This window comes from Bidens hawaiensis, unplaced genomic scaffold (genome assembly GCF_021521415.1).
Source record: "Bidens hawaiensis isolate Kalapana, Puna unplaced genomic scaffold, B.hawaiensis_p1.1 tig00000459_1, whole genome shotgun sequence".
In the NCBI taxonomy this organism is placed as follows: domain Eukaryota; kingdom Viridiplantae; phylum Streptophyta; class Magnoliopsida; order Asterales; family Asteraceae; genus Bidens; species Bidens hawaiensis.
The window spans coordinates 841,670-913,758 of record NW_027491031.1 but is presented as its reverse complement, the minus strand read 5'-3'; the positions used below and the strand labels follow the sequence as shown (position 1 = coordinate 913,758).

The 72,089-nt window shown below is 36.0% G+C and overlaps 4 protein-coding genes and 2 pseudogenes across 6 annotated transcripts; 2 read left to right on the top strand and 4 right to left on the bottom strand.

Moving 5' to 3' along the window:
- Window positions 1-12,461: 12,461 nt before the first annotated feature.
- Window positions 12,462-13,720, bottom strand: LOC143629248 (putative peroxygenase 3 pseudogene; annotated as a pseudogene).
- A 6,953-nt stretch (window positions 13,721-20,673) lies between these two features.
- On the top strand, window positions 20,674-26,782 carry LOC143630137 (protein PHOSPHATE STARVATION RESPONSE 1-like). The gene is made up of 8 exons (XM_077099223.1): window positions 20,674-20,863; window positions 23,408-23,958; window positions 24,468-24,633; window positions 24,863-24,939; window positions 25,069-25,108; window positions 25,334-25,394; window positions 25,563-25,632; window positions 26,283-26,782. Exons 2-8 carry the CDS (start codon window positions 23,512-23,514, stop codon window positions 26,598-26,600), a joined length of 1,179 nt encoding a protein of 392 aa, XP_076955338.1. The 5' UTR covers window positions 20,674-20,863; window positions 23,408-23,511; the 3' UTR covers window positions 26,601-26,782.
- Window positions 26,783-42,656: 15,874 nt separating this feature from the next.
- LOC143630126 (serine/threonine protein phosphatase 2A regulatory subunit B''beta-like) lies at window positions 42,657-49,991 on the bottom strand. The gene is made up of 13 exons (XM_077099212.1): window positions 49,500-49,991; window positions 47,207-47,419; window positions 46,333-46,438; window positions 46,141-46,240; window positions 45,960-46,065; window positions 45,696-45,786; window positions 45,458-45,599; window positions 44,763-44,910; window positions 44,551-44,660; window positions 44,309-44,465; window positions 43,187-43,312; window positions 42,971-43,126; window positions 42,657-42,886 (listed from the first exon to the last, which is right to left on the bottom strand). The coding sequence occupies exons 1-12, from the start codon at window positions 49,659-49,661 to the stop codon at window positions 42,986-42,988; spliced, it is 1,602 nt and encodes a 533-aa protein (XP_076955327.1). The 5' UTR covers window positions 49,662-49,991; the 3' UTR covers window positions 42,657-42,886; window positions 42,971-42,985.
- Window positions 49,992-51,383: 1,392 nt separating this feature from the next.
- On the bottom strand, window positions 51,384-54,804 carry LOC143629671 (HVA22-like protein i). 2 transcript variants are annotated; one of them, XM_077098889.1, is made up of 6 exons: window positions 54,497-54,804; window positions 53,055-53,092; window positions 52,853-52,951; window positions 52,704-52,760; window positions 51,950-52,013; window positions 51,384-51,865 (listed from the first exon to the last, which is right to left on the bottom strand). In XM_077098889.1, exons 2-6 carry the CDS (start codon window positions 53,084-53,086, stop codon window positions 51,650-51,652), a joined length of 468 nt encoding a protein of 155 aa, XP_076955004.1. In that variant the 5' UTR covers window positions 53,087-53,092; window positions 54,497-54,804; the 3' UTR covers window positions 51,384-51,649. The 2 variants fall into 2 exon arrangements, with proteins under 2 accessions (XP_076955004.1, XP_076955001.1); XM_077098886.1 differs by having other exon boundaries at window positions 54,505-54,804.
- Window positions 54,805-59,739: 4,935 nt separating this feature from the next.
- LOC143630118 (protein MOS2-like) lies at window positions 59,740-62,683 on the top strand (annotated as a pseudogene). The gene is made up of 2 exons (XR_013153103.1): window positions 59,740-61,019; window positions 62,536-62,683. The product of XR_013153103.1 is annotated as a protein MOS2-like (transcript).
- A 690-nt stretch (window positions 62,684-63,373) lies between these two features.
- On the bottom strand, window positions 63,374-66,201 carry LOC143629665 (thioredoxin-like protein CDSP32, chloroplastic). The gene is made up of 3 exons (XM_077098878.1): window positions 65,929-66,201; window positions 64,729-65,067; window positions 63,374-63,855 (listed from the first exon to the last, which is right to left on the bottom strand). The coding sequence occupies exons 1-3, from the start codon at window positions 66,169-66,171 to the stop codon at window positions 63,511-63,513; spliced, it is 927 nt and encodes a 308-aa protein (XP_076954993.1). The 5' UTR covers window positions 66,172-66,201; the 3' UTR covers window positions 63,374-63,510.
- Window positions 66,202-72,089: the final 5,888 nt, after the last annotated feature.

The following is a 72,089-nucleotide window of genomic DNA, read 5'->3' as shown; positions in this document are numbered from 1 at the left end:
GGGTCACCTAGTGTTTCTTCATTGGCGCCATCCGTGCATAAAAGCTAGAACTAATTCTCAGTTTTTTCAAAAACCTCTGAAAAGATGGTTAACGTTACTCAGGTCCCAAGGCCAATGAGTGACCAAGAAACCCCGGTAACCACAACCCCAGCTACTGGGGGGAACACCGGCGGTTACACAAATTTTACGAACACTACCCCGGTTACCTAAGCCGGGGCAAGTGCAGTAAACAATATTTCACTGGGGTTCACTGATGCCCAGTTGGAGAAACAGACGAGGCTCCCTCGCCAAACACTCGATCAAGTAAAGGCTTGGGCCGAAGCACGTCAGAAGGAATTCCAAGCTGAGTTGGATGAACGCTTGCGTTCACTCCAACAGGCTGACGAATTCGGAAGCACTCGACAACAGCTCAACATGAACAGTGAGTGCGAGTACTCGGACAATGATCGGGAGGAATCCGACACCGACGCAAACCCTCGCCACAGGGCGAAAGGGAAGCGTAAGGAAACGGACTTCCAACCAAGAAGGAATTTTGGAGAAACCTTCAAACCAAGGAACGCGGGGGGAAACCCACATGACTTCTCTAAAACCTTTAGACCAACTGCTGCAAATGCGGGAACGTCCAAGTTTGCAAGGGACATTGCGGAAGCAATCGCCCCGAGAAGTGCCAAACAGATGTCCAACATCGGCACTTATGATGGTATATCCGACCCAGACGATCACTTGAACAGATTCATAGCGGGGGCAACCGTCAGCAACTGGACGGAACCCGCGTGGTGTTATATGTTCCAGATGACGCTGGTTGGAGCGGCCAGGGCGTGGTTCGATCGTTTACTGGTCCACCACATCTATGATTGGGCGGACTTTCAGCACAAGTTCAGCCAACACTTCAGTCAACAGAGGAAATATACTGAAGAACAGTGGACGATCCTCAACTGCGTTAGAGAGGAGGATGAATCTTTACTAGACTTCATCACTCGCTTCAACTCCAAAAAGCTGAGTCTGGACAACATAAGTGAAGATCTTGTTCGCGCCGCTTTCATCCAGGGCGCCGAATACCCAGAGCTTATCCGCACGTTGACGGGTAAGGACGGCATGCCATCCACATGGGATGCCATCATGACGGCGGCCAAGCGCTTTGCCGAGACGGAGAAGAAACTGGGTAGGGATCTTCCCCAGAGTACACACCTCTACACGCAGAGGACCAGAGAAAACAACGTTCGGACCGCCCGGCAGAACAAAAAGAGGAAGCTAGGTATTTGGCAGTCAAGGGTAAACTTTGACACCACATCCAGCTCTCGCCCTCTCGTAGGTGGAAGGGATAACACGCACCCTTCGAACCGAAAACACAGGTGGACGCCACTCACCAAAAGCGTCACGGAGATATTTGCCACTGAAAAACTCCCATGGCCGAAAGCTCCAGTGATTCGGCAGCGACCTAATGCGGATGAGAGTAAGTCCTGTGACTTCCACGGGACAAAGGGTCACAACACTGAGGAGTGTACATCCTTGAGGGATATTGTTGAAACATTCGTCAAGGATGGAAGACTTACACACCTTGTGGCGTCAATCAAGAATGGAGGGAGGAATGATAACCGGTACAAAGGCAACGGGCGAAAGCCCGTTGACATCAGCATCCACATGGTTCAGAGTAACATCAGAGGAAGAAAACGACGAACGACAGAACCATGCGCGTGGAAGGAAGCTGAGGTGCGCTTCCCGCGAGTGCCAGGAGGACCCAGCAAAGAAGGCCCTATCGTCATCAGAAGCCAGCTGGGGCACTACATCACTTCCCGCACTCTTGCTGACAACGGCGCCTCGTCAACGGTTATGTACAGGCAGTTCTTCGACAAGCTAGACGACGAAGACAAGGAACGTCTGGAAACGGTCTACGCCTCAATGGAAGGGTTCGATGGCAGCACAAACACCCCCATGGGTATCCTATCTTTCCCCGTCATTCTCACGGACGGGAAACACTCCCGCACAGAAGACGTGGACTTCGTCGTGATGAGGAAGCCACACCACACATACGACATTCTCTTCGGGAGAGACGGGATGGCAAGATTCAATGCCATGGTATCTTCAGTCCACGGCATGATGGGATGGCCAACAGCTGAGGGTGTAGCGATGATCACCGGTATTCCCCAGGTATGCATCGCATCTGTCTCATCTAATCCCAAACCAAAGATGGCTAAACCAACCATCACCGAACCAGAAAAATGGGCCCTCAATGGCAAATACCCTGACCAGGCTGTTACCATTGGCCCAACAATCACTGATCCTACGCGCACCTTACTCAAACGCTTACTACAGAGAAACGCTGACATCTTCGCGTGGACACCAGCTGACATGACTGGTGTACCTCGAAGTAAAGCAGAGCATAAGCTCAAGCGTGACCCGGCTTTTACGCCAGTCATACAAAAGCGCAGAGTAATGGGAGCGGAACAGGCTAACGCGTGTAGAACCCAAGTCAAGGAACTCCTTGACGCGGGCATCGTACGCGTTAGTAGATATCAAACATGGGTTGCAAATCCCGTTATGGTACCGAAGGCTAACAAACAATGGCGCATGTGCATAAATTTCAAAGATTTAAACAAAGCATGCCTCAAAGATTGTTACCCGTTACCCGAAATTGACCTCAAAGTGGATTCATTAGCACCGTTTCGCCTTAAATGCTTCCTTGACGCATATAAGGGGTACCATCAAATCCACATGGCCGTAGATGATCAGGACAAAACCGCATTTCGGACGCCCGATGGCACATTTTGTTATCAAATGATGCCATTCGGACTTAAGAATGCAGGGTCCACATACCAACGCCTGATGGACAAAGAGTTTCATGCCCAAATTGGGAGAAACTTGGAAGTCTACATGGATGATTTGGTCATCAAAAGCCCTGAGCCAGAAGCGATGTTGAAAGACATCGAAGAAACTTTCAACACGCTCAGAAAGATAAACATGAAGCTCAACCCGAGCAAGTGTTCCTTTGGGATGGAAGAAGGGAAGTTCTTGGGAGTCATTGTTACTAAAGATGGCTTCAGAGCGAACCCTGAAAAGGTCGAAGCCATTATCAAAATGGAATCACCTACTACCATCAAGCAAGCCCAGACACTGAATGGACGCCTAGTCGCACTTAACCGCTTTTTGTCAAACCATGCGGATAGGTCGTTCCCATTCGTGTCAACATTGAGAAACTGTTTAAAGAAAACGCACTTCCGCTGGACACAAGAAGCGGAAGCAGCTTATCAGGAAATTCGGTCACGCCTGATCGAACTTCCGACGCTCACAGCACCAGAAGTGGGGGAGGAATTAATCATATACCTTTCCGCCACAGACAGAGCTACCGGGGCAGTCCTGCTAGTAGAGCGAAAAGGTATCCAGATGCCTATTTACTATGTTAGCCGTGTCCTAACAGACGTAGAAACCCGGTACACTACCCTGGAAAAATTAGTCTTAGCGCTTGTACAGGCTTCACGCAGACTAAGACGATATTTCCAAGGTCACCCAATCACCATTCTCACCAACTTCAAACGTTCTAGGCAAACCCGAGTTATCGGGACGTCTAGCCAAATGGGCAATTGAGTTGGGGGAATATGCGATAAAGTACAAGCCAAGACCAACCATAAAAGGCCAGGTCTTGGCCGACTTTATTGCAGAAGTCCCCGCTTCGCGGGAGAAAAAGTGCCAGGAGGAGGCTCAACCCTCCCCAGCACAGGACATCGATGATGTCTGGCGAATCTACACTGATGGAGCAGCCAGCAACGAGGGTTCAGGCGCAGGGTTGAAACTAACCAACCCAGCAGGCCAAGAATACACTTACGCTATTCGACTGGATTTTCCAAGTACGAATAACGAAGCAGAATATGAAGCATTCTTGGCCGGGCTGAGAATTGCGCGTAAGATGGGAGTGAAAAACTTGGAAGCCCACGTGGATTCCATGTTAGTATCCAACCAAATAAACGGGACGTACACGGCCGTGAATGACACAATGGCCCTGTACCTCGCACAAGCAAAAACCCTTATGCGCGATTTTAATGATTGTAAAGTCATACACGTCAAGCATAGCGAAAACAAATCTGCGGATGCGTTAAGCAAGCTTGCATCATTAGCCTTCACCCATTTGGGAAAGGACATCCGCATTGAACTCCTTGGAGCACCATCAGTCCCGCACAAGGAAATTTGTGTCATCCAAACCGGCACAGAAACGTGGATGACACCGATAATAAATTACCTTGCAGCGGGTATACTACCAGAGTCGAAAACACAGGCAAGAAAAATATGTTGTAAAGCATTAAACTATCAACTCATCGATGGCATCCTTTACAGACGTAACTTTCTTGGCCCACTCTTAAGATGCGTGGACAACCAAGATGCTGGCTACCTCCTAAGGGAAGTGCACGAGGGCATCTGTGGAGTACACGCAGGTTCACGCGCTGTTGTAGCTAAGCTAAACAACGCGGGATACTTTTGGCCGGGGATGCATACAGATGCGCTGGCATACATCAGAAAGTGTAGATCTTGCCAGCTCTACGCACCCAACACGCATCGCCCGAAGAATGAACTTGTTCCAGTCACCTCTTCATGGCCATTTCAGAAGTGGGCCATCGATGTGACAGGCTCATTTCCTACAGCAGCAGGAAACGTTCAGTTCCTAGTGGTAGCCATCGACTACTTCACCAAGTGGATAGAAGCAAAACCCTTAGCCAAACAACTGCAAAACATATTAAAAAATTTATTTGGGAATTTATTATTTGTCGTTTTGGACTTCCACAGACTTTGGTGAGTGATAACGGCACCAACTTTGCTGACAAGAAGCTACAAAAGTGGCTGCAAGAACTTCAAATCACCCACACCTTTACCTCAGTGGCACACCCGCAAGGTAACGGTGAGGTGGAAAGAGCAAATAAAAGCATCGTCGAATGCATAAAGAAAAGACTCCTGGAACACAGATCCGGCTGGGTAGACGAAGTTCCACACGTCATTTGGGCAAACAGAACGCTGAAAAAGGCCAGTACGGGAGAAACCCCGTTCAGCCTCACTTATGGCACTGAAGCCATGGTCCCAGTCGAAATTGGTTTACCCTCACCAAGGGTCTTGATTCAGCCAGAAGACAATGATGCGGAAAGACGGTTAGACCTTATGCTAACCGAGGAACGCAGAGACTTAGCCGCAGCGCGTGAAGAAAACTACAAGCGACAAATGCAAAAGTACTACAACACGCGGGTAAAACTCTGCAACTTCAATGTAGGAGACTACATATTGCGTAACAACGAGGCTTCAAACCAAGAGCGCCCAAGAAAACTGGCACCGGTCTGGGAAGGACCGTACATTATCAAAGAAGTTTTGGGAAAAGGCGCATACCGGCTCGAAAGGCTCGATGGCACTCCTATCCCAAGAACATGGAACGGAGCTCAATTACGCAAATGTTACATGTAGATCAATTCCAAACTTGTAAAGAAAAGGCCTAGAGCCACTTCTAATGGAAATGATTCTCCTTTATCACATTGTGTTGATAGCCTTACCTTTATACTTATGAACTTCCCACACTGATATGCCGGTATTCACCGCATAAATATGGGAAGAAGTAAGTCGTTGCGTGTGGAAGGCGGCAAAACCCGCATAAACACATAAAACGGTAAAAATTTCTAAGGAAAAGATAAGGAAAACCTTCACGCAGGTCAGCTATAGGTGAAGTTTGATCATCCCAATAAATGAAAGTGACGGTCCTACCCGCACAATCATGATAGAGGAAACTGAACATTAACCTATTGGCAACCGCGCGTCGAAAGGTTAAATTATTCAAAACACTTAGAAAATTTCAAAGGAAAAGATGAGGAAAACTTCCACGCAGGTCAGATATGGGTAAAGTTTAGCCATCCTACTAAGTGAAAGTGACGGTCTTATCCGCACAATCACGAAAGAGGAAGCAAAACTTTAACTTATTATCTGCCACGTTGAAAAGTTAACTTATCTAAGTACTCAAGAAATTGCTAAGTTAAAACAAAATATGCGCGAAATAAACAAGGCAAGGCATTAACAAATAATCTTTATTCCATCAACATTCAAACATTACAAGAATTGTTGGGTACATACCCGCATGCAAGATTAGAAGTCTATACAAACATAAAAATCTACTCTAATGGTGGAAAGGGATCTAAAGTATCAAGCTTCAGGACCACTCCCACTTGGACCCGCACCATCAGTAGAGTGTGGCGGTTCAAGGAAAGCTTTGAGGATAGCTAGCCCATCATCAGCAGCAGCAATCTCGTTTACCTTCTCCACCACCGGATGTGGGAAGGCGGCATACTGATTCACTGCTTGGTCACACGCAGCTTCAGTATCCACATTGTAAAGAGGGAAGTTGGAAGGCGGAATGCCTTGTTCAACAAACCCTAGACCAAGCAGGAAGCCAGCCTTTTCCCCATCCTCATGAGAGGCGTTGAGGGCTGCGCTCATCGCATCGTCATATGATGTGTTCGTGAACACCCGATGCACAACCTAAAAAACAGAAGTATATCAAAAACTCTTCTAAGGAAAAGCGTAAAGAAATTGTGAAACTGCGCATACCTGAGACAACGCTTCTCGGAGAAGCCATTCCTTGGTAACCAGAGCCTCCTGGAGGGCAGCTTGAGCTTCATTACGGGCGCGTTCGGCTTTGTTCTTTGTAAGGTTGGCAAGCAACACATCTTTGGCTGCAGCCTCTTCGACGCCCTTTAGCTTACGCTCAGTGTGGTCAAGCACCCCCCTCTGGTCCAAGATCTCTTGGAGCTTCTTGGCATCTTCCATGGCCAAGGCATCATGAGCCTGCTGGAGCCTCTCTAATTTGGCTTTAAGTTCCTCATTCTCGATGCGTAGAGACTCAGCAGCAGCTTTAGCCTTGGTGGCCCTCTCGGTTGCGTTCCGTGCAGTTTCCTTAGCCAACCGAAGCTGTTCATTAACAGCTTGGGCGGCCTTGGAACGGGCCTCGAGACGAGCCTGAACTTCAACCTCAAGGGCCTTGAAGGCCTTCTCCTTCTTCGCAGCAACGGCGGAGAGCCTCCTGTTCTCCTCCCGGACAGCACGCGCCTGAGCTACTTCTTGGATACGAGCTGCCTTTAACTTGTCGTTTTCACGACAAAGCAGCTCGACGCGCTGCTGCATCCGGGCTACGAGAATGCGGAGCTCATTTGTCAACCTACCCTCCTGGTAGCTTGACATTGCTTCCCCCAGCGCCCCACTTGGGGCGGCGTGGCGCACCCACTCGACGCATTCCACAGGCGTCCGAAGGGTTGTTCCTCGGCGGATGTTCCATCGTGGAACATACACTTCATTGGAATCCGACACTGCAAAAGCAAAAAGCAGTTAGGAAAAGATGATATAAAAAAATATAAAATAAAATAAAATAATAAAAGGCCAAAATAACCCTACGCACCTGTAGGGTCGACGACAGGCCTGTAGCCGCCAAACCCATCACCCGAACCTAACGGATATCCATCCAAGAGGTCAGGCAGATGGGAAGGAGGCAGAGATTGGCTTGACGCCCCAACCCCGGACATACCTGAAGGACCGGCCGTAGTCGCCGGCGCCGGAGGAGGCATAGCGGAGGCCGCCGTGGTAGAAACCAACGGAGGTGAACTCACCGGAGGTGAACTCACAACCGCGGCCGCGGCTGTGGAAGAATCCACAGAAACACTCACCGCCGGCTCAGTGAAGGAATCAGTGAATATGGCACTGACAGCCGGCGGAGACGTCGTCACAGTTGGAACAGTTTGCTCAACCGGGTGAGCAACTGAACCAACAACTGAAGCAGGCGCAGTCGCCTGGGTCATCGCCTCAGGTAGGTTGACCAAACCTACCGTCATGGGTCCGGAGGTGCTCCTCCCCGCTCCACCCTGGAATGCGGTAGCATCCACGCCTGCACAAAGAAGATATATAAGTATAATAGCGGAAAGTTATACAGTTAAGATAAAGGAAGTATACTTACGGGTCCTTTTGAGCTTGAAGGTGCGAACGGGCGGGGACGAACCCGATGGAGCCGGCCTCTTCGTACCGGTCACCATCGTTGTCCTGGGCTGCTCGGAGGTGACAGCCGTTTCAACCTCCGGAGCAGTGGTCTCAACACCACCCGGGTTCCCCGCCGCCTCTTCACTCTCGGTCTCCGACTCAGACCGGTTCACCTGGTCGGCAGTGGAGGCTACCTTCGCCTTGCCCTTCCCGCCAGCAGCCTTCTTCTTCCGCGCAAGAAAAGGACCATCTGCGGATTCCTCATCAGAAGATGACAAGATTAGAGGAATTCCAGCAGAGGTTTCAGCATTCAGAGGGCGAGGGTTAAATAGTCTTTTACCTGGCCGCGTGGCGCTCAGTATTTCGTGGCCTGGCGGGTAGGCCTCCACAAACCGATCTGCAGTCTGCGCAAGGATGGGCAACTCGTTCTCGTCAAGAGCACGAGTACCCAACCGAGCGGGACCGTCAGCTTCCCGCGGATGAAGGAGGGACTGCAAGTCATTTCCCTCTGAAATAAAAAGAAAAACAGTTAGAAAAAACCCTAAATCAACAAAGAAGACGGAGCATACCGTAAGGGATAAAGTTCAAACCGTATTCAAGTACGATGGGAATCTGTGGCGCATCCGCCCCAGCATCCTTCCACACCCTGCTCATACCGAGCATCACCATCCCGGACTCTAGAAAGCGGTAAACCGGAGTCTGGATCCGGGAAATCTTGGAGAACCATTCCGCCTCCTGGTAGTTGGAGGCGTGAAGGCTGGGGAGAGCTCTCCCGTTCTTAAATGTCATCGCTATAGGGACGACACGGGCAGAGATGTAAAAGAACTCCCGCTTCCAAGACCGAAGACTGCGCTCGGTAGCGCAGATCTTCAAACCCTTGATCCGGGTGACCAGGGTGTACCAGCCTTGGATGCACCTCCAGGAGTAGAAGGTCATCAGGCGGTCGACGTGGGGATCCACCCCAAGAATGAGGCACACCCACTCAAAATGGCGGATCTTGGCGATCACCATTGGGTGTACCTCCGTCAGGTGCACACCGTGTCTATCCAGAACACGGTATACAAACTTCGTCAATGGGAACCTAAGATTCCCATAGACGAAGAAGGCGGCATATACCCCTATTTTGCCCTTGGGGGCATCGTACACCGTCTGGTGTGGCTCCGGAAACTCAGGCTCGAACGGCTCGAGCATGAACCTCCGGACGATGTACCGGTAAAGCTCGATGGGAAGAGCACACTGGCATTCGCCAGCAGTGCTCTTATCGTCCTTATCGGACGTAGACGTCGGGTTCTCGACATACAAGTCAGACTCCTCGACGGTAGCTTCTGGATCATGAGTAGACATGTTTTGGAGGTAAAGAAGAACGATTTCAGGAGAATGCTCGACAGAAAGAGTATTCGCCGGAAATCGCTTAGAAGATGAAGAAAGAAGTGAAAGTGTGGATTACCATGAACCCTCTCCCCCTTTATATATTCATCGCAATGAATGCGATGAATTTAATGCGGAGGAGAGAGAAAAGAGCTGGTGCAATGAAACTATGACACGTGGAAAAAGCAAGCTGGCAACAGCTGTTGACGGGACGCGCGCCGTAAAATCCGCACCCACGCGCCCGAAAAATCGAGCCCACGCGCCTGAAAAAGCGTCTGGAATGACCATATACTGTCACGTCGTCATAACTTCCTGCACGTCCTGAAACTGTCAGAAGAAACCGTTAGACACTAACGTCCCTTCAACAGTCTGGACTGTTCTTATCCTTTCACCAACTCTTCGAATTTCAAAGAAATACAAAAAGATTCAAATATTCAAAAATAAGAGGGAATATACCCTCTTACCTGGGCAACCAAGTAACTATAAGACAGGTGCGAGTACAGTGTCAAGGCAAAACCCTTCACATACTTAGCACCCGCAGGGAATGGACGCCAAGAATACCTTGGAAGTAAGATAACTATAAGACGAGTGCGGGTACAGTGTCAAGGCGAAACCCTTCACATACTTAGCACTCGCAGGGAATTGAAACCAAGAAGGATCTTCTGGGCCATGCTTGCGGAAAGGGAAATAACATCCCCGCATAGCGGGAACGTTGAGAACTAGATTGTTTGAAGCTCCAGGATGGAATTGGTTCTTTAACATAATTGATCACTATGTTTAAAACTACCAAAACCTCGTGGAGAATCTACACAAGTGAAACTCAACGCTCCTGACTTGCGAGGAGGTTACACACCTACCCGCATCATACCCAAAGATCAAGCAGAAAAGTCGGGAATTTCTGCACGTGACATTAGGGAAACCGCGGGAAGAATCCCCACGGACAACCTTAAAACTAAATCCTTTTCAAAACCCCTTGCTTAATCCAAAGTTCACCTCACTTATTAACAATTCATGAGAAGAACATTGGACTGGGGGGACTTGAAGAGGTAGGTCCCAGCAGAGCCCAGTTGGACCCGCAAGACTCACCTTGAAGAGGGACGTCTGCAAGGACCAACTGGTTCCGCAGGACCCACCATGCTCAGAGATGAAGACCTTACGCGCAGGACGCCAGCTGTTCCCGCAGGGAAAGCCTCCCAATGGTGAAGTACCCCGCCTGTTCCCGCAGCTGCGGATACAAGCCATCAGGGAAGGCTACCCGCATTAATAGCAAGGCTACACGCACAAGGCACTAACTCTCAATAATTCAGTGTCACCTGAAGGAATGAGCAAGGCGGGAATACTCCCGCCCAAATGAGCCAGTCCGTATGCTTCTGGAAGATCTTTTGTACTATACCTGCCAAGGTATGGACAAAATAGACAAGATCTGACCAAAGCAGCCCATGAACCAATCACAGGGTGACAGCTCACCGACAACAGTACGAGGAGGAGCACGCTCTAGTACTGTTTGTCACTATTAGCCGCTGCCCACTCACCAACCCTTGTCGTGGCACGCACATAGCCTGCAGTTGGTGGAAAGGGAACAGTACACAGCCGGCGGAAAAGGAATAGTACATAGCCGGCGGAAAGGAACAGTACACAGCCGGCCTTGTCACTATCAGCCGCTGCCTACCCACCAACCAGCATGGCACGTGCGTAGCCCATAGTTGGTAGAACAGGAATATTATACAGCTGGCTGTACCTGCTTGGAAACCTACATTCGGCTATAAATACTCCAACACCTTGGAACGGTATCATTATCTTGTATCTTATCTTCTCTAGCAATCTCTCTTTATATACACTTATATTTAGAGCAATCTAGTCTGATTCTCATGCCGGAGGGTGGTCACAAGGAGGAACCCCCCCCCCCCCCTTCTCAGTGACGAGCTCACGGTGTCTGTTTTGCAGGTCATCAGAATAACCATCTCTGCCGGACCTAACCCTCGTGGGAAACATTACTTAACCCCCAGATTATCCATAATCTACTCGGGGTCACCTAGTGTTTCTTCACCAGGTTTGCTGGAACAAACCTGTCAGTAAATGAATATGCTGCTTAGCAACGATTCATTAGCGACTACGTACTTTATTGAAATAAACAAAACATAAACCAATTTTCTCACCTTCCTTCGGTGTCATAAGTCGCGGTATCACTTCCATGCTTACACTTGTGTATGTTCTCTATGTAAATTGGGAACAGAGGCGAAGGTAACCATGTCTATAACGAACGAATTACATCAAACGACATGTTTCAAAAATAATATAAAGAAATTAATTATGTGACAAGCAAAGATGTTTGTTGTCTACATATTTAACTACTTACCGTTAGAGTGGAATAACTCATAGCTCCATGTATAAGCATAGCGAAGATAACACTAACAACGATATTGAATCCGAGGTCACGAAATCCTGATAAAGTTCAAAGCGATCATAATTAGTGACCGAAACAAAATTAGTTACAAAAGTAGCGACCGAATACAAGTTTGTCACCAACATTAGCTGGTTTTAAGATGATAATAAAACTTAGGGGCTGTTTGTTTACATCTGAATGGAACCATTCAGATGTAAACATCTGATTCATTCAGACTTCAGGCTGTTTGGTTTCAAACAGAATGACATCTGAATGGTTAAAATTAGGTCTGAATCATTCAGACTTATTGTTGTTGCTGAAAATGACAGAGGCTCATTCAGATCTGAATGAACCAAATAGCCCCTTAATAATTAGGTTAAAAAACTTTTAAAAGAATAGGAAAATGTATAAAAAATAATCGGTCGTTTTTTCTAAGATGTCATCGTTTATGGTTTCAGTTTGAAGTTTTTCTCAGTTTCGATGATGCCCAATTGAACCGAATTCAAATAGTTAAAAACGAACTGAATTTGAACTTGATTAGGTTTTAGGTTTCGAGTAACCACTATTTTTTATTGGATTAGGCAAATAAAATTGTAATTGGACCACGCTAAATGACAAAACTTAATTAACTATGATATATTATTCTTTATTCTATTTAAATCAAACCGAAAACCAAATATGTAATTCATTCAATTTTAAAAGGTTTCAATTTCGTTTGGTTTTCGGTTTAATCGGTTTTAAACAATATTGTCACCACTAGAAAATCTGTAGCAAAGGCTGGGTTTTATAAGTATTATATTAATAGTAAAAAAACATATAATGCATGTAAAATATAAATTAAAAAGAAAAGAAAATTTGCCTTTGAATGTTTCCCAAGGGTAGATGATGCCATTATCATCTTGATCAAAGAAGGCTACATGTTGCTGAAGAACAGACATGTTACGGTGCTTGTGGTCCCATGTTCCATGCACATTATCCGTATCCGGTGCCGCCACGGCTCGTGCCAAATCTGATCAACAACACATATATATGTCAAGCTACACCAGCCTCATTTGATTTCAAAACATCAAATAGTCGTCCACAAAACACTCAAACGCTTGTTTTGACAAAAAAACTAAACTTTGAAAAATATTGGTTAGAACGGTCATTTGGTAAAATATCCGGATGGCTAGGCCTGTAAAGAACCGAGCATTCATACTGTTCGGAAGGAAATTCGTTTATTTATCAAAGAACGAATATATGAACATAATTTTTTTATCCATTTAGTTAACTCATTTATATTCGTGAACTTCGGTTTATGTTCGTTCATTTATGTTGTTTTATATACATTTGTTTATGTTCGTTTTAATTTTAATAAATACATAAGTAGTTATATTTGTATAAATATAAACATATGTGTGTGTATTTGGTTATTTTTATTGAAATATAAATCATCGTGATCATTTACTAGAGTTTGTGTTCGTTGTTATTTGTTTATGTTTGTTCATTTATGTTCATATTAAAGTGTGCTTGTTTATGTTCCTTTACATTATGAACTGTTCGTCTAAGATTATTTTAAACAACGAACATGAACATACGTACACATTTTATTAATGAATGAACATTAACAAAAAAAATCCATTTGATATATATATATATATATTCGTGATTGGTTAAATTTAAATGGACAAACACTAACATGCCCCCATTCATGTTAGTTGATTGTCAAACTTTAAAAACTTTTGGTCAAAACTTCCGCTCTGAAACCAAGTAGGATTAGATGTCAGACAGCGTGTATATACTTAATACATGTAATTCAATCATATGACACACAAAACAAACAAACAAATATATAAATAAATAAATGATCATACAAGGTTTAGGGAGTTTAGATTCAAGATCTGATCTGAGTTTTCTCCTGTAAGTAAGTGGGGCCCTGTCGGCGACGGTTAACATGGCGTCGGCCGACGCCTTATGCGTTAGGTTTCCGCCTGAAGTGTCACCCATTTTGGTCGCTAATTGGTTGCAAACGGAGTGAAAGTGAATTAGTGACAGTTTTATGATGGCTTTTGCGGTGGATTCGGAAGCCGGTTGGTTGAGTTGGTTTTGAATGGTTCACTTGGAGATCACATCTTCTCTAATCCTATTTTCATGCTTCATATTTTTTATATAATATTTTTATTATTCCCATAATAATTTATGTTCAAATCCCGGTCATGTGCAGCACCATTGTAAGTGGGATTCGAACATGGGTAATGGAAGATGGCAAGTGTTATGACTCTTTATGAGAGATTGTTGTAATTGCAACATACGCTTTTTAAAAAATGGACATAAGAACATTTATGCAGGCTATTTGAAAATAAATGTTTTTTTATATTGGTTAATTAGTTGATAAAACCTTTTTTATTAAATAAGTAAGCATGAACATGACTAGTATAACAAATGGGTTAGTCGTTTATGGGGTTTTGAAAAAAAAAAATTAATTAGATTTAGATGGGTTTATCTAATAAAGTTGATTTGTCTATCAAATTTTTATCATTAGTTTTTAAATATTCGTTCATGAATCATTCCTATTCACTTCTCTAATCTTGGCTAAATATATAATAACATGTTTATTAAAGGTGAATGCGAACGAAAACAATTAAAAAAACACCAATTACAAAATAATATTATTCGAGCCAAATTATTACTACGTGTTAGCAAATGAACATTAAACGGATGCAAATGATGGTCGGATTGGACTCAAAGATGTAGTGGTGTTTAACAAATTAAGCTTTAAAGACCCAAGCTCCTCTTTACAAAGAAAAGTTGTTTTTGTGGCATGTTCTTCATTGATTTTGTTTTATTCTAATCCCAAGTATCTATCTAATTAAGACTTCTGTTTGGGGAATTTAAAGAACAAATTCTTCTTATGGTAGTGGCATATTTTTGGTGGTTTGTTTTGGAGATGTTTTGAAAAGGCGTCAATAAAGGTAGCGTCATTTTTGAATTTTCTTTCTTCACTTCCGCTGGATTTGGGTCCGTTCTGGTAATTGATTACGGTTATGGATTACAAATTAGTTGCCTTGCGTTTTTGAAATAACGTGAATGAGAACTACAGTTACGACTGGTTTAAAGAATCATATAAGTTTTGCGAGCTTAATCAGGTTCGGGTATGTCGGATTTTGTTTAGCGAGTTGGGGTAGTTCAGGCGTTGTGTATTCACGTTTCGTGTGACTTTGGGTCAGACTCAGTAATTAGTCCTTTAAGCGTGTCTCATGTTTATAATCGCTAATATTTGAAGCTGATATGGTTTTGATTATTTTAAATGATTGAATTTATATTTCTTCTTTATGCTATGATGATGGTTTGAAACCGAGCTGAGCACATCAAATGCTCCTCAATTTTGACTAGATAAGTAGACAAAACACTAAAACACTATAAGCACTGTAGAACTTGACTTCTGTCAGCGTTGTTGTCGTTGACTGAAACCGTAGGTAACAGTGGTCTTAATACACACACAATCATTATTCCTTACATTGTGTGTATAACTTGGTTGTACTTCGTGGACTGTATGTTGTACATTTTGTGTGCGCTTAAAAGTATTACATGTGTTGTTGCTTTGATGGCGGTGGGTCGGTGGCTGCTGGTTTGTGATGTTGTTTGCTGCTTAAATCTTCAATGATTAATGGTTGTGGTTTTTCTGTTGGTTGTTCACGGGGGTGTGATATCGGCTGTGCGTGTGGCAATGACAGTGGTTTTTTTGGTCTAGGCTATGATGACTCTTAGATATTTGGCATGACGACCTATGTTGCAGCCATAGTAGAGATCTGAGCCATGAGTAGGCTTAACGAGAAACCTGGCAGGCTCCGTTTACTCTTAAGAAATTGCTTGAGTTGTTCTGAGCATCCATGGCTCCTGGTAGAGTAATCGCACCTCTTGTTTCAGCATGCTTTCTGTTTATTAGACGTCCTCCTGATGGGCAGGTAAGCCTTATTGGGAAGGAAGGTTAAAACATGTCAGTTATCATTAAATCTTTTCGGTTCTGTTCAGGTGATCTCTGGTGAAATATAGATGGACATAATATTCACCAGTTGGGCACACGAGCTTTGCATGTCTAGCATATGGAAACGTACCCCAACAGTCGACGACTTCTCTAAGGTATTAACTTTGCATAAATGATTTGGTTTTCGTTAAATATACTAAAAAGGTGCATTCATTATATACTGTGGCATCATTATTATAATCATATATTGTCGTATTAGTAGAGGTTCACTTAAATCTACATTTTTAGGCGTTTGCAATGACTGATTGGAGACTAGGATATATTTGATATTTGCTGGTCCTTAATGCTTCCTTGGCACGAGTAATAAAATTCAAAGTCAGGTACATTATGTCGCATTAAAGCTACTTTAAGAATCATTATCCATTCAAAGGGAGTGTAATAATACTATATCAACTATGGGCCGCTTAATTTGACCGGAGCGCATTTTGCTCATAAACCATTTTGACATATCATCAACCACCCATTTTCTGAAACTTTATTATTCACTTGAATGGTCCCTCTATTGTTTCAGTCCACTTCAGGCACAATGGCTTGAAGGCAAAGGTGTTGAATATAACTTTTAAGCAAGTGTCTGTCATCCAAGGTTTTAATATACAAAGCAAATAAAAGAATTAAGAATGGCAGAACATGGATCAAACCCGAGTAGCGAACAAAGTAAGGAAATACAAATACACCAAAGCTTGAGAGGATGTACAATGTAAGAAGCAAATGTCTCAAAAAGGCTATAGTTGCTGCTTTTGGAATGAGACATCGTGGTGAAGTCATATCGCAAATAAGTTGATTTAAAAATTGGACAAATTATCATCCGGAAGAGTATTTTGGTGAAACTGCATCCTTTGGATCAACATATGGTTAACTATGTGGCTTTCCTACTGGTAGTTACTAAAGCCTTTGGTCTTGAGTGGAAGGTGAATCATTTTATGTTTTTTTATTTGCTTTTACTTGGTAATTTATATCTTTAATGAATATCACTTCTTTTTTGTAATAATCATTGGAATGACTGTTTTATTTGATAATATTGGTTAACTGAATTTGGATTCTCCTGGAAACGATTGCGGTTTCTTTCCCTTTCACCTATCCGGCGCCGGGCACTAAAAACTAGTTTTATTTAGATAATAATAATTTACATAATAAAATATTAGAATGTTATAAGTTGCTTTCATGTTGGATCACCACAGTCTACATACATGAATTGTCGTTAGTGCGTTAAAAACGGGTTAAGTGACTTGGGTCAGATCATGACATTAGATGGATCGTATATAAAATAACTAGGTTATAAACCCGTGTATTACACGGTATTGGGTACAAAAATAATTGAAGTTCAGAAAATTTAATAATAAATAAATACATACTATATTTGAATATTTACATTTGCAATTTACGTACCAACGTTACATTTACTATTACAAAACCAAATACTATATACATGACAAGTAATGATGGAATGTTGAGTTATACTACACAAGTTATATAAACGAATAAACTTGACTGTGACCCACTTCAAATGAAAATATTCCAGCTACCGCGTATTACAATAGTGTAACAAGCAGATAACTGATCCAACATGTAACAATCTATACACCATGGGTTGCTGCGGTTATGACTTATGATGATATTATGTTGCATATTACCACCAAATCATATCTTTATCTTGAATACCCCAAACTTCTAAATTACAACAAAGAAAATAAAAACAATTAGGTTTATATAACACAAGGATAAAAAGCAAATTACATTATAATTTATAAACTTCCGGTAAAAAAACATGCCATACCTTTTTCGGGTGAGGCGAATTCCTCGATATCCACCACCAACATATAAGGCTGCAATTTCATTGACCACTATTTGGGTTATAATTTATTCCTAACTAAAGAGCAAAACACTAACAACAATTCTAACCAAGCATTGCAAGATATATAAGGAGAATTGAGTGATACCTTGCATCTTTGGCTGCAATTGTCAAACTCGTAGGTTCATCAATCCTGAAAATAACCTTGAACCTTATATGAACTCAGATTTTCAATTTTGTTGCATAATTTTGTCCAATATAACCGACCAAATCAACGACCAAAAGCAACAACAAACCAGCAGTTTATCAAATCAGTTGCACTACCGAAATGACAAAATACCCTGGATGCAAAACAAACTGCAACTTTGATTTCTTGATAGTCAAAATCAAATTCCAAAATTACACGTTTACTGAGACTAAAAAACAGCAAATTGTAAAAGGAAAATAAAAAAATATATATAGCTATAAGAAAATAAAGCAGTTTACTGCACACCAGCAGCTGGTAAAAAAACATCACAATTTTAAAAGTAAATTAAAAGAAGAGCAAGATTCAATTCATGATTTTTGTCCCTCTCAGAATGTAAAAACTGCAAAATAGATATCCTATTAGTTAAGTTATGGATAGTAATGCAAAATAGATATCCTATTACTAATGTCTAATGTAACTCGCATATTTACATATTATGTGTGCATTCAAAAGTCAACCGAACTACTTTTCAAAGTCAAAGGTCAAATATAGATCAATTTTTTTTATCCCGATTAATAGATGGTACTCACATATGCATCTAGTTATAACCCGAAAGATTGTTCAACAAAAGGCTTTTGATAATGATCCGGACACAAAACAAATTAAAAATTCATCAAAACTGAAAGTGACATTACTGGTATAATAAAACTACTTTGTTTTATTATAATAGTAGATATTAAACAAAATTAGAAAATTTATTATTAATTAATTATATTAATAGCAAACGTTGATTTCACATTTAGGTGGTACATGTGGGTAGGACTAGGGACAAGTAGTTAATACCGAGTATCAGTACTCGATAGCGGTATCATATCAATTTCATCTTTATATGTGGTTTGGTAGAAGCGTGTCAATGGCTTGATCAATCAACATAATCCGAAAATGTTTGAAATAAGTATATTACCACAAGTCGTGTATTTCATTATTATTTGAAAATCTTTAGTTTAATATAAAGATGAGTATGAGTATGTTTAGTTTGATTACAGATTAAAGTTAAGTATGAGTTGCACCTCTCTGAGGACATGGTCCATGATAGAGATTCGTGGAGACATAGGATTAAGGTTAGTGACTTCTAGGGGAAGGTACCTAGTTAGCTTAACTTTGTATTTAGGGTCTAGTTAGCTAGTCTGGCTCCTTGTTGTTTATGTATATATTTTGTTTGATGCTGCTTTTTGCTTCTTATGCCCTATTCTTAGTAGGTTACAGATTCCTTGCTATTTGATAGTTTGTTATCTATATATTGCTAAGTGTCTTTGCTTGTAGGATGTATGTTTACTCTGTTTACCTGTATGTAGCTTTATGAGCCGGGGGTCTCTCTGGAAGCAGCCTCTCTATTCTCACGGATAGAGGAAAGACTTGCATACATCTCACTCTCCCCTGACCCTATAGATAGCGTGCTATGCGGTGGGATATACAGGGCTTGATTGATTGATGTAGCCGTTGTTTTATTATTTAGATTTTAGTAGTATAACGACTTTTTTTTATAACCAAATCCGTTAATTCGGTTACTGTTAAAGATGACTCAAATAACCTTTACCTTATGCGTGTGCTCGATGGTTTTGAGCTTTATAGAGAAAAAACTGAATAAACTGAACATTAAATTGACAAAATTTTAAACTTTGAACCAAAGTGACAAAAGTATCAAACCACAAGGACTAAAATGACCATTAATTCAAAATAAAAAGGAGAAAGACAAAAATATCCTCAAACTAACGGCATAGCTGGATGCCATTAGATGGATGGGACGTAATTGACTAATATTTAAAACTATGAGTATTAAATTGATAAAATTTCAAACTTTGGATTGAAGTGACGAAAGTAGCAAACCACAGGAACAAAAATGATCATTAACTCATTTAGTTATATCTTTACTCAAATCAAATATCAACAATCATTTGAAACAACAACAACTGTATTATTATAAAGGCCATTGCAAAAAACAAAGAGTACTATCAATTATCACAGTTACAAAAGTAAGAGGTTAATCGAACATCAATTAACCTCTTACTTTAAACGTACGTGGATTCCCATTGATAATTTAGTTACATCAATAGTTATATCTTTTTAGTTAATTAAAGATCAGTATTTTTTGTAATGAAAGGAGGCTCATACATCAATTGTTTTTTATCCGAGTTTGAATCCTCTTACAGTAATATTCTCTCCAATCTGTGGCATATACTTGTGAGAGTCGAACCCGACATCTTCCCACTTCTAGGAGGAAACCTTATGAAAACATGACCAGCCGAGCAAGCTTGTGATGGGAAAAAAAGAGAAAAAACAAATAAATATTACCATCTATTAGCCTCTTGTGATTATGATAATTGGTATTACAAGATTTGGGCATAAAACCCGGTTCCGAATCCGACTCGTGGGTACAATCCATGTTTCAATTCATTAGAGAAACTGTACTTGGATCCAAAACCGGTTCCACTTATACCAAGTCAAAACCCGGACCCGACCTAGCCAAAAAACCGATAAAAACCCGAAAAACCCAGTCAAAACCTAGACCATACTCGAAACCGGTTTCCACCTGGCTCAGTTCTTGACTTTTGTGATTATGATAATTGGTAGTACTAGACATGGGCATATAACCCGGTTCCAGACCCGACCTATTGGTACAACTTAAGGTTTCAGTTACTCAGAGAAATCATACCTGACCTCTACCTAGTCAAAACCCGGACACCAAAAAAACCGATAAAAACCCTGTAAAAGTCTAAACCCAGTCAAAACACTTGACAATACCCGAAACCAGTTTTTACCCGACTTAATTATTAACTAACCCGAAACCGATTCGTACCCGGTACATGCGCCTCCTCTAAATGGTAGATACTCGGTGCCATTGGGCTGAGGCCCTGTAATCTGGACCGTCCATTCTCCAGGATCAAAATTGAGTGTTGTACAAAACAAAGACGACCCAAAGTCGTGTCTTCTCTTCTGTCTCTCATCGTTCTTATAATTAATCAATCAATCCATTCATTGCAGATTGTTAGTTGACGTCTTCAATTTGCTTTCGATTCTCCGCACGTTACCGTACACGAAAATACCCACTGTCCGTTCGTGAATATTAAGGTTTGCTGTCTGTCTTAATTTATTGAAATCTTTTAGCTTCAAAATTGAAAATATTAATTGGGTTTTAATCTTTTTTAGTAATTGAAGCTGGGTTTTAATTGAGCTTGGTTAATTTTGAAATTAGGGTTTGCTGATTTTGCTAATTTGGGGATACGTTTTAGTACCATCAACACTGAAATTATGAATTGGGTTTTAATCTTTTTTAGTAATTGAAGCTGGGTTTTGATTGAATTTGATTAGTTTTGAAGCTTTGAAATTAGATATGAATTGGGTTTTATTTTTTTAGTAATTGAAGGTGGGTTTTCATCGAATTCGATTAATTTTGAAGTTTTGAAATTAGGGTTTGTTGATTTTGCTTGATTTGGGGATAAATTTTAGTACCATCAAAATTGAAAATTATTAATTGGGTTTTAATCTTTTTTGGTAATTGAAGATGGGTTTTCATCGTATTCGATTAATGTTTTGAAAATTTGAAATCAAGGTTTTTTGTTTTTGGTTGATTTGTGGATAAATTTGAGTAGCATAAAAACTGAAATTATTGATCTTTTATAGTAATTGAAGGTGGGTTTTCATCGAATTCGATTAAAGTTTTGAAATTTTGAAAATTTGGAATTAAGGTTTTTTGATTTGGGTATAAAGTTGGGAAATTGGACCTGGTTTTAAGTTGAATCGGTAGATGCTGTTGTCGATATAATCAATGCTGATGATTTCTGAGAATACAAGGTTTATTTTTGTGTAAAATTATTAGGGTTCTATGATTTTAGGTTGAGAGTTTAGGAGTGTAACTGTAGACTAGCCGAGCTCGACTAGGCTTGAGCCTGGCTAGTGAGTATTTGGCTTGACTCGTTTTTAATTTTTTGTTAAATTATTAGGGTTCTATGATTTTAGGTTGAGATTTAGGGGTGTAAACTAGCTGAGCCAATCCCGAGCTCGATTCAGCTCGTGAGTAGTTTTTTGGAGCTCACTCGACTCATTTTCTGTTTTGCAATTACTATATGTATTTGTAATTATGTATATTAGTTATAATTTTATATTTAACAAATATATGTTATTACTTTTCTTTATCATAATTTTATATATAGTAATAGTTATTAAATATGTATAATATTAAATAAAAATTTTACAAATAATAGGCTCGTGTAGGCTGGCGAGCCGGCTTGAGCTCGATTAGTGAAGCTCGGGCTCGTTTATTAAAAATGCTTATATTTAGGCTCAGTGTTGGGCTCGGGCTCATTTAAGATCGACTTGATTCAAGCTTTTTTCAAGCCGATCTCGAGTAGCTCGTGGGTGATTTGCCTCGTTTACAACCCTAGTTGAGACATAGGATTTAGGTACAGGATTCTTTAATCAAGAAAGTTGATTTTACTATTTTGGGATCATGAGGTGCTTTTAGATTTGGCAAAGATATGTAGTGGCATATAAAGTTTTGCCTTTGTTTGAAGCTACTTTACTTATTCCACTAATTATAGTAAAAAAAAACCTAATATATAATTTACAACTAGAATTATCTTGTTCAAAACATGTTTTTTTGTTTCATACGACATGCTTTTTAGTAGGGCCGTCCAAACCGTTCGTTGCTCGAACTTGCTCGTCGCTCGCTCGGAAATTGCTCGAAAAATGCTTGCTCGTTTTTTCGCTCGATTGTAAACGAGCCGCTCTACTCGGTTCGGTTTGTAAACGAGCCAAGCAACGAGCAAAGGTCTGCTCGGTTCGGTTCGGCTCGAATATTTTTAATTTATTTTATATATAATTATATATGAACAAAATCAAATATATAAATATATAGACAACACACATAAATATAAGTGTATATTTTTTTAAACCCTTTAACATTTTCTTAATTTCGTAAATTATATAGTTTTATTTGTTTATCTCAAGTTTTCAGAATACCAAAGTTTGTTTACATGTTCATTATATCTAAGTTCAAATTGATTTCTCATAAAAAATTACAACATGTTACATGTTTGTCTAAAAACTACTAATTTATTTACAAAATATATTATTTACAACCTTCAAACTTGTTTCTTATTAAAATTTTTAAAGTAAAAAAGAAATAAATAGTGCTCGAAATTGCTCGATGCTCGCTCGAAAATGCTCGGTTCGAAATTGGCTCGTTTTGATTTCCGCTTGGTTCGGTTCGGTTGTAAACAAGCCAAGAAAAACATTTTAGGTTGTACGTGTAGGTAATTTGTATATTATATCTTATATAATATATAATGTTTTTTTATAGCTAATTTATGGGTAAGGGTTCTTCCACTTCCAGTTCCTATGTTAATAGGGCTAGGACTTCTTCTTGCTAAAAACCCATGATATATATAAAAATATGTATGAAAACCTTGCGTCGTGTACGAAAGGCGCATGCTTTTGTGCCTCGGTTTTAGACCTCGTTGGTTTTGTACGCTTCTTGCGTGACATAACTAACCTTTTTGTTAACTAAAGTGTAATATATGTTACTTCAAAGTTCATGTTTATTTATCAATTTGCAATTTATGTTCTCTCTTTATATAATGATGGTAACTTACTATTGATTTAACTTTGTTTCAGACACGTTATGGTTGAAATTCTTAATGGCCAACGAACACTAACAGCAATTAGATTTTGACACTCGTGTGTACGTTGACTTGGGTTCAAAGATTGCAGCTGATTATATGAATGGGCAAATATGGAATTCCACCTCTGTGTGTCTTCAACCATCTAGTAAAAAACAGTTGAATAACATCGGTCAATCGGGCGCCATGTCATCACAAAATTCTCCCTTAGTTTCTAGGTCTTCAAGTGACAAGGTGGCATTTCAAGTGAACCAACCGTCCAATTTTGTAAATTCTCAACCGGGTTTGACTGTTATGCCGTGGGGTCCGGAATCACTTGAAGATTTTCTTGACTTTTCTGAAAATGCTAGTGTTGGAAATAACAATAATATTAATAATAATCAGATCGAGGGTCAAAATAATTTGGTTCCGGTTGGCGATCATGAGAGGGGAACGGGAACTGATTGGCAGAAATGGGGGGTTGACTTTATGAGTGTTGAGGATAATATTGACTCGAATTGGGGTGAAATATTGGCTGATGTTGATGCTCCAACCCTAGAATCAAAGGTACACACACACCTTTTAAACATACCGAATGTTCAATGAACGGTTCGTGAACCGTTCAATGGAAAAGTTCATTTATTTTATAAGCGAATGAACATGGACATATTTCTCGATCAATTTATGTTCGTGAACATTTGTTTTCGTCTGTTCATTTAAGTTCGTTAATATATTTATGCAATATATTTGGCCTATTACAACTTTAGTATAGTTTTAATAATTTTTTCGGGCCAACACATTGCTCTTCACATTACGTTTAGTCAGCCTTAGCTCAGTTTTGTTTGTTCATTTACGTTTGTTTACACTTGTTTATACTATTAACGAATGAACACGAGTTGTTACTATTTTTAGTGCTTTGAAAGACTAAATACGATATAATGAAATTTTGAACGATATGTAAGGATTTTGAAGTGTTAGAAGGATATATATGCGAATGCCCCTACTTTTGGTAATAAAATGTTGCTACTATTTTATAATAATTTATAAAATTATAAAATACCATTCCCTCTATGCAGCAAACACAAGTTATTTCACATCCTCCTGTGCCAAGTGTAGAAGCATGTCCAGTCAGCAGCCTGAGCCCGTCATCTACCGGGTCAGGTATCAAACCGCGCATGCGTTGGACACCCGAACTTCATGAATCTTTTGTTGAAGCAGTCAACAAGTTGGGTGGCAGTGAACGTGCGTATTTTAGTAACAAATTTTATATTATATATTTATATCTATATTTATATTAGTATATACAATTGTTCGTTCAGAACCAATAATATGTTGAGAACCGCTTAATACATATGTGCATATGATCTTTTGATACACGATATAATGTGGTTCTCAACATATTAGTGGTTATGACCTCGTGATTGTATCTTTTGCGCTGACTTTTGCGTTGACTTTTGGGTATGACTTAAAGGAGCTACACCAAAAGGTGTTTTGAAGCTTATGAATGTTGAAGGTTTGACTATTTATCATGTGAAAAGTCATCTACAGGTATGTCGGATTTATTTATTTATTTGTTTTTGATAATTATGATACCAAATTAAGTCTCATGTGATGACTTTTGAAGTCAAAGTACTTAATATTTCAGATTGATGTTTTTTTTTGTTATTATGATTTTAGAAATACAGGACAGCCAGGTACAAGCCAGAATTATCTGAAGGTAATATTATTTTATTACTGAATTTGTAGCTATTTAATAACATTGTTAATTTAAAATAAAACTACTGTAAATCAAATGGTGTTTAGTTATTTATATGAGAAAGTATTCATGATTAAATTTTTAAATAATCACAGTACAAAAACATATGCTAACTTTTATATCCCACTGTTATTATTATTATGCTATATGATTATTAAAAGTCTTGATTTATTATTTTTGATGCAGGAACATCAGAGAAGAAACTGACCTCCATTGATGAGATAGTATCTATGGATATCAAAAACAAGTAAGTTATGATCGACAAGGGTATTTTAGACATTAATGGGAGAAAGGGTGACGATTTATGCAGTAGTTAGTATGTCAAAATATGAGATGTTAATGTGTGTGCATTTATTTATTTATTTATGAAAATAGGCATATTTTGAAACGTTATGTATATGGTTTTTTATGACAGGAGTTTAGGGTTCACTGATGCATTGAAATTGCAAATGGAAGTACAAAAGCAACTTCATGAACAACTTGAGGTATGCTAATTTATATATATATATATATAGTATCAGGATCATGAGAGAACCTTTTTGAAATTGAGAACTATGAGAACCATTTTGGACCAAAAAAACCCAAAAATAAAAAAAATCATAAAATCAAAAAAACACAAAAATCAAAAAAGTATAAAAACCAAATTCTTATTTTATCATCCCGGTTTCATATAAAAAAAAACTCGGTTTAGCTAAATTATATACACATATGTATAATATATACATATATGTATATTTACATGTTTTTTTTGTACACATGTATATAATTTAAGATAAATGATATTGTACATATGTGTATATTACGTAACTAAAAATTATATAAAATTATACATATGTGTATAATACAACGCTTTTTTTTATTTTTTTTGTATATTTTTTTATTTTTTTTAATGTAACCGGAATGAAATATAAGAATTTTGGTTTTTTTACTTTTTTTAATTTTTTATTATTTTTTGTTTTATGATTTTTTTAAATATTTTTTTAAAAGATGTTTTTAGTGGTCCAAAATGGTTCTCAAAGTTCTCAATTTGCAAAGGGTTCTCTTAGGATCCTTACTCTATGTATATATATATACTGGCTACATAAAATTTGGTCAAACTTAATGGTCAACTGATTCAAAATTTAACTTTTTTTAGATTCAAAGGAACTTACAGTTACGAATCGAAGAACAAGGAAAGTATCTTCAAATGATGTTTGAGCAACAAAGAAAGATGGAAAACGAAAGGTTAAAAGCATCATCCTCTAAGCCAAATGACGATCCTGCCCCTACAACTGAAAAGTCGAAAGCTTTAGAACATGACGATGATCAATGCATATCAGATAAAGATACCAAAAAGTCAACAGACCATAGCAGTCCAAAGTCAAAGTCAACATCTCAAATAGAAGCACCGGAGGAGGTTAATACCGAGCGCCAGTTGAAGCGAGCAAGATCTGATGAAGCGTCAACGTCTTGATTTGTAATATGATTATTTATCTTCTTACTGATGAAAGTTGTTAAGATTAAAGGGCTTTCGCATTTGGAGATGGATTTGGGATGTTGCAGGTTTTTTTTGTTTAATGTATGTTGGTAATAAACAAGTCTGTGTTCATTAGTGGATTCCGAATTTGCGTTTTGGAAATGATTTATCTTTGGTTATTTGACCTGTTTCTTTGATTGTCTTGAGGGTTATATTATTAAATCAGGACCGATTGTAGACCAGACTTAGATTGCAGACCGAATTAAGCATGTTCAGTTTGTTTCGCTGTCTGGTCCAAAATATTTGGGGTTGCTACCTAGTTTTTAGTTTAATAATATCTTTTCTTCTTTTAGTTGTAGACCTCTCAACATACCGGATCTCTGGTCGGATTTTGGAACTGGAGGTGTAGATGATAAGTTTGAATATGTTCTCTACTGGAATTACTAAATGGCAAACACACAAGCTTCTGAACTAGAAATCTAAACTTGGTTTGAATCTGAATCTTGATTATGTAATACCAATTTCATTTATTCTTTTTTTAACTTAAAGCAGCTAAATAACATTTCATTAAAAACCAAACATAAAAAAAACAAAACAATGTTAACAATTAAAATTTTAATTTCAGTTGTAACAAAGTCATACAAGAAGTGTTAGAATACTTCCAAATAGTTCTCAAAATCTCGACAACAATTGTGCAAAAGCTTGGGCGTTACACGTGCCAAATCTTCCTTGATTTCACACCGCTTGCACTTGGTATTTATTTCCTATCTACAAATCCTTCAGTCTTCCTGAAAAAAATAATAAAAAAAAAACTTTGAAAGGATTATTATTAGGTTAAATCCCATGTAAATACTATGTTTTATAATATAATTGGTAATAAATCTTATTATCCTATATATTAATTTACAACTCTTGACTGCTTCTGATGTTGTACACTTTGCATCTTATATTGTACAGCTTCTTCTGTTCTCTCTCTAAAATTTTTTGGTTTTTTCCAAATTGGACAAAACTCCAGCCGTCTTTTCTGCATTTCCTCAACCAATTTCATTAATTATGTTAAGACAAAACTTTTTGGCCCTCTCTTATGTGACCCCCACGTCAGACACCCGGCCCCACCTTTCCATTTATGGAATCTAGCTTCATTAAATTGGCATATTACACCCTCAAACATTTATTTGATTTAGGTAATAGTGTGATTTTTATAGTATATAAGCATCAGTGAACTTTTGTCGAATTCTTTTTGTTATAATTAAAAATTTACTAAGATAAATGGAATTTATTTCATTCTTTTTGTAAACTGCTGCATTATAGGCGTAACAACTAAAAAGTTCAATCAATGAAACTTACTTCAACTGCTACCAGTGGCGAAACTTGGACGAAAACGTTAACAGGGCCGGAAAAAAATACACATTAAAAATTATATATTGCATATTTTGTTGTACAACATTCTTAACATACTATACATTACTAGTATGAAACCCGCGCGATGCTGCAGCGGTTAGAATTTACAATTTGATACTTGTTTATGTTAGTTTATTAATCCTCTCATGATATAGTGTATAGTATTTATCCATATATGTTTAGTTATTCTACAAAAAAGAAATAAATTTGATAAAGATGCAAAAGATTTGTGCTCATAAAAAAAACCCTCAAAAAAATTATAAAAATTAGAGAGAGAGAAAAAGAATAAAGAACATAATAAAAAACTCACCACTCAAAATTTAAATAAAAAGCGAAAAAAGGTAAACAAAAAAACCAAAAATGTTCCTCCCGTCTTCCTCATTCTCAAAAAAAAAATGTTTAAAAAAATATCATTGTTTTTTTTCGTTATTGATAGTGTTTTTTTTATTGATAGTGTCTTTTTTCTTAATATTGTGTTATGTTACTCAACATAACGTTATATTTTTCTCGGCATTATGCTATATTTTTTATTTATATTTATATTAGTTTGTTATAATCTATCTATCGAGCCGAGCCACCTAGATTTGATTACAAAACGAGCCAGCCCGACTAGATTTCTAGTCAACCTTTTTCGAGCGATTTTTTTTTCGAGTGTTGGGCGAGCCACAAGGTTTTTGGACACCCATAAATGTATATGTCATCAAAAGAATTACAACTCATATCCAAAATAATATTAATTGGAGTTGACTTATTTCTTTTTATTTTGTAAATTGAATTATATAAATGAAAAGACTGGTTTTGAAAATTCTAATTTGATAAAGTGAAACAAAGGGCATCTTTATTTGTTTAAACATTTTATAGGTTCATAATGCATATATAAGTTGTACTTTAATACTTCATTGACTTGTAAATTATAATCTACACACTGGTGTTGAAATTTTTTTATATCTAAACGACAAAAACATGCACGTCGTAATATAGGTTTTGGTTCTTTTATAAACATAATATATTTAAAGATATTGAGGGAAAAAGTAAATTTATAAATTTGTCAAATTATTGGCAAAATATGATGGGCAATATATGCAACAAATCCTAAATATTATAAAAGTCATATAAAGTTTAAGGGTAATAATTGTAGCTATATGGGTAGATAATGTAAAATATTTATAAGTTTATAGTTGCATATATAAGTTGTACTTTAATGCTATATTAACTTGTACATTATAATCTACACATTGGTTTGGAAGATTTTTTATATCAAAACGTCGACAAAAATTAGCACGTCGTAATGGTATGTTCAGTTTTTTCTAAAACATACTATATTTAAAGATATAGACGGAAACAAAAACATAAATAAATTCAAGTTTTTGGATAAAGATCAGGGTTAGATGTGTAACTATTTTTAGATATTACAAATGTTATATAAAGTTTAAGCGTAATTATTGTAACTATATAAGGGTAATTACTGTAATTATCAAATTAAAATGAAAAGTTACGGTTATTTTATGAATGTTGTGTAAAGACCTAAATACCCTCAAATTTTAAAAAATATAAGCATTTATAGTTGTACATATTGCATAATTGATTGGATCTCTTAAAATTTAAGAGGTCCTTCACTCCAGTGGCGGATTCAGAAATTTTGTCAAGTGGGTTCACTGTTCGGGTCGGTTTGTCGGTTCGGGTCGTTCCGATTGTTCGGATCGTTTCGATGGTTCAGGTCGATTGGATGGATCGGGTTGGTTCAGTGTACAAAGATTGAGATTTTACTAAAGATCACCTTTGATTCCTCAAAATAATTACAAAACGTTCTTTAGAAATGCTAGCCTATCTCTCTTTCTTATAACATGTAATACATAACAATCACACGATCCATATAATTGCATGCTAGCTAAGTTGCTACTACATATAGTAATTATTCAAATCGAGTTGATTTTAGTTAACAAGAGTCACATAGAGTAGACATATTTTAGCTAATAACATGAGTGTCACAGTCATAGCTTTTGGAGTTAACAAGCAAGATACAAACACGTTATAAAAAAAACATATTTTAGCTAATATTAATAAAATGAATGTCTCAGTCACAACTTTTGAAGTTAGCAAGCAAGATACAAACACATATACCCAGTTATAAAAAAACTACCAACAGTGGGGATTGAACCTGGGTTCTCAAAGTGACAAAGGAGGGTGTCTACCAGTAAACCATGATGGAAACTTTGTTTATGAGTTCACTCATAATTTATATATGGGTTCACTGTCATATTTTATATAGGCATTCTATATAAAATCCGAAACTCAGTGGGTTCCCGTGAACCCGTACCCGATTACCTAGATCCGCCCCTGCTTCACTCACTCTTTATATATAGTAGAGATATATATTAAAGATGAAAGGTAAAAACAATTTCAAGTGTGATCTAATGGTAAGTATGTCATGTTGATTTCCAAAGGGCATGGGTTCAATTCTTCCTTTGCTCAACTTCATCCTTTCTATTTTTGTTCGTTTTCTTTTTTATGATTTTTTCATCTATTCTTTCTTTACATTTTTTTTGTGTTTAAAGTTTTATAAGTTTACTGATATAATGCTAAATATATATGTTTCCCTTGTTTATTTTATTTAATATTTTAATTGTTTTTGTTCGTTTTTAGTCAAGATTTGTATGCTACTAACGTTTTTGTGTGTCGTAGGTTCCGGGATTTGGTCGTGATTAAAAAGGGCGAAAACGAGCTAAAACGAGCCAAAACAGAGATCCGGAACGCGTCAGGAAGAACCGGAACAGAGAACCGGTCGGTCTGACCGGCCCCCTTGGAGAAGCACGTCGTGCCGCGCCTAGGGGAAGGCAAAAAACCCTTGGCGCGGCGCCTAGGCACTACTGATGGTTTTTAATTCGTTTTTGGTTATTGTCGGACCTTGTTTTCGCTATTTAAACACCTTTAACTTAAACCTGACATAACCGAAAAGCCACCAGCCGATTTTGGAGAGTTCTTGGAGCTATTTTACGCGTTTGTTGGTGATTTTGAAGGCGAGAGAACATCCGGTGAAGAGCTACACGTTCGAGTTTACGGGTTTTATCATCTTCGATTCTCCGTTTCTTATACTTTCACCATGTTTTCGTTACTGTTTGTTTTTATTTGATTTAGATTTTAATATGCTAGGCTAAATTCCATAGACTGCCTAGGTCGTGATGAACCTTAATTCGGTTTGATTTTATTTGGATTTTCATTGCGTTATGGATATTATGTTCGAAGTAAACGGTTGAGTTTTATTTAGTTGATGCGTATGATTGCTTGGTTTTGTTTATTTGAATTTATTGTTTCACATTGCCCTTGTTGATTCTTTCATAGGATAGGGTTTTGTTAGGTCATTTACTGTGTGTTCTTGACTAGTTTATGATTAATATCGATTAAGATCATAGAAACAATAAAATCAATTAAACAAATAAAAGTGAGCTGCTAGTCTAAAAAGCTGTAAAGTGATAGGCTATTAATAGATCTTTGCTTGTCGGGATTGCTAGATTTAGTTCTTCGTAAGGAGTCCGTCTAGATTTGATTGTCAGCTTAGTCTATTAAATTAATTAGGTTTGTTTTGCTATCTTTTGAATTCCGCGCTGTAAGGTAGGTTTTCGTCATAAAAGATACTTAGACATAAGCGATTAAATGACCGTAAGGAAGTGTAATATAAAACTGGTGAGTCTTAAAACTTGTTAGAAATCTATAGACGTCTTCTTGAAATTCAAGGGTCCTGTTCGGGTTTTCTGTCAAGAGTCTATTTTATGATCCCAGTTCCATAACTTGCGTTTTTCCATTTAACTTAATAACCGTAACTTTGGGGATTCCGACCTGGGTAGTTAATTTAATCATCTGAATCAATCCAAGTTTTCTAAATTGTTTATTAGTTAAAACTAATTAGGGTTTAAGTTTTATTAGTTAATTAATAAGTAATGATTATGTTTTATTATTATTATAATAATTAGGGTTTGTTTTATTATTATATTAATTAGTTTATTAATAGTTTAATTAAAGTAATCATTAGTTAATTATTATTAGAGTTTTAATTAATTAGTAAAATAAATCCCCCTCAAATATTATTAATAAATAGTCGCGTCTTGTAGTTGAGTCTAATTTAGCTAGTTTACGTAATTAAAAGAGTCTCGTGGATTCGATATCCGGACTTACTTAGCTGTACTAGAGTCGACCGGTTCACTTGCCGGTTAGTAGTTAAGTTTAAGGGTCTAGAGTATTACTTAGTGTCTAGATTAATATAATTTTAGTTATTTATTTTATAACTACTTCAAGCACATCATTTACTAAATTTTATATATGTATATTAAAAGACATTTTTTGAGCATCTTCTGTTGTACCATATGCTTATTTTGTTATATACTTTCTTAAGCTTTATATATATATTTTACAACATTCTTAACATGTTATAATAACTTCAAGCTAAAACACAAACTAGAAATTAAATATACATTGATAGTATAACATTTTGAACAAGTCATAATAACTTCAAGCTAAAACACAAATCATAAATTAAATATACATAAACGTTAATAACCGGCGTGTCGAGCTAGAACTAAGCTCTAATGGATTGAACTACTAATGAACTCAACATAACTACTTCTTTGACAACATATCTACCAAGTTTAACAACTCCGATGTGAGTTCTAATGTATCTACTAGATGAATAATAAACTCAACGTAACAACTTCTTTAACTAAACATCTACTACGTTTAACAACCCCGCCGCAACCGCCGCGTTGCGGCGGGGTCTAATAACTAGTTACAATTAATTAACAAAGTAAATGATATATATATATATATATATTATACGATTATATTGTATTAGATTATAATCTCGTGTATTACACGGAGCCTCATAATAGACTCGCATATTATACATGGTTGTATAAAAAATTAATAAAGTTTAAGACAATTATTATCCAATACGATTTCATTAAATATAAGTTTTACTATGTTTTTTTAAAATCATATTGTAATAAAAATTAACAAAGTTTAAAAATATTGGTAAAATAAATAAAGATGTAACAATATTATACTCGATATAAAGATAAAGATACAAAAATGCTTAATTTTTTTATAGTGATTTTTTTAATACTTATATTAATTAAATCGTATTTTATAATAATTTATCTCAATTAATTATGAAATATGATTGGATAAAGCATCATAGCATATTTCCCTACTCTTCCTCCTGTTCCTTAAACTGTATCACTTAAATAAACCTGATCATTAAACTCTCATAACTACTATCAATCATTACACCGTGCAATTAAAAATCAACCAAAATTTCAAAATCAACAGAAGCAAAGGATCTTAGCTTCCCTATCATTCCTCTTAAGACACATACATTGTAGAAAATAAAATCAGTTAAACATGAACATCAAATATTCATTAATTCTAACATCAACATACTTGTAATTTCCAAAATTAACATAAAAATCAGAAACTATTCCTCTTGTTCGTTCCTTGTATTTTGTCTAGACAAATCACGATCATAATCATCATATATATATATATATATCCGGTTCTAACATCTCTATATTGTCATTAATCACCACAATACCACTCCGTACATTATCATCATCATTGTGTCTAAGCATGCGATTAATAACATGCATCATCTTCAATTTACTTGGACAAAATGAATAACTAACTAATAACACGATCATCAAATTTAGCAGCGAATTACGCCTCTCAACCGGTTCCATCACCACCACGTTCGCAAATTCACGAACAAACCATATGAGTCGCCTAAGAACACAAACAACAAACTCGCTAACAACAGATCATCAAATTAATTAAACAAAACGTATAATATCCACAACTAACTAACTAACTAACTAACACGATCATCAATTTATCATCGAATCACACCTCTCAACCGGTCCGACGGCTCCATCACCACCACGGATGAGAAAACCTGGCCGGCAGAGGCACGTCGTTGTTAGAAACTCTAGATCTAGCTCTCCTATAACCGGAAGTGGAAGAATCGTGTTATCAGAGATGGTTTTACAAATCACAGAATTGAACATTGCGCTCAAATTCACGAACAAACATTATGAATCGCAATAAGAACACTGACAACAAAATCACTAACAGATCATCAAGTTAATTAAACAAAATGAATAAACATGCATCTTTAAGTAACCGCTATCGATCAAATTAGCATCGAATTACACTACTCAACCGGTCCAACAAATCACCAATGGAAACTAAACGAACACTATAACAACAGAATCACAGAGAAAATGACCTGAAATTAAATGAACTAATCTGCAACAGAAAATGGCCTGAATTAGACGAACGAATCCTCAGCTTGATCCTCCATTTTCTTTGGTGTGTGTGTGTGTGCGCGAGAGAGAGAGAGTGATGAGAGGTATAGTATATATAGTGAATGGATTGCTTGATGGGGAAGAAATGCAGAAATGCAGTGTGTGTGTGTGATGCAGTCTACTTTTAGCCTTCTCGAAAAACGTCTCTCAAAACCGCAGAGACCAAGCTCTGATACCAATGAAGGTCCTAAATAGGTAAAACACGAACACAATAATTTGGCTAACTCCCAAACTATATTGATAACCTCCAAGAAACTCAACGCAAAACTTGGATACGAAATCCCTACCCAATAGCGCGGTATATATAGCTAACCTAGACGCGTCTAGGATTATTAATTAATTACAAATTATTCTTCCTATATATAACCTAATCAAACAAACATAGAATATTTGCTTATATATCCCAAACACCCATCATCTGTTCTTTCTTTTTATTTGTTTGTTTGTTTAGGTCTTGAATATCAGGACAAGTAGTACTCGTGGCAAGAGGAGGTTTAGCAGACCATTTGAAATCGGGTCGTAGTATGCTCCTGGGACTGAACCTCGGCGTATTCCATATCGTTTATATCTGTTGGTTAAACAAGCGGTCGGTCTCATGAATAGGGGCTTAGATAATCATTCAGCCCCCCTAAAGTTGGTTCAGAAAAAAATTAGATTTTTTTGTGACTTCTTCTATTCTCATCTCCCGGTTGGTTGGAAATAGTATGTTATTTTTCATTCATTCCCTATGTTATTATTTTATTTATATCTTTCTTATTATGTTTTTATTCTAAATGTTTTGCTTCTTGCAGCCAATGGTACAATGCCGCCTCCCTCATTGCCGGCTATGACGCCTCTCGGCCTGAATACTGTTGGATATTTTAGTGTTATTGGATTAACTTGTCGATCGAGGAAATAGCGTTAAGAGATTAAACGAGTTAGGTGATGCGGGAGTGCGGGCTTGTTTAATCATAATGTTATTGGGCTTTGTTATTTGGTATTATACATGGGCTTATGTGTAATGTTAAATGGGCTTTTAGTTAATCTATTTGGGCTCATTAGGGAATTGGATTAATATATTAATCAATATTTTCATTCCCTGGATTATATGATTACTAGAAAAGTGTCCGCGCGATGCAGCGGGAAACTGAAAACACATACTTTGATAACCATGTAACAAATTTTTAGGTGTTCATTATTTCGTTTGAAACTGTGAGATCGTTCACCAGTTTGGTTTCACGGTTGAAACCGGAGCTGGCCGTACATATTTAAATATTAATTATTTACTTATTGAGTATTAGATATAATATATATTAGACATAGTTAAAATATAGTTAACCAAAGTTTTATTTAATACGAGCAAATTCATCTATTAAAACTTTAATTTAGCCAAATTTACAGTGGTTTTTTTTATAATATTTGTTCTTGTTATGATTTCGTCTTCTATTTATTCTAATAAAGTTTATTATTTATGTGACCAAAATTATCTTTGTTCATAGTATGATTCTCTTAATAACGTTTTAGTTGATGCTTAGTTTGAAGTTAAGGTATATGCTGATTAATAATTCTTATTTTAAATTTTAAACTCAATTTTTTTATCGAAGTACAAACTATATCGGAACCTAATCATTGGCAATAGTTCTGTTTAGTTTGGTTTTAATTAGAAACAATTTAGTTTTGGTTTTCGACGACAAAAAAACGTGTAAAGTTGGCTCATGGTTTACTTTAAAACCATCAAAAGCAAACCGTAAACACTTTTGCACAAAGTTTTTTACTTCGAAAACTATAGTAATATGATACTCAAATTAAAGATAATAAAATGCTCGTTTTTATGATGCCATTTATTTTAAAAAATATTAACGTACGAAAAAGTTATGACTGTTTAAAAACCGTGGGGGCAGTTGGGTTAAAAGTGAAAATAAAATAATATATAAGTAAAGACAAATGACCAATATTGTAATTTCAAGGGATGAAACTTGTAAATATATTAAATAAATTGCAAATGCACGTGAGATTAAATGTAACAATGACATTTTTGGCCCTAATTGATGTTGTAACTTATGCATAAAGTGTTATACATTACTTAAAAAAAGCGTCTTAATTTGCCCATCATTGGTATATTATATATAGTATAGATATCGATCGAACATACAGAACAGAAAAGACGGTTACTTCTCTCTGGTTCTTCATCATCACATAGAATCATCAAAATTCAATTCCATCTACAGAAAAATCTCTGTCTTATCCGATAAATCATTGCGTGTAACCCGCAAATAGGTTTATCTGAAAGTGATTCACGATTCAGAGATTAATCCAGGCAATTGTTCAAGAAACTAATATTGAAATCAAGATTACAGGTTTGCATCATTGATTGAATTCATCCTCCAGGTACGCAATTTATACAGCAAATACAACATGTCAGGCTATGCCAGTACTTTGGGATACCCACTTGCTGCTAAGTTTGATATTGAGACCGGACTATCCAACTTTCAGGTTTTTGATATTATGAGTGTTATTCACTCACGCAAGACCCTTGCTCCAAACACATTTTGGCGATGGAATGAGTATTCTATTGCAAGTTATGCTCTTGTTTCGCCATCGACTATCAGCACCTAGAGGCTGCTTCCAAGAATGATGTCTGTTTGATGATGAACATGGGCAATCGCCGGTAGGTACCTGTATGTTTTTATTTATCTATATATGCTTGTTCGATCTTGTGCTAGCTAATTTCTACTAACATTAATTGTGTTTTGGTCAATAGTCATAGAATGCCAACAGGAGATCCATACACAAGTGGGTTGGAAAGGCCTCGTCGAAGAAAGATGTAAGGATATATCATCATGAAATTAAAGCTTAATTTTTATAATTATCATTAATTGCTTTGGCTATTGGTTTACGTGTTTAAGCATAAGCACACGGGGAGCAGCGACGAGGCTTTTGAACTCTCTACTAATAAGATTCTCGAGATCTTACGGATTGTTACCTGCTCACCCGGGTTACCTTTGACCAAGCTTACCCAATGGAACGAGTCTCAAATATCATTCTATTGCAAAATGTGTTCCTGCTTTGGCGTTGATCATCAGGTGATAAATTTTTGATTGATACTTAACTTTCAGCAAGTTATGGTTATCTGCTGTCGATTGTGATACATAGATGTCTATCTCTTTTGCTTGAAATTATTAGTGTTATATTGTGGTGGTATTGAAAAATGTCTCTTTTGCTTGAAATTACATAATTGTTTGTTTAGATGTTCTTCATTTGTTGGCCAAATTTGTTTGTTTATTTTCTGATTTTTGTTTGAATGAATTGATGTTGAGCTGCTGTTGTCTGCATATATATTGTGTTTTATTTGTGTGTGTATTATATATATATAGGTGCATGCAGTTGTTTGCTTTTGGTCATGGTTTATATAAAGCAGCCTCTTCAACTTAATCTTAGAACCACAATCTGATGTTATTAATCGGAGAGAATCAGTCCCAAGCGGCAAAATTTTTATAAATACATATAAAAATGTGAATATGTATAAAAAAATAAAAATTACATATAAAAATGTGTAGTTATATATATAACTGAAAATTACATATAAAATGTTCAGTTGTCTAGCGATTTTTACAACACTACTTGGAGGTATATAGATTAAGGTAGTGTTCGTTTTTTTCTTCTAAAAATGGACTTGTGCATGTTCTTATGTGTGCGCCGCGCACACCACGGGAACCTTTCTTGGTCCAGACTTTGCCAAGTCACTTCTTAGATCTTTTAAAGTCTACAGAGGGTTAAACATTGCCATCCACACCACCACCACCCACCGTTCGCCACCACCACCATCTACAAACGTTAAAAAACAAACATCCATATTACAGACCTCAGACCTTTGGTCCACCTCTTCTTCAACAGGGGTCTTCATATGTGGTCCGCAAACTGCAGACGTGCTACCTTTTAAAAAACAAACTGAACCTTTTTGGTCCAAACCCGAATTTATAACCTAGGTTCGGGTGTAATCAGACTGATTAACTGGTATCAACCAACGGACATATAGGGTCGAGTACTAACCGTTTTTTTCTCACCTCCACACATAATGTAGCGAAATATTTTGCCATAAAACCGACAGAGGCATAGAGCCGACCCACTAACACTACATTATGACATAAACGAGTTTGAAACGTAAATGGGCCGGCTTGATTAAAATTGTAAAACGGGTTCAACCTGTTATGGCACACAACATTCTTAACTAAGCATGTCAAATATGTTAAGAGGCCTAACATGGCATACTTATAACTTGTTTATCAAAACAATGTAGTTCTATAACTTATAGAATTCAATGTTATTATTTAGTTCTAGTTTTATTTCAAGGATTATAATTGGATTTTTTTTAATTTTCACTTAAATTATATTACACTTATAGGAGAAAATGTAAGTCATTAAAATATTAATAAATACATATATCTTCAACGCTTTCAATCACACACAGTAGAAACTCAATAATGGCAAGGCTATTTATTGGGTTTGAGGACGGTGGAATGTAATAGAGACTACTACTATTACGAAAATCCCTCCGACTTCAAATCATATCAAGATTTGAAAAGTCTATTAGATACACTGAATTATTCTAATCGAGTCTAAGAAACATGATTAAAAAAATATGTTAATAAGCTGTCAATAACAAAACAATGATAAAATAACATCATAGAGACAACAAAACAATGGTAAAATAACATCATAGAGACAAAAGAAAAATAACCCTCTTTATCTTGACCTCTATACATATTTGATATGTCTTGAACTCTATACATATTATATATATGGGCCACCACACATATCAATCACATCCATCTTAGACAAGTGATTTATCAATTAGATATGGATTAAGGGTTGGTGCTTATAAATAGGTGCATATTCTTTCTTGATATCAATCAATGTGGGATGAGTGCTTAATAAACTAATTTTTCAAGTATCTTAATTCGGACACATACATTTCAGAGCACTTGAATCCTACTCGACCCACTCATGTTAGTGCAACAACTCATTTCGTGTAAGTTTTAAACATAAATATTAGATGATATATCAATAATAACTCCTTTCACTCCATTCAAAATTCGCATAAACATGTTATACCGCATATAATCAAAATATTATTAAGCTATGCAATGAGAAGTAAGAAGGAAAAAATCATAAATGACAAACAAAGAACCACATCATATTCATTAATCTAAAAGATGTAAACCATTCCTTAACAAATATAAGTCATTCATGACAACAATTAAAAAACAACAGATTATTTCCAATCCATACTCAAAAGTAAACTCCAATGAGAAATATTTAAAAAACATTAAGATTGACCTACTATACCTCTAGTTCCCTCTCGTCAACTGTTATAATGGCAAAGAAGGAGGTTAATTTCAGCCAACCTTTACCATGAATTCCCCATCTACTGCCAAGGCTATTTTTCACTTGCACACTTAGTTAAAGGTTTGGATATTTTCCTCTAACATAGGCGCCTGTAACGAGTACATTGTGGTCCACATCACTTTGACAAATCTGTTTCTTGGGTCCAAATGGCTTCTCAGGAGTACTTTCTTCTAACATTTCCCTTTTGCCCACTCGAGTAATGAAGCACAAAAAGTGTATGGTAACCCAAGCTTTGCCATTCTTGCCCCATCTCCTGAAATACGAATTTTTCACCAACACGCTAATTTGTCCATTTTTTCTGACATAAGCTCCTAGAACCAACATCGCGTGTTCAGCTTTGTTCAACGCAGCTCCTATCTTAGCATGTTTCGGCCCTGCCGGTTGTTCTTTTGTACTCTCTCTTGCCATTTCACTATTGATATAATCTTAATACACCCTAGCAACAACAGCAACAACTGGTAGCTTCTTGGCACCCTTTTTCAGAAAGTTGTCTATAAGGTCTTGTTTGATAGCCCTAAAACCTGCATAGGTGCTAAAATTACACTTCAAGTTATACCGTGGGGCATTTTCATCATATGTATATTCATCCACACTTTCATCAATTTTTTCTACTTCTTGACATACATCCCAATACTGCTCAAACTCTTCACTTTGCAATCCTTCATATTTGTCACGCATCACCCTTTGAACCCATATACCACTTTGGCATTGTATGTTGTATAGTCTCTCTCTCTGATTCAAAATAATAAATACATAATAAACACATTTGTTTAATCTTATATATTTTTTATTATTATTCATAAACCATTATTAAACACAATCAAAATCAATAATAATATTTACATTATTTATGATGTTATCCGGGTCATTTTCCGGCCCGATCTCCTGGGCTGGTCCGACCTTTGACCCGATAAGGAGCCCGTGTCGATGTCCGGTCCTGGTTTGAAAACATTATGTGTAACAAGTTAACTAGAGGGTCAATTTTTTATGCATTAAAAAATCATACATATAACAAAACAAAATTTGAAACTTACCACCCTTGTAGTTGGACGAATGTGAAGGCATTGGTCGTAATTCCATATGATTGGTTGTTCACTCAATGGAAGTGGGCAGAGTTGTTTTTGACGTTTCATGCATAGAGCAAATCTCAATATTATAATTTTAGTAATCACATTTTTAAAGCTGAACAACACGTCATGAAGATAATGTCTCTTTAGATGAAATTGTAAAATACGCCATTGCAGGTTTGCTCTAATGATCCTCTCAAACCTCATCTTGTTGGATGATCTGTATATAGAAGAATTTACAAAATACATATATTAGATAGAATTAAAACCATTAGTAACATAAAATCTTATTATCAAGAACAATATATAGTACCAATTTATTCTGGAAACTTTGATAACAAGAAGAGAAAACAATGATGGTGTTGGGATGGAGGCTATGGTTTTAACTTCATATGGAAGGAGATGAAGTGTTATGAAATGATGAGAGAGGATGAGAGAGTGAGTTAAATGTATGCGTTGCTTTTTATAGAGGTTTTCGTAGAGTCATGGCTTATCTTTTTTATTTTGTTTAATTAAAGATATTTTTTTAACGGCGAACCAAACTAAATTTTATTATTTATAATAACAGTCATTACAAGTAAGGTATTAGCAACGACAAACACGTCACAAGCAACCACGTGATACATCAATGGTTATTATTGTTGAGTGGATATATTCGTTTTTATTTTAGCTCTTTGTCTCTTGAAATATTAAAAATCTAATTATAAACCAATAAGGACTATTGTTTAATAAAAACACATTCAAAAACTATTTGAAGTGTAGCGAATATTTATATTATTGATATATAATTTAGACCACATCACTTACATAAATAACAAGTTATGAAATTATTGTACTATAACAGAACCGGGTAAACAAACACCTTTTGTATGTTTTAACTCTTAAAAACAAAATATTTTTTAGGTACCGAATATACACTAAAAGTTAAAAGTAAACAACATTCATGCCAAACAGAAATTTGTTATACTAAAAGTTGGAAGTAAAGAGGCAAAACAGAAATCTGTCATGCGTTGTACATAATGTAAAAGTAAATTCGTACATAATTTGTTGTCTTTAGCTCTCTAAAAGTAATAAACAGGAATAGGGCCAAAACAGAATTCTTGCTTGTGGTGAAAGACTCTGAATATTGAACCAGAATTCTTATGCTTATATTAATCCTCAAAAACTTTGCCTCATTGTTTCTTTACATTCATTTTTCAATATATGTAACATTTATTAAAATTTTCTCAGCATCAAAATTTAATAGAAAACAATAGTAGCATGTATTAAATACTTCATTTTGTTATTAAAATCTTGTATCAACTCCTTTTTTTAACAACCAACGAATTAAGCTCAGCTATCCGAAGTAACCCAATGGCAAAAGACGACTCATATTGAGCCATAATTCTCACAGGCTATGCTTACATTTTAATAATCCAACTAATGTTTGGGATTGAGTTTGAAAAATGTTTATTGGCTTATTGGCTTTTTCAAATGGCCCATTTTGAAAAGCTAGGATTTGGTTGGAAGGAGAATACGAGTTGACTAATATAAAACTTAGCTCAAAACGATGCTCCAAACAACTTGATTAGTACTTCAAATCGGGTGTTTGAAATCAATCAGCTCGTATTATCATTTCGAACCTAAAAATTCAGTTTAACAAAGCACCAGAGCCAATTTTTTTAAAATTTGGGACCATCAGTGAGAATAAACTCAATTGGGATTATTATCGGCTGATTATTAAAATCCAATTATTTCAGGATAAAGTGAATTAAAACCTGAAAATGGATAAGATGCGACAAAATTTCCAAAAAAGAAAAAAGAAAAAAGTAAACATAAACTCGTAAAACAAAGTGTTCCATCGTTTTCGATTTAAAGGTACCGAGTGATGTTACAACAAATCTACTGATATTACATACATAAACTCAAATTGCAACATACATCTCGTCGTCGTTGTCCAAACCCATTTAAAAAACGTGCATATTAAAAAAAATAATATAAAACCAAAAATGCTTTAAAAAAAGTGTTCCAAAAATATGTGAGTTAATTTATGATGTAACCATCCTGCTTTAACTTTAAAAAAAACTGCATCCTAGTTCACCTACACAATAAATACACTTTTAAGAAAATAAAGAAACAATATTTAAAATTATAACAGCATTTTAAATATTGTTTTGTTAAATACCTCAATTAAATGTGGTCAAAATGGGGCCTCAAGAGACTCATCCCAAACATCTGCACTACCGTTAGAAGCATCGTCTGCATCTTCCTCCATTGAAAGCCGAATATATTCCCGATGCGCAAACCGGTCCCACTCGGTTAATGTTGGATTCTCACGTTCCTGTTTTTGACGAAACAGTTATTTACGTTTCTATATCTGATTAATAGAGGAATTATGTACCTGACGAATGAGAAAGGGGTCGCGTGATTCAAAGGCCATGAACTTGTTAAGGTTAAATAGGATGTTGAAACAACTGCCGGAAAGTTTACTTCCTTTTAAATCTTGTAAAGTGAAATACTCCTCATCCTGTAAATTATATATTTCATGATTAAAAAATATGTGAATTGAATTAAACTTTGGCAATATTGACTATTTATGATTCTATGAACGGGTCCATCTGTGTTGCTTTTTCATCTCGAACATGTTAGCCTTTCTGTTAATTTTAAAAATAATGACAAAAATACCATTATACTAGAAGATTTGAACTAAAACTGTGGGCACATAAACGTAACACAATTGGTCAATAAAATAGATGAAGGTTAACTTTCTGTTAAATTCTACAAAATGACAAAAACACACCCCTTGCATATTTTTTTTAAAAACTGTGGGACCCATTGAATAATAAAAAACAAAAAACCTTAACTACGAAAAATTAAAAATTAAAAGAATAGCCCCTCTTGGGACCTACCTCTTTTATCATATTAGCGTAAACGAGAAAGTTCGAGCTCGGCTCATTTCGAGCTCTATTTTTAAAGCTCGAGCTCTTTTTCCAAGCCCGAGCTCGGCTCTTTTGTGTAGTACCTTAAACGAGCCAAAGCTCGGCTGCGTTTTGTGAAATTGATACACATAAGTCCAAATAAGGTAAGACTTAAAAGACACAAGACTCGACGAGCCTAAACAAGTTTCCCATACAAGGTTCGAGCTCAGGCTCGATAACTAAACGAGCTTTATTTGAGGCTCAGCTCGAGCTCAAAAAAGCTAGACTCGTTTCGAGCTTCTAATCGATCTGAGCTTGGGTAGCATAAAACACTTGTGCATTGTGCATTAATAATTTAATGAGGTAGGCGGTTATGTAACTGCCTACTGTATAACATTTAAAGCAAGTGATACTTAAAGCAAGTGATACAAGTGCATTATGCAGTTTTCAATGTATTCTTGGTTCTGAAATATGTGCTTGTGTGTGCGCGCACGTGTGTGTATTAAACATTCGACTTCACTAAAAGACACCTGTTCCAAAATGAACCCGTTTTGACATGATACCCAACCCGTGCCCAGCCCGTTACACCAATAGGACCCAAGTACCTGTGGTTTGACCATGTCAACAATTTGGCATAATATGTCCTCAAAAAGAACAGGCTCTTGAGCCATACATTCCATCCTATGCAACTGTTCTTCATAGAAAAATTGTAACTCATTTCTAGTCAGCGCCCCGTTTCCATCTAAATCAATGCACTTAAACCTGAAATAAAATCATTATTTCAATAATAATTTAATTCAAGACACCAAAGGTATAAATATAAAAGATAACTATTTAACGGTTATACCAGTACTCAAGACTAGGCTCAGATGATTTATCCTCTTCAGATAAAATGAAGTAAACAAAATCTTCATATCCCATTTTACCCTCAACTTCACTAGTAAACTTTCTTGGAACCTGCATTTTGACCCGTTGATAAGCAAATTGGCTAAAAATACCATTCAGAAAAAAGCACTAGAAACCTTGTAAAAAAAATAATTCTTGAAATAAATTACAAACCTGGGAGAATATTCGATCAACAATTCTGTAGGTAAGTGAATGGTTTCCGTATCTAATAAGATTCTCTTTATCAATCAAGAAATCATGGTCCGTATCCAACTCCCAGAACTTGCAATATATTACATAAAAGTGCTCATACGAGAAGAATCTGCATGAAATAAGAAAAGATATAAAAAATGTCTGTTTCGGTAAAAAAAAAAGAAGATATAATAAATGTCCGTTTGGGTAAAAAATATAAATATAACAAACGTTATCACATCTATTTATGGCTAATGGTAATTCATACCGGTGTGCATCTATCAGTTTTGGGCTCAAACCAAGCCATAAACCAAAATTTTGGTTTTTTGAAAACAGTTCGTTTTCAAACTTTTCGGTTTTTGGTTTTGGGTTCGTTTTTTTGGTTTTCCGTTTGGGCTTGAGTATATTGAGATAAAAAGACCCAAAATAATGACGACTTTGGGCCAAAATTCTTTTGGTAATAAGTAATTGATTATTACACATCTGGACCTAAAATTTCTACTTATAATCCGGTTTATCGGTTTTTGGTTATAGCAAAACCAAAACCGCTGGTTCCTGTTGAGTTCAGTTGCATAAGTTATTCCGGTTACGTTCGGTTATTTCAGTTTCGTGCTCACCCATAATTCATACATCTGAAAAGAGTAATCCATTTAAATAATAATAATAATAATAATTACCTTAAAACTTTGTTTATGTCTTCTTCTTCGTCAGCATGAAGCATTGCAGCAATTAAATTTCCACGTTTGAGTTCCCTGAGAGTAAGCCGACCATTACCCGTCCTATTCACGTAGTAAAAAATTCTGTATATTACCGTTTCAGCTGTTCATTAAAAAAACATATGTTTAGATGAACTGGAGAATACTATCCATCCCAATAAAAAATAAAAAGAATAAACAGATAAAAACGAAACCGTACCATATCTCTCTTGAAATTCAGGTGTGCTCTGTAAGAATTCCAACCCGGGATGAGTCATTAAAAGTTCACGAAGTATCGGTTTGAAATCCTCCTATTTTCAAACATTCAAAAATGAATCAAATAAATAAATATTAGTGAAATATCTGACTTAAAAGTAGATATACAAAATACTAATAACCTTCTAACAACTTTTGAATTTTGGTAGACATTATTTTACTAAAGTGGTTTGTTTTGAAAGAGACAAAAAGAAATACAGATAATTACCTGAGTTAGGTATCTCAAATCAGGCTGCTTTAGCAGTGTAAATATCTGGGTTGATATATCTTTTGTCAGCATATTACCATTCACCCAAAAATCCACAAATGCATCCCTGAAATATGTATATAAGAAGATTAAGAATTTAAGATGTAAAAAGATTTTTGAAAATAATAATAATAAAATTCACCTGGTTACAAGGCCAGTATCACCAACGTCTATCTTTTTAAAAAGAGTGCTAGAGAAGAAAGATGAAAGCATGCATATTTCCTTAGTAACAGGTTTGAATTCTGTTCAGTTATCAAAAGCAAAATCCCAATACTTCAGTTACATTATTTAACGGTCTATAAAAAGTAAAACTACAACTACATTTAAATCTCACCATCTAAAGATAGCCCATTGGCATGACCATGGAAGAGCTGATTAATTCTAGATAAGCAACTTTCTTTTAGTTCATTAGGCGCTGGACGCCCATTTTGAAAATAAAACTGCAAAATAAAAAATAAAATGGGTTTAATGGCACAAATGGGTCAAAATACAACCTCCTAGCCAAATTAATCAAAACCTAGATGAATATTGCAAAAAGATATTTCTGTAATATTATTTATTACATTATATTTTATGAATATGTTTGAAAAAGTTGAAGAGAAAGTGATTTGGCCAACCCAACCGTATCCATGGTGAGTCAAACAAGAAAACTAGATTAGTTTTACACACTAAATATTTAGAAAAGTAAAAGAACATGATGAACATAAAAGTGTTTTGGGTCAACCAGGACTGCAGTTCAGCCCGTTTACTTAAGAACGGGAAATTTAGATCAGATAAATTAGATAAAGAAAATAATTAGGAAGAAGATGACTAAAAAAATCAAAATACAACCTCCTAAACCGTTTAATGCAAAAAAGTAAGTAAATAAATAAATAAAAAGGAAGAAGATTAGTAATTTAACAATATTATCTTTGTAAACATGTTTAACACATTTAACATATATAGAAAATCTTTAAAAGAACTTGGACAAAAAGTGTGTTGATTTGGCCCGAACATAAACTACCGATTTCCTGTCACAACATATATATATCTATATTGTACCTAAACAGACTTTAATCATATATAACACAATAAATATGTACAAAAAATATTGATAAATAGTGTTCATGTCAACCCAACCCAAATGACCCGACCCAACTTTTAGCCCAACAAAAAACTACCCATTTACCCGGCCCACCAAACCTGCCCATTTTTGCACCTATACAGACCTGAGGTATTAACTCTTTTATGGGCTCGTTAGCTATTTTCAAAGATGAACCTAAAGCAGACGGGCCCGCCCTCTGTTTTGTAAAACGAGGTGAACCCGAAGAGCTTCTTGGCGAAAGTGGAGGCACAAGATTGTTAGCAGATTTCGGGCTGGAAGTTGCTCCAGATACATTCAACGATACACCTGTTTTAGCCTTGCATAACAAAGACTTCACCTGTATGAAACAAAAAAAAAACATAATTTTATTTATATATAAAATAACCATAAACTACACAAAAGGGATACTAGAATGAATAATAACAAGTTATGAATACTTAAGGTTGCATTTAACAGCATTGATTGCCCGTGAAAAGAACTTATATGTCAAAAAGCATAATAATAGAAATATTTGCATTATGTAAGTCTTAAAATTGGAAAAATGTCACTAAAAGGATAAAAGAAATGAATATAGATGATAACAAAAACCAATAATTAAATTTCAGTTTAAAAAAAAGTATTCTACTTATAACAAAAACCAATAATTTAAGGCATATGTTGTTGCTACTTTGTGAGCTGCAAAACACGTGTTGCTTCCTTTTTACTATATTTATAAAAGCAATATAACAGAAATACTTGCATTATTTAAGTGCTAAAAATAAATAAATGTCACTAAAAAGAAAAAAAGTAATGAATATAGCAGCCTTGAATGAATAAGATATTGATGATAATTTCAATTTAGAAAAAAGTATTTTATCTTATAAAAGAGAAAAAAAAACATAACTTAAAAGGTCCAGAAGCATATTTTGTCTCTGTTTACATCAAAACGCCATGTGGTATGTCAAGCAATGACAATTTATTACTGCAATACTGCCTACAAAATCTAACCCTTAGTCGCGTCATAATGTCAAAAACTTGAATACTTAATGATGTCTAGCCCTTATTCGCGTCATAATGTCAAAAACTTGAAGACTAAATGATGTCAATGTTGTGATTAGTTATGAAGCAAAGTGAAATACCTAGCCCTATAACAGTTTGTAATTATATCATATAAATGTTCAAAAGGTAACTCTAAAGTCTAAACATATTCAAAACTTGTATGCTAAATCATCACCACTGCGCCACCTCCTTTACCACGGCGCCACCTCCTTTACCATTCATCCCCAGCAACTCAACCTATGTTATACCTACCATTCTCCATTCTCTTTTCTTTTTTATAATTTTAATATTAGAAAGGTAAAAAAAAACTAAACTAATAGAATTATGACACCTCACAACCTTAAAGAGAATGGTGTGTGGGGCTGGAACCATTTTCACCACGCAAAAGTGAGTGGAGAGGGGGCGGCATGGTGGTCCATTCTCATCATTATGTTGCCACATCAACCCACGCATGGTCTCCACGCTAGTATACTGCATGGCCTTATGATACAAAGTGAAATATCTAGCCGTAATCAGCATGCACTTATCATACATTTATACCAACGTTCAAAAGGTAACTCTAAAGTCCAAACATGTAACAATTATTATCACTTTCCTAATAACCGTCTTGCATCAAATAAATGATCAAAATCAAGAGATCATAATGAACAATAATTGTAACTAGAATAAAATGGTATGTCAAGCAATGATAATCTATTACTAACTACAAATTCTAGCCCTTATTCGCGCCATAATGCCGAAAACCTAAATACTAAATAATGTTAATGTTAGCAAAGTGAAATACCTAGCCCTATGTTAGTATGTACTTATTTTAGACATATATTCAAAAGGTAACTCTAAAGTCCAAACATATCTATATATAGTCATATCTTGTACATGTAATCTCTCATCACACGTCTTTAGAGACAATAATAAATTCCTGGTTGCAGCCTGGACTTAGGTCAGCTTACGTATGAAAGGCAACTCTAAAGTCCAAACATATTTGCATTATGTCATTAATTACTATCTGTCTCTATATATAGCCATATAATAATAAATTCCTGGTTGCAGCCCGTAGAAGTACGTCAAGTCGTCAACTTATGTTCAAAAGGTAACTCTAAAGTCTAAACATATTTGCATTATATCATTAATTACTATAATACAATCTATCTCTACACATAGTCATAAACAATAAATTCCTCGTTGCAGCCCGTAGACATAGTCACATAGATTAACTTAAACCGAACCACGTAAATTCTCGTTTCTCGTATTCGTTTATTTTCCGCATATTTCATTACCGAGATCCTAACAAACATTACTTACTAACAAACATAACATCAAAACGATCAAAACGAAAACATCAAAACAAACAGTAATAACAATTAAATGACAATAATTACCAAAGCAGCGGAATCGGGAAGCGAAAGCCATTGGTCGAACAGCTTATCTGCAACATAAGAATTGGACTTAATCGCCAACGAAGACACTTCATTCAGCTGCAACAATTCAGGTTCCAGACGAATCACATCTCCGTTATTATTATTATTATAATCCATATCCATATTGTTATATTATTATTATTACATCCAGATCTCAAATCGAACCCTAATAATAAACAATTAACGATGAAACCAACAATTGAACGAACGGGTTTTAAAACCAATCAATCAATTGATGAATTAATGAATCAATTGATGTTCATGTTGATGTAATTGATTTGAAATTGAGATTGAATGAATGAAAGTGGGTCATAATTGATTGTGAGAAATTGGGAATTAGAGTTAGAGTTTGAATCGGAGTGAAGTGGGTAATGAAAATTGAAGAAGAATTTGGGATGAAACAAACAAATCAATGGCGGTGTGAGAAGAAGAAAATAATAATATGAAATGAAATGGTGGTGTTGGAAGAATGGGGGGAAGACAAAATGTTATTGGCTCATACAAATCTTCATTTTTTTTCCTTTTTTACTTTTTTTACTTATTTTGTTTTGTTTTGGTTTAACGATTTCGGTACCAATACCAAGTTTTTAAGAAAATCGGAATCAGGGAATTCGTTACCAGTTCTTACCGCCTACGATACTGGTATTGCCTTGTATCTGTACTGAGTTGAGCATTTTTGGTATGGATACCAAGTTTTTGAGAAACTCGGGATCAGGAAGTTCGTTACCAGTTCTTACTGCGTGTATGCCTATGATCCAGGTACCGTCCCGTATCTGTATTGAATTGAGCATTTTCAGTTCGATACCAAGTTTTCGAGAAATTCGGGGTTCGGGAAATTCAGAATCGGTTACGATACCGGTATCGTCCTATATCGGTACTAAACCAAGCACGAGCATTTTTGGTAGTGGTACCAAATTTTTGAGAAATTCGGGGATTGGTACAGGTAGGTACCAATATTTACCGTGTTTCTGTCTACGATATCGGTATCGTCCTATATCGGTATTGAGTTGAGCATTTCCGGTACTGGTATTGTCGAGAAATTAGGAATCGGTACCGAGTTCGTCCCTGGTCAATACCCTATTGATTGATGAGAGCGAAAACAATATAGTTTGTGTTGTGCGTGTGACCTTCAAGGGGACTCACAGTCGGAAATTGTGTAAGTTGGGTTCGAACATGGAATCTCGATTAAAGGACGACTCTATGGGAAGATATGTTTTGGTACGATGTTAGGGTAGTATAAACTAGAGGTATAATGATTGAACTTTGATTAATCTTTGATTTTGATAGTGATCTAGTTAAATTTGACTTGTAACGTCTTATGAGTTATGTCATTGTTCGTTATTAATGATTATTGTTCACATGCATGTAATGAAACACTGAATGAATCATCATGAGTCATAACAACAATATGTCGAAATATGTCAAAAGAGTGAAGACATACAAGGTTCTTGCATACATCGTATAATACATTGAGCGTCAGAGGGTGGTCCAAGACCGGGCATTCTTTCTAATGAGTTGCTTTTTGTGGCAAGTCTATCTAAAGCTTGGGAAAGGCTAGATTCGGTTCGTACTTGTCAAAAGTCCAACCCGTGAATATAAACACGTCAACACTAGATACATCATAGATTCACCACTTCATGTCTATAAGGTGAAAAGGTTATTATAATTAAATATTTCAATTAAGCGTTGGCTCGTATAAATTTTTTAGACGAGTTCAAACAAGTACCACTCGCTTGGTACACTTTATACTCACTTTCCTAGTAGCGTTTGTTACACATTGCGATTATCTTAATCATCAACACGTATAAGAAAGTGTTTACAACCCGTTGAATACACGAATATCGGGTGTAGTTTCATTAATAAATAAATATATAGATATACAGAGAAAAGGTTACATGGATCAATCTCACAATGCCTAAATAATCACAGCTTGTAGACTAACATGTGGAGATGATGACCCTCAAGTATCAGATTCATCATTTAGCGGTTTTCTTTGCAGCTTCCTGTGTATTTTTGTTTAAAACGTATATAAATAAATTGATTAATAGATAATAAACAAGCTGAACTCAAACTAGAAAAAAATGACTAGTCACTATAATATTAAAAATGAATCATACCGGAGCAGGTTGGGGCCTTTGTAAAGATTGTGCCATAACTAGTTGAACAACTTCAACAATCCGAGTTTGACTATAGGCTAAGATCCTTTGGAAGTAAAGTGATGCGGAGTCTCCAGCCCTAGTCTTCAGTTGTGATATTGTCCGGTCAATCTCGGATTCATGTTTCGACAAATATGGCTTCACAAACGTCCCATAAAGATATGTTGCTCCCTAGAATAATTAAAAATTAAAAACAAACAAAAATGAAGACTAAATTTATTTTAAGTCATAGTTATTTTATTGTGGAAACCTTACCGTTGTTTTGGGATACCACAAGTATACACAAATTGCCAACTTTGCTTCACTATACAAAGGCAACCTACAAATAACAACAAAACGAAATGTAAATATAGTTAAAAATAATAAAATTATATTAGGTATGTAAATAAATTGAACGTTGAGTGAAATATTCGTGAACTATTTGATAGGAAGCTCGTAAGTGAACGATTATCTTCGTCCAGATTTATTAATTTATGTTTGCTAGCTTACGTTATATTAATATAATTATTTTTAAGTATATTACAATTTAGCCTAGTTTGATGAAATTCAAAAAATCATTCACTAGAATTTAGTCTAGTTTTATTAATGTTTTAAGGCAAACAGATTGTTGTTCACGTTTACTTTTAATTGGTCTTCGTTCGGCTATGTTCTTCATATAGGTTCAATTATGTTACGCTTTTTAAGTTTGTGAACCAATGGTTTATGATAACATACGAATACGAGCACATTCATTTTATTAGCTAACGAATACGAACAAGAAAAACCTGTTCAGTTGATTGTTCATGTTTAATCGTTCGTTCGTTAAAGTTAAATGAACGAACATGAGCACACCCCAGATCGTTCGTTCGTTTAAGCCTAAATTATATTATAACTATCATCATTTTGGCCAAGTGACTTGTATGGAATTCTTAAATATAAAATTTGTAGAGAATTTTTTTTTATGAATGAATAAAAATGAATGCCTTACAATATCCAATCAATATTTTATTAGATTTTGTTGCACACTTACCATCCAATTAAGGCATCACCAAACGGATCCCATACGGTCATGGCAGCAATTATTATCCTGAAAACATTAGGATTATGGTTTTAAACTTTTGATAATTAAGAATATATAATGTGTGTCATAATACGAGGAACATGGATAAAATACAGTACCAATACTGGCACCAAAAGCGAAGTTGGTCCACATCTGGTTTGTTTTTCTCTATAGATTTGAAGCATTCATAAGCCGGATATGCGTATGCAAGCAACAATCTGGACACAATCGGTGTTTAATCCAAGTTACACAAATTGTTTTATAAGTTTCTAATAAATATTTTAAGAAGATTAATGTTGATAAATAGTAATTAAGACGTACATTAGTAGTCGGTTTAGCATATATCCTAGCATCTTGCCCTGTCACAAGTAATTCAATGATTCAGTAGATGAGGAACATAACCCACAAATAGACATCACCTTAAATACACCTAAAATAAAATTGCTTACAAATTTTTGTTATTAATTTCCAAATTATTTTGGCAAATCGGATTTTAATAATATGCAAACTATGACAGTATGACTCATTTCCCGATAATAATTCATATTGTTATCTACTAAATGACACTCTTAAGTTTCACTTATGTCGTCAAGAGTGATCTCGATCACATAATCAGTGTAGATTTACACCAGATTTCACATATAAGAAATACATGTTTTACAATTTCACTCATCATAATTGTAAGTGAAATCAAGTGCAAATCTATTATGATTGCTCATTGAATTAAAGTTTGAATTAAAAGAATTTAATTTTCTTTTTATTTTCCATAAAAGGAATAATTTGTAGTATGAAATTAGTCCAAAACTTCACTTTCCTTTATTCCTTTCTTCTTCTTTCCAAAAGAAATAAGTCAGCAGAAATGCATTGTTTCTAAAATGAGTCATTGTATAACTAAATTGCTTCCAATTTACAACATCTAGTTGCAAAAATAATACATTTAATGTTCTTAAGTTTCAAATACAATACCACAGTGTTAATAGAAGGCGAACACCACTAGCAGTAACACATTTTTATCAGCCTATATGTACATCTATAATCTATTACTAATGGCAAATGTGCCTTCGGTAACAAACGTATCTCGTTTTCAAGTTTACGGAGAATGAGGTTTCTAAAAATAGTTTGTAGATTACTAAATGAAGACCAGTTCATTTAAACCTAGAAATTTCAAACACGTTTGTGGAAATCGTAATTAACTAAATGATAGACAGAATTACAGAGATTGTTCTTTATATTTTAAAAATAAAGGACAACCAATGAATCTGGTACAAACATAATACATAAAGGACAATCTCTGTAATTCTGTCTAAATGATATAAACATGTATGATCAAATCCTAAACATAAATGTCTCATCTGCAGGTCTACATGTAAATTCTCCTGACATATAGACCGGCAAATGCATCAATATCCATATACAATCAATCATAAATTTGCGTGAGAAAGCGTGATCAAAACACGTTTGCATGTCTACATGCACTACGCAAATTTGTGTGAAAACAATTCACGTAATTTGCATGTCTATATATCACCAAGTAAATTTACGTAAAACGTGATCTAGTCACTTTTCACGTTTGCAGGTTAACATGTTATGAATTAACATTGTGTATATTCCTGACGTAGGCCTGCTAATGCATCTATATCCAAATACAATAAATTATATATTTATGTAAAAAATATGATCATGAAATCACTAATGCAACCAATGATGAATATACATATATATAATCATACAATATATAAATGAAAAAGTGAAAATAATCATACGGTTTAACAGATGGTTGAGAAGATAACGCCAGCCGTTAAGCAACGGCAAACCGTTGCGACGGTCGACGGAGGAGAGAATTAACGGAGAAAACGATCGTTAACGGAAATTCTCTCTTTATTATTAATGGCTTTTTAATTTTTGTATGTCAAATGAGTATTTATAGGACTTGGAAAATAATAATATTATTTTAACGGAATAACCACCTCTCTCTCTACCATCCAAATTATAAGCCTTGAAACACTCTAAAAACATGGATGGCTTAAACTTTAAACGTTAGCTCTTTAAATCGATAACTTAATATTTTGTGTTGCTACACGAGTCTTCGTTTGCGCGGTTCACATCGAGTAAATAGATTTAGCTAACGCCAATCTCGTCACATACAGGTAACTATTAATCTTGCAGCTCTTGCTAAAGACAGAAAGATATTATACTTTTGACCGGTCTTCGACACGTTTAAAAAGAAAATGTTAGGTTAGGATTGAAGATATTAATTTTGAATTATGAAGATAAAGATCGAATCAATCATAAATTATTATTGTTGAATTATTTATTGAGTCGTTAATAAGGTTTATTTAGAAGTTTGTTTATATATTAAAATAGAGTTTGAGTTGGGTTAGAATTAAAATGAGTTTGGTATAAATATATGGTTATGACTATTATAATTAATGTACTTGATTTTATTATATAATAAAAAGAGTCAAACGGGTTAAATTGTGAAAATCATATGTACTTGCTTAATTCTTTCGGCCATTAACCGGTTTTTAATATCAAGCTTATCAATTGAACCAATGGACCAGCAAAACTGGTTGGCTATCTAACTGGTTTTAAAAGGTGTGTTGTATTGTGCAACAAACATTGCATTTTTATCCAGGCCGGCCTTGGGGTGTGCGATGTAAGTTTTGGGGGCACAAATTTTTTTTATACATATATCTATATCTATACTATATATAAAGGAGGAGTGAAGGACCTTTTAAATTTTAAGAGGTCCAAATTGTTATGCAACTTGTACAACTTTGAATGTATATAATTTTAAATTTTTTAGGGCATTTTGGTATTTACACAACATTCACCAACCGTTGTTTGATTTATTTGTTTGTTTTTGTCTATATCTTTAAATATAATGTGTCTTTTTAAAAACCGAACCTGCCATTACGACGTGCTTATTTTTGTCGACGTTTTGATATAAAAAATTTTCAAAACAAATGTTTAAATTATAATGTACAAGTCAATAAAGCATTAAAGTACAACTTATTTATGCAACTATATAAATACATTTTCATTCTCATTCTATATTTACAATAATTACCCTTAAACTTTAGATACCTTTTGTAATATTAAATAATTGTTACTCATTTAACCTCTCATCTTTACAAAAATATGACAAATTTATTATTTTTTTGTTTCTTGTATATCTTTAAATACATTATGTTTTTAAGAAACCGAACCTACAATTATGATGCGCTTTTTTTGTCGACGTTTTGATATAAAAAAATTTCAAACCCGATGTGTAGATTATAATGTATAAGTCAATAATAAAACATTTTTGTACAACCCTATATACATGTATCAACCGAACCAATTAAACAATTAACATAATAAACTTTTGTAAAGTATTACACAATTAAGAAAACTAACATACGTATAAGCATTGTACAATATATCACCGGATGATTGATAAACAAACATAAACAAATATCCCATTGAAAATTGTTGTTGCCGCAGCATTGCGCGGGTTTCATACTAGTATGTTTGATATATACAAGTAGTTTACCCGCGCGATGCTGCGGTGATGACAATATATTTAAACAAATTTTTAATAGTTACAACTTTTTAAACATATGGCATGATACGGTTTTTTCAAAAAATGAATGTTGCTTTTTGTACTTTACAATTACTATACGAATCATAAAAAACAAGTTTTATATGATCGAAACTCATTTTGCTGAGCATTTTTACCTGAACCAAATCTATTATGGTAGTCACGATTATTTGGAAAGTTTTTTGAAACTTTCATGCACGACCAAAGATTTAATGTTCACTAATAGGTAAAATTGATTTTTCCTTTAAATGACACAAATTCGTTTTGCATATAATTATTATGACGCAAACCAAAAGCTTTTTTTTTAAGATATATCGAACTCATTATGCTTATAACATGTTTTAACCAGAATCATAGTTGTTAGTTTATTTTTAATGACCCAAACTCATTTTACTTATTATCCATCTTAATCTGAATAAAACTTAATTTTTTCTATAATGGCCTAAATCCATTTGGCTTACATCCCATTATAACTCGAACGCATTTTAACATATTAAAGTCCTCGATCGTTAATCCGAAAAAACAAAAATTTTAAAAAAATGATGGAAACTCATTTTGCTGGGCATTTTGACCTGAACCAATTCTACTATGTTAGTCACGGTTATTTGGGAGTCTTTTGAAACCTTCATAAATGACCAATGATTTAATGTTTACCCAAAGCCGAAATTGATATTTTTTAAATGACTTGGATTCATTTTGCATATAATCGTTTTGACGCAAACCAAAACCATTTTTTAAGATGAATCGAACTCATTATGTTTATAACATTTTTTAACTATAACCAAAATTGACAACTTTTTTTTCTTAAATGACTCAAACTCATTTTACTTATTGCCTGTTTTGGCCTAAGCAATATTTTAAACTTTTTTTGTACTGACATAAACTCATTTGGCTTATAACTCGAAGGCGTTTCGACCTGTCAAAGTCCTCAATCGTTGACCTGAAACAATAAAAATATTTTTAAGAAAATGATCAAAACTCATTTTGATGTTATTTTGACTTGAACCAAAATTGATACTTTTTTTTAATTGAAACGAAATCATTTTGGTATAAGTTTATAACATGCGCACAATTATTCTTACATTGGAATGCCGACAAAAATTAACACATTGTGATTGCATGTTTGGAATTTATTAAAACGAATTATATTCAAATATATAAATGAAAAACAAAGAAAGAGAATATAGATTATTATATGGGTAAACTTAAGGGGGATGAAAGAGTAATTATTGATTAAATTTACAAAACTTGAGTTTAGTTGAAGTAGGGGTGTTCATCGGATCGGATAACGGATTATTCGGGTTATTCGGTTCTGGTTATTCGGATTTGAAAATTTTTGGACCCAATCCGAAATCCGATCCGATCCGAATTAGGAATATTCTTATCCGATCCGAATCTATCCGAATTCAATTCGGATCGGATTCGGATATATCCGAATAATCCGAATAATCCGAAATAAACATAAAAAAATTTCATATTTTTATGTTCCTAACATTTAATAATTTAGAATCAAAATAAACATATAAACCGGAAAATACGAATTACTCTTAACATAAATTTTAAGTTTAAACTTCAAATAATAGTCTAATAAATATACCAAACCGGAAAATAGCACTAAAAACATATTTTTTATTCTGATTAAACGGATATCCGAATAATCCGAACAATCCGAATTTTTTAAATTTCCATATCCGAATCCGAATTAGTTAATCGGATATTCGGATTGATCCGATCCGAATATCCGAATAAGAATTCGGATCGGTTTATTTGGGTTTCGATTTCGGTTCGAGTTTTGATTTTTTTCGGATTTCGGATTTCCTGAACACCCCTAAGTTGAAGGGTGAATTTGTAATTATATTTTAGGTTCATAATTGCATATTTGAGTTGTACTTTTATGATTAATTGACTTGTACATTATAATCAACACCTCAAAATAAAACAAAATTTATATCGAAACATCAACAAAAATAAGCATATTGCAATGGTAAGTTCGTTTTTGTTTAAAACACAATATATTAAAAGATATTGAAGAAATAAAAAAAATTAAATGAATTTGTCAATTAAATGGGTAAAGATAAAGGGTTTATGTGAAACTACTTTACAAATTAACAAAGTTGCATTGAAGTTGAAGGGTCATTTTTGTAACTATTATTTTCTAAAGTAAATATTCTTAACCGTACATGATATCAAAACTACTATATTGCCCTCAAAATTTCAAAATCTTATGCATTAGTGATTGTACCTCTTAAAATTTAAGAGGTCCTTCACTCATGCTTTATATATAGTATAGATAAAAGATCTTTAGTCAAACGACATCGTCAATTGGTCAAATCGGTGTTAATTTTGGTGTTTCAAAGTCACCGGAAAAATAGGTTCACCGGATAACTTTGCCGGAAAGTCTTGGTGAAGAAAATGACTACAAAATCAAGTTTCAAGTAATGGCAAAAATAGCTCATGCTCTTCATTTCATAGTTAAATATGTTATTTACATACCCTTTTTAGTTTTGTTTTAGTTATATTTCACTCTTAACTTATTTCAACATAACATATAAAATCCTTTAGATAATTTTAAAAAAATTGAATATATATTAAAATAAATATATTAATTTTAATAAATTTTGTATTAATAACTCGTATAAGTATTAAGTTTTATGGTTTCAAAAATCTGGGTATTACATTCATATTATATTTTTGTTATATTTATTGTTATAACATTAATCGTCGTTTATAAAAAAATAGCTTATATATTTCGTTATTCGTTAAGGCCTACAAGCCTTTTTATTTCGGCTCGAACGAGGTATTTAAATCCTCGAAGACAGCCTGTTTCTATCACATTTCAAACTATGAGAATATGTGTCTAACGATATACACATTTAAATCCTAAAACTTGAAACGAACAAATGAAAATACGAAATCAACAAATGTGAGAAACATCAAGTGTTTAAAAAATCGTATACAAAACACAACCTTTGCTCGTGCTTGGCTCGTTTACAAACCGAACCAAAATTAAACAGTCATTACATCTAGTGATAGAGGTGCACAAATCCAGTTTTTCTAATACCCTGGAACCGGGTTCAGGTTGTTCCAGGGTTCGGGTATGACCGAGTATTGGCAATACCCGGGTTGGGTTCATGTGCGGTTATTATCTATAAAAACCACCCCCTATGCATTGGATTCAGATCGGGTATTGAACCGAGTATTTGGATACCCTATTTTCGGGTATTGGAAAAACCTATATTCGGGTTTTTTTCCGGGTATATATTGGGTATTTTAAGAAGCTGCATTTTTCGGGGTATTTTTGTAGTATTTTTCGGGTAATTTTAGGCATAGATCGGGTATTTAAATAACGGTTTCGATTTTTGGGTATTAGAAAAAAACATGTTTCGGCTTTCGGGTATTACCGGCTAAGAATAGGTTCTTGTATAAAAACCCACTCGCACCTTCCTTCTCTTCTCCTTTGACTTTGCTCCAATATCAAAACCCACCAAAACACACACAGATCCGGAGAACCCATCCGACAACCGTCGTCACATAATTCAGGTACGATGAAACTATCATTCTCACTCTCATCCTCAAAACAATCAAAACAACCTCAATTAAAACAATCTCAACCTCAAACCCAACAACCGTCATCACCATCCTCCTCATCTCCGAACAAAGAATTCGTCACAGAATTCGACCCGTCAAAAACCCTAATCAACCCGAATTCCAAAACCCATGTAATCGCACCAATCGCCAATAATTGGCGACCACATAAAAAGTCAAAAACCCTAGATTTACCCGATAAATCCGACGACCCGAATATCCAATTCGAAACCGTAAACACTTCAATCGACCTGGTTGACACCAGTATCTCATATGGCCTTAACCTCCGTCAAAAACCCAATTCGGATACTAAACCCGACCCGGAATCGGGTCGGGTCGGGTCGATTGATGAATTGATGTTGAATACGTTGAGGAATGATTTGGATAACTTGCCGGAAGACAGAGGGTTTGAGGAGTACGACGAGATGCCGGTTGAGGATTTCGCGAAGGCGTTGTTGAAAGGCTACGGGTGGCGTGAAGGACAAGGCGTTGGGAAGAATGCGAAAGAGGATGTGAAGGTGTTTGAGTTTAAGTTACGGACCGGGAAAGAAGGGTTGGGGTTCGTTAACGACTTGCCCGCCCTGAAACCCTCGGCGTGAAAATTAATAAGGATAAAGAAATAGTTGCGAGTCTGAGTAAAGATTACGATAAGGATAAGAAAACGAGTAGTAAACGGGGTCAGGAAAGAGACAACACGAGTGATAAGCGAACGGGTACGAGAACAAAGTCGTGGTTAGCGAGTCGGATACGGGTGAGAATAATAAGTAAGGAGTTAAAAGGTGGGAGGTTGTATTTGCAAAAGGGTGAGGTTGTGGATGTGGTGGGGCCGACGAGTTGTGACGTGTCGATGGATAACAGTCGGGAGATTATACAAAACGTTGACCAGGAGTTTTTGGAGACTGCGTTGCCGAGGCGTGGTGGGCTGGTGCTGGTTTTGTACGGGAGGTATAAGGGTGTTTACGGGAGTTTGCAGGAGAAGGATGTGGAGAACGAGACTGCGGTTGTGAAGGATGCGGATACGCATGAGTTGTTGAATGTTAAGTTGGAGCAGATTGCGGAGTTTGTTGGTGATCCGGAGGATATCGGGTACTGAACTACTGATTGGTGTCATGGTTCAGGTACTTTTGAGTTATTGCTTATGATATGGGATTGTGGTATTTGTGACATTATATTGAAGTCGTGTTAACTTTATTTTTGAAGTTATTAATTTGATATGCTTATTGTTGTTTAAAATTCTCTATTTGCTTAACTGGTTATGTGAGTTCATGTTTCTTCACTTTACATTGTGATGATCGTAATATCGTTGCCTTGTAGCTTATGTGTTTGTTTCAAGAGTTGTATTCTAATAGCTTTCTAACTTTTGTCCTAGAAACTATGTAGCCAAAGGTCTCTTGGTGTACCTAGGCGCCCAGGCAAGGAACGGCTCAGTAGGCGCAAAAAGTAGAAAAAAACATGCTTGAATCTGCCAAAAGTCTGTCCGAACTAACCTAAAACAACTAAAAACGGCCTGAAATTCACGTGCATCTTGCATGTTTTGGGCATGCACATTTTAAGTTTCTTGCGCAGTTGCGCCTAGGCTTACGGTTCACTCTTTGTGCTAGAGTGTTAGGATCCAGAAATCGAATGGAGGAATATTAGGGTTTTAGCCTGATTCGAGAGAGACAATATCGCCAAAAATTTATGAAATACGAGCAGTTAATAATAATAATATTAATAATAATAATAATACTTCGTATGGTTACTAGAAAAAAACTGATAACAAACTGCCCACTATCTGCGATTAGCTAGGGGTTGATATTAGGCGGGTTCGTTGGGGGGGGGGGGCTCAGCATGCATTTTGAGTTTTGTTTGATCAGGCTTTTTTTAGAACGTGACCGATAAGCCGTTTTTAGCTCTAGTCTTAAGATTCACTCTTTGTGGCTTTGTGCTAGAACCTTTACCTAGCAGAAAAAAAAAACCTGTGTTTGAGAGTCAAGTAAATGCTAGCTTAAGCCTTGTACGGATCATCAAAATGGCCAATAAGGCGCTTTTAGCACATGGGCTTTTCTCGTTTTTCAACTGTGACTGAAGACGTTTTTGTGTTTCTTTATTGTGGATGGTCTTATAGTCTAAGACTAGAGAGATTTCAAACAAGGTTAAGAAGGGTTTTTATAATTTGAAACTTTTGTAAATATTCACTGCTGCAGTCTGCAGGATACAAACAAGGTGGTTGAAAATTAAAATAGCAGCCAGCTTCATGATCCGTGTAAAAAATCGGTTGAATAAAAGATAGGTTTAATCGGAAGATAGTAACAGCCTGATATACCATGATATATGTTACTTTATATAGTTCGGACACATTTGGCTCACTTGTAATTGTATAACATAGTGTGTCCGGTGTGTCAAAAGTGAGATTTACAAAATAGACAAAAGATCTCAATTATACTTTATTGTACTTGGTAAAATCCTCAAATTATCTTAGGGGTCAGAGATAGTTGTAGCTTGTGTATATTCTACTCTAATATGTGTTTGTTGCTTCATCAATTCATCGAGCTTAAAAACACTTTCAAACTTTATATGCGACGCGTTTCTCGCTTGCATAATATGATTGAACTAAACAAGACCTAGAGGTGCTCATTTTTTTCTTTTAAACAGGTTTGGGTTGGAGCCGGTTCCGGTTTGGTTCAGCAACAGTCAAAACTGGTTTGAGTTGGAACCAGTTTGGAGGCGAGGAAAACCCAACCTTATCGGCGTTTTATAACGATACCTGATATGAACTATTTTTGGTGACAAAACGTTTGCGTCGCGACCCAAATATGCAACATGACAGCCCAGGTTGGTGTTAAGTTTGAATTTGTTTAAAAACGAATATAAACTTTGTATACATGTTGCTACAATGAATCTGACTAGATATTTATACTGATTTATACATCCAACTAGTTAAGCCATTAGCCATTTGACATTTTGTACTTCTAACTATAACTTGTATCGTGTTTGAAGTATATCGAAAAACACCCTAACATGACATGTAGGAGGTGTAGTGTACGTCCACTAGCGTATCATATGTTGGTATGTGAGACGATGCGCCCAAGTGAACTGTTATACACTTGACATACGCTAGCTTGGTGATTTTGGGTGGCGTACCACACGTTGAGTCGTTGGTGTAAATTGGTGGTGATAATTATTTGGGGTATAGGTTAATTGCTTAGCTTTAGTTTAGCCTATAGAGCATAGGAGTGTTGTGCACGGGGTTGTCACACAAAATCACAGGGACTACGTAGTTTGGTGCTAGTCGAGTTTTGGGATATGGACTAGCGATTTTGACATTATAGTAGTGATTAATTGATAACTAGTTGGCGGGCCTCGATCAGTGATTAATCGATGTCTAAACACAATTTTTACAATCATGATAAGGAGAATGGTTTTTAGCTCAAATACCAATTTTACCCTTCACACTACTTATTTTTCTATCAAACCAAAAAATCAGCCTAAATGAATGCAAAAACAAGATTTGTAACGTTCAAAAATACATAGTAACATAAAATGTTACACCATACAATTTTTACTGGTACATATGTAAACAATCATCAACACTCCAAATATCTTTCTTTTAATCTACTTAACTAATTATTAATAAGTGACCCGAACACCTTGGTATCTAAGAATTTCCCCAATAAGTTCGCCTCTACCTGACCCGACATACCTCCCACATATCTCACCATCTCTTATGAACAAAAATGTCGGGACTTCAACGACATCCATGTCTTTCAAGAATTGCATGCAACTAGCGTTCTCGTCACCATTCATCCTTGCAAAAACAGCCGTTTCCATCTTTTTCGATAGTTTTAGCACCGTTGGGTATACCTTCACGCAAGGGCCACAATGTTTGAGGCCAACGTCGAGCACAATGAGCTTATGATCCTCCTTGTGATCGGCTATTAGCTTCTCAACGTCTTCTCTGTTGTGTAGTTGTACCTAATGATTCAAGAAGATAAAAGAATAAGGAAAAAAGAGTTTATTCTGTATATAAGAACTAACATTTTGAAAAGTTCATTTTTTATATTCTAGTTACTTAAAAAATGAAAGTATAAAGATACAATAAACGCTAAGTGTGTGTATGTGCATCCTCAAAACACATGTTAATTAATTATATACGCATACACATATATATACATAAAAATTCATAAAACATACACGCATTTAAGCACGCATATTTATATAGGGTTCGGGAAGTGTAAGTGACATCAAATATATCCTCTATCACAGGTTATAGAGATGCTATTGTTCTCAACGAGACTCTTAACTCAAAACAATAACTTATCTTCGAGTATAACATACAAATAACGCAAATATATTGTACATAGGAAAGTAATAATAGTAAAAAATAGGACAAATAAGTACATAACTATCACCCTATGTGTTGATTTTCTTTATGAACTAATCAGTCTATTTTCTATTTATGTTTCATTTTTTAATGATCACTTAAATCACTGACGGTTTATTGGCACACCTGATTGAATATTATCTAATATAATAATGGAAAGAAGAAAAAATAGCTTACTCACCTCTCTCTCTCTCTCTTATATTTGTCAAATTTTATTAGAATTTCAAAATAAAATGAAGTCTAGTAGTAGTATTACAAAAAATTGAATTTTTTGACAAAATATTGTTCTTAGCCAATCCATAGATATACAATAAATCAAAGTATTTGCAACTAAACTCATTTCCAATCTAGCATACTGATTCGATCAATTTTGCAACAAAAAGAGTTCGTTTATTTATTTTTAAACGGCGATGGTCATCCAAGATATTAAAAAGGAAAATTAAGAAAACAGTCAGAAAACTTACGACGCCAGAGTGATTATCGCCATAGTACAAAACATCCCCCATCAAGCGATCCGGTCCGATCGCTTCCTCTTCATGGATCTTCTCCATACCCTTATAAAAATTAAAATGAGGCACTTGTTCAATCTTCTCCCGTTTGAAAAACTCGGTCATCTCATCCGATTCATCACCCAAAACGAGCAAGAACACGACGTCGTTGCAAGTTCGGCTTAAGTTCACCATGAACGGGTAAATCTCGCTGCTTTGTTTACTGTCACTTGCCGCGAATTCAACCACCACCAGCTTCTCTTTGGCGTCACGTAACGCTGCGTCAAATTCCGCCACCGTGTGGATATGTTGCACCTGATTGTAATTAGACAAATTTAGATGTACTACTACGTAAATACGAGTTAAGTCTATAACTCATCTAAGGGTGCGCATGAAACCAAAATTGAAGTTATAGATTCATACATTTTTTTGTTTTTTATTTTAAGTAATGTAAACAAATATAATAAACATGTAACTAAAATATTATAAGATATAAAAATAAATTAGTTAGCAATTGAAAAAAAGAATATTCAGGCGCAAAATTCATTATTTTGGATAAAAAGTTTCGGTTCTTGGCTCGGTTATAGCCCAAAACCAACCCTATCCGAACCGTGCATACCCCTAAGCCCATCTCTTGTACAAACTCTAGTTAATATCATGGTTGTGAAATTCACACCGTGGCACTGATCAATCGCTAGTCGGCACCCCACCAACTAGCTGTCAATAATCGATATTTGGTCAAAATCAGTCAAAATTTACAACTTTATTTATAAATTTTGGTATGTATATTAAAAAAATAACATATAATTTTCAATCTGATTACTCCTACTTAATCCTTATTAATAGTTAGTCTGTACCCCACCGACTAGCAAGTGCTAAAACACTTTTACAATTATCTACAATTGCACTTTCATTACAGACACTTAAGAGCAGTATTGTAAAAATCTCGTCTAGGCGCCGATTAATATTAATCATTAGTCGTCACCCCCACACTGGCTTGTCACCGATTAATCCCCGTTTGTCCAAAATCGGTCAAAATTGAGAATTTTATACATAAAATTTTGAATATATATATATGAAAGTTTTCATATAGAATCCAATCCGAATAATCCCTATTAGTCCAGATTAATCGCTAGTCTCTACCCGCTTACAACACTAGTTAACATTTTAACTCACCTTGTCTTCTTCCTTTTTGTCTTTCTCAGTTTTCTTGGCGGCGCCAGTTGCGGCGCCAGCACTAGCTTTTGTTATAAAAAGTGGCTGTGCATGTTTGTTGATTTTGGAGGGAAACAAGGGTTGGAGTTTGTTAATGTTGTAACTATTATTATTAATATTAATATTATTATGGGATGGGAACAAGTGGAGTTTGGTGGTGGTGGTGGTTGGTGGTTTGAGAATGAGGTTTGTGAAGGTTGCCATGGTAGCCGGAGATAATGGTGGTGGTGATGAGAGGATTGGATGAGGGGTTGAAATTATTAAGGTGGGATGATGAGTTGAAATCTAGTGAAGAGTGATTGTGAACCACTTGTTGAGTTTCAAGCTCATCCAATTATGTCTCCACCATACACTTTGATTTTTTGTTCGATAGATATTTTTGGTAATAATTGGTTATGGGAAAATTTAAAAATGTTTTTGTAGGGGTATGGTATTAAAACCCGGTTCTACGACCCTAAATCTATTATGTTTGGCTTATTTTATTACATTGACTAATACAATGTTATTGGGCTGAGGGGGTTTTGTGGAGGTAACCCTAACTGGGCTAGGCCCATTAGGGTATCATGATGGTGGCCATGAGGCTCTCTATATAAGGAGGTCTCCACCTCCTTATTAAGGGGTCATGCTCAATAAGAGCCACCATCACTTTTTGTGTCTGTAAACAAGAGATCTTAGGATTTCTTAGCAGTCACCTCCACTCCCCCGAAAAACCATTGCAGGTCCCAAGCAGTTGAAGAAGAAGATCAAGACGTGGTTCGTTCATCTCAAAATCCGTGGAAACATCGTCATGGATCAGGTCAGATTTCATTTCGTGTTTCGACATTGGCGCCATCCGTGGGACGGCATGCGCGCCATTGGCGCCATCCGTGGGACGGCAACGAACTACCCTTCGATCTTCATCTCGGCTGTCGGATCTCTTCCAGGAAAAACCCAGATCTGGAAGTTTACAGAAAAAGGCTTCAAGGCTTGTTCTATTAAAGCTCAAAAAGATCCATAGATCTAGAAAGAGGCTTCCAGATCTGTGCAAAAAGAAACGGCCTGATTCGAATGATCAGGTCTCCGGATCTGTGATGGTTTTAAATCTGCTCCGAGCTTCAGATCTATCTAGGTCTGATTTACAGATCTAGGTCTAGGTTACAGACCTGGATTTTAGGTCTAAAGTTGCAGATCTGACTCTAAAATTGCAGATCCAGAAATTACCAGACTTCCGCCGCCATGTACGCGCGCCCGCGGATTCTCACTCCGCAGCCGTGCATGTGCCGCCGCGGAAACCACCATCTGGGTTTTGCGTAAGAGACCTCCGCCATGCACGCGCACTCACGAGTCACCACTCCATCGCCGTGCATGCGCGCATCAGGCCTCGCGCCAAACTTAAAGGTTGGGAATCCTCATAATATCCCATATGGCTACGCGCCAAACTTCAAAGGTCGGGAATCCTCATAATATCCCATATGGCTACGCGCCAAACTTAAAGGTCGGGAATCCTCATAATATCCCATATGGCTACGCGCCAAACTTCAAGGTCGGGAATCCTCATAATATCCCATATGGCTACGCGCCAAACTTCAAGGTCGGGAATCCTCATAATATCCCATATGGCTACGCGCCAAACTTCAAGGTCGGGAATCCTCATAATATCCCATATGGCTACGCGCCAAACTTCAAGGTCGGGAATCCTCATAATATCCCATATGGACACGCGCCAAACTTAAGGGTTGGGAATCCTCATACCATATGCTCACGCATCACATATGCTCACGCATATTACACATGCTTACGCATCACATGCTCACACATATCACTGTCTACGCGCACGCGCATGCAACATCTGCGCGTGGCGCATAACACAAAACCAAAGTCTACGCGCACGCGCATGCAACATCTGCGCGTGGTGCGGGACATAAAGTAGCTCGTAAGCCGCCTCACGCGCAAGCTCCATTATTATTCATACAGCTCATAAGACGCCTCGCGCGTAAGCTGTTATTATTCTTTTAGCTCGTAAGACGCCTCGCGCGCAAGCTCTATTATTATAGCTCGTAAGCCGCCTCGCGCGCAGGCTTTTATTATTCTTACAGCCCGTAAGTCGCCTCACGCGCAGGCTTTATTATTCATACAGCTCATAAGACGCCTCGCGCGTAAGCTGTTATTGTTCTTTTAGCTCGTAAGACGCCTCGCGCGCAAGCTCTATTATTATAGCTCGTAAGCCGCCTCACGCGCAGACTTTATTATTCAGACAGCTCATAAGACGCCTCGCGCGTAAGCTGTTATTATTCTTTTAGCTCGTAAGACGCCTCGCGTGCAAGCTCTATTATTATAGCTCGTAAGCCGCCTTACGCGCGGGCTTCATTATTCTAACAGCCCGTAAGTCGCCTCACGCGCAGGCTTTATTATTCATACAGCTCATAAGACGCCTCGCGCGTAAGCTGTTATTGTTCTTTTAGCTCGTAAGACGCCTCGCGCGCAAGCTCTATTATTATAGCTCATAAGCCGCCTCGCGCGCAAGCTGTTACTATTCTTTTAGCTCGTAAGACGCCTCGCGCGCAAGCTCTATTATTATAGCTCGTAAGCCGCCTTACGCGCAAGCTTCATTATTCTTACAGCCCGTAAGTCGCCTCACGCGCAGGCTTTATTATTCATACAGCTCATAAGACGCCTCGCGCGCAAGCTGTTATTATTCTTTTAGCTCGTAAGACGCCTCGCGCGCAAGCTCTATTATTATAGCTCGTAAGTCGCCTCGCGCGCAGGCTTTTATTATTCATGCAGCTCATAAGACGCCTCGCGCGTAAGCTGTTATTATTCTTATAGCTCGTAAGACGCATCGCGCGCAAGCTTTTATTTTTCATGCAGCTCATAAGACGCCTCGCGCGTAAGCTGTTATTATTCTTATGGCTCGTAAGACGCCTCGCGCGCAAAGCTCTATATTATTCCTATAGCTCGTAAGTCGCCTCGCGCGCAAGCTTTATTATTCCTATAGCTCGTAAGTCGCCTCGCGCGCAAGCTTTATTATTCTCATAGCTTGTAAGTCGCCTCGCGCGCAGGCTTTTATTACAACATGTCACCATCATGAAGAAAACCTCTCAAAACTCAAAAGACAATAAAGACAAGGCCAAAGAAAAGGGAAAAAACCGCCTCACACCTTATAAAGTCCAGCGCTCCACCTAGACGCTTGCGCGCCCAGGAGCAACGCTGGACTTGGGGGGCTTGTAGGGGTATGGTACTAAAACCCGGTTCTACGACCCTAAATCTATTATGTTTGGCTTATTTTATTACATGGACTAATACAATGTTATTGGGCTGAGGGGGTTTTGTGGAGGTAACCCTAACTGGGCTAGGCCCATTAGGGTATCATGATGGTGGCCATGAGGCTCTATATAAGGAGGTCTCCACCTCCTTATTAAGGGGTCATGCTCAATAAGAGCCACCACCACTTTTTGTGTCTGTAAACAAGAGATCTTAGGATTTCTTAGCAGTCACCTCCACTCCCCCGAAAAACCATTGCAGGTCCCAAGCAGTTGAAGAAGAAGATCAAGACGTGGTTCGTTCATCTCAAAATCCGTGGAAACATCGTCATGGATCAGGTCAGATTTCATTTCGTGTTTCGACAGTTTTGATTTTGTAATTTGTATGGTTGTGTAATGTGTACATCATATTTTTGTCATTATACTTTAATTTAGTTTGGTTCAAATATTTGGTAAAGGAAATAAAATTGTATTAATTTAGATATTCAGATTTCTTATGTGGAGACTCAAGTTTGATTTTCGTTTGTGTCATTTTGAATGGATGTTCACAATGAAGGATTTGATCTTGTGCAAAGGCTGTCAGTTCGAACCCTGAGCTCGGCCGGGTTTTCGTAACACCGTTTGTTACGTCGGAGAGTTATGTTTTTGTTGTGGCATAATAAATGTTAAGTGATAACCAACGGTACGGTTTCACGGAGGAACGCCTAAGCTAAACTCTGAAAGTCAGCGTAGACCTGGTTAAAGCAACATAATTTGGTCATAGTGAAACAACGGGGATTTCTAAATTGGAGAGTGCGGTGGCCTGACACACAAAAAGTCGTGGTTTTTTTAGATATATATTTTTGCAATAATAATTTGTTATTTCAAAATTTTATGAATATTTTGATATTGTAATTTGTATGATTTCGTGTATGGTTTTTAAAATTTAAGAAATAAAAATAATATTACTTAAAACTAAATGATTTTAAGGGAATGTCCTATTGAATATACGTGGCCTGTTTATTCACGATTTAGAATATTTTATAAGTCAAACAAAATATCTAATACTCTTGTGTGGAATGAAAGATGGCCAACACATATATCTACACTTAACGAGTTGACAAAATAAACCAAGTATTTTACAACATTTTTGCAATATACATTTAAAAGATATAAAATAACCTAATCAAAAATTTCCGATGGTGGAGGATTTGCTATTATAATTTATATATACAGGGTTTGGATCAAATACAAATGAAATTAACGTACTAAATGATAATTACTCTATGGTGTAATTATATTACTTTACTTGATTCTCACGTTTATCACGCTAATTTCATTTATACGTTAAATTTCCCCTATATATATAAATAAGAGAGAGAAGTTTAATTATAAATACCAGTTTTATAAGTTTGTTAGCAGAAGGTGAATGTATTAAGTTGGTGTTTACTTTTAGATAGGCTTCTCACTAGGTTTAACCATAGCCATAAAGGCTTAGATATTAATTCCATTTTACATTTGGTATTTGTCTATTTGAAGTTGGTAGGGGTAGGGGTTATGGATCGTGTGTTTGGAGAATGTTACTAGGCCGATAAGATTTGGAACTCGATAGGTCGGTGGTTGGAAGTGTTCCTCCCTTCCAATAAAGGTCCTAAAAATATTACTAATTGGTTGGATTTCGTTAGATGGACGGAAAAGAAAAGGGATGTTGTCAAGACTCAAGGCAATCGTCTTCACTATTTGATGGATTATTTAGAGAGCTAAGAACGAGACTATGTTGTATTCTCTAAACAATACCAAAGATGTGCTTTTTGATTTGGTGGTTTTGGGTTCTTGTTTATGGTGTTATTATCGTAATCGTAAGTCTAATTTGAATTGGGTACAGTGGCTTAAAAGCCATTGTCCTATTATGTGAAAAGAAATAATTTAACGACTATACCCCATACCCAACATTTAATGAATAAACACATTTATATAAAAGTTAAGTTACAAAAGTTAATACATTACATTTGTAGATTGGGCTCAAACTCTCAAAGTGGTTTTATTCAAGCCCAAAATGACTATTAAGTTCCCCAGTTGACCCACAACAAACTAATGAAAACAACGGAATTTTAGTTAGACACTTAGACGTAAAAGAATATTAAGAGGAAACTTGTACGCCTAGCCTTAGACCGTAAATTATAATATAGGTTGATAGATTGGCTGAATTGATGTAATTTTGTTTTCATGTAATTTTTTTTCTTTGTTTTTGGGGCTGCTCTCCAACTTGTGAAGGCAGTGTTTGGGTGTTTTTGTCATGTTTCTCGGTATCTGGTTGTTTATGAAAGTTCATAGTTCGGAAAAAAAATCATAAATTAAAAACTTACATCATTTCATAATCCTGAAGAAAAAACCCGTAATAGAATTTTTTTATTCTCCAAATTCTTCATTCAATGTGTTAAGTGGAATTTCAAAGGAATTCATCACTTGTGAATAAAATATTCCAAACGATACATGCTAAAACCAAAATCACTCCTTGAAATAATACTAGAAAATCAAAACCACACCACAAAATGCTTGAATTTCATAACCAAAAATAGAATTCATTCGAGAAAATCAAGATATGATTACAAATTAGATGTCTTTTTTCAGCAAATCCAAAAACTGAAGCAAGAATCATATGTTCATTGGATTCGTATTCTGATCTCGTTCATGTCACATAATTTCATTCCAGAAAATCGAATTGTCCCAAAATCTTTTCTAATTCCATAAACCCAATGTTAACCCACAAAAATCGATTCATTCATAATTTGTAGAAAATTGATTTTATTACTTTCTTCCAACCCGTCGATGGAATGTTTGAATCCCTTTGGAATTCATCGCTTGTGAGTTGTGACCAAAATATCCCAAACGAATATTCTCCCG

What these genes read in the sequence shown, in the direction of transcription:
- LOC143630126 (XM_077099212.1), bottom strand. Translation starts at nt 49,661, where the DNA reads ATGGATATGGATTATAATAATAATAATAACGGAGATGTGATTCGTCTG. An exon ending in GACATAAACAAAGTTTTAAG is followed by an intron (nt 44,911 to 45,457) that starts GTAATTATTATT and finishes TATTTCATGCAG; the next exon opens with ATTCTTCTCGTATGAGCACT. An exon ending in GAGCCTAGTCTTGAGTACTG is followed by an intron (nt 44,466 to 44,550) that starts GTATAACCGTTA and finishes ATTTTATTTCAG; the next exon opens with GTTTAAGTGCATTGATTTAG.
- LOC143629671 (XM_077098889.1), bottom strand. Translation starts at nt 53,086, where the DNA reads ATGCTAGGATATATGCTAAACCGACTACTAAT. An exon ending in ATGCTAAACCGACTACTAAT is followed by an intron (nt 52,952 to 53,054) that starts GTACGTCTTAAT and finishes GATTGTGTCCAG; the next exon opens with ATTGTTGCTTGCATACGCAT. An exon ending in TGTGGTATCCCAAAACAACG is followed by an intron (nt 51,866 to 51,949) that starts GTAAGGTTTCCA and finishes TAATTATTCTAG; the next exon opens with GGAGCAACATATCTTTATGG.
- LOC143629665 (XM_077098878.1), bottom strand. Translation starts at nt 66,171, where the DNA reads ATGGCAACCTTCACAAACCTCATTCTCAAACCACCAACCACCACCACC. An exon ending in ACAAAAAGGAAGAAGACAAG is followed by an intron (nt 65,068 to 65,928) that starts GTGAGTTAAAAT and finishes AATTACAATCAG; the next exon opens with GTGCAACATATCCACACGGT. An exon ending in GCGATAATCACTCTGGCGTC is followed by an intron (nt 63,856 to 64,728) that starts GTAAGTTTTCTG and finishes TTGAATCATTAG; the next exon opens with GTACAACTACACAACAGAGA.
- LOC143630137 (XM_077099223.1), top strand. Translation starts at nt 23,512, where the DNA reads ATGAATGGGCAAATATGGAATTCCACCTCTGTGTGTCTTCAACCATCT. An exon ending in CAAGTTGGGTGGCAGTGAAC is followed by an intron (nt 24,634 to 24,862) that starts GTGCGTATTTTA and finishes TATGACTTAAAG; the next exon opens with GAGCTACACCAAAAGGTGTT. An exon ending in ATGTGAAAAGTCATCTACAG is followed by an intron (nt 24,940 to 25,068) that starts GTATGTCGGATT and finishes TTATGATTTTAG; the next exon opens with AAATACAGGACAGCCAGGTA.